Source organism: Melospiza georgiana, chromosome 2 (assembly GCF_028018845.1).
Source record: "Melospiza georgiana isolate bMelGeo1 chromosome 2, bMelGeo1.pri, whole genome shotgun sequence".
In the NCBI taxonomy this organism is placed as follows: Eukaryota; Metazoa; Chordata; class Aves; order Passeriformes; family Passerellidae; genus Melospiza; species Melospiza georgiana.
The window spans coordinates 55,999,909-56,071,997 of NC_080431.1; positions in this window are offsets into that span (position 1 = coordinate 55,999,909).

Genomic DNA, 72,089 nt, shown 5'->3' on the forward strand with positions numbered 1-72,089 from the left:
GGGGTAGTCTTGCTGCAAAGAGCAAAGTCTTCCTCACAGCCCTGCTCTCTGCAGAGGGGTTGGTATGGGAGCTGTCACTGGAGGTCATCTTTCCTAAGGGAAGGTCTCCATCAGGCAGACCTGAAGCCTTTGCATTGCTGAAGCCATCCTAGTGCTCTGAGGACATGCAAATAAAGAAACTGAGTGCTATTATTCAATCTACAATGCCTTTTCTCCACTCAACCGTATCTCTGTATTAGTCCTGTTGTGACTGGCTCAAATTTAGCCTTTCTGGGAAACTGTTGGAGGATTTCCTATCCACATCTTATTCTTGGTGAGTACATGCTGTTCAAAAGCTTGGAGGAATTGGCTCTCCTTCAGCAATGTTGTCCTGCCTGTCAGGGGGATGGTTGGAGACAACATTTTGGTGCACATTCAGCACTGTTATTGGCTGTGGCAGCACCCACAGGTGTTGGCCAGGACTTGCAAAGGTAATATGTAAGTGCACAGAAAACTGAGCAGGCTCCTGTTGCTCCAGGGCGAAGGCACAGGATTTAGCATGGTCCGGTGACTGTCCTTACAGCTGAGCTATGGGCATTTCCCCTGGTCATGGGTTTGGCTGGCTCTCACAAGTGGGGTCCCCACAAATTCCAGAGTGTGACTCACCGGACAGCAGAGACTGCTCTGCATGAAGCCTTTGGGGAAGGGTGTTTAGCTTGATAAAAGCAAAATCTTCTCTGTCATTTGCTTTTAGAGCTGCAGATAAATCCTGGGCCCTTTTCTTTACTAATAGAATCCAAAACCTTCAGGATAGTTTCAAAGCTGCATTTAGACAACTGTGATCACTGTTGGGTCCCTGCTCCTGTGTAAGAGCTATAACCAGCTCAAATCTTTTGATGAAACCAGTCTTGTAGGAAATGTATTTTTCTTTTCCTTTTCCCGAGTAAAAAGTACCTGTCATGTTTCAGATGAAAATAACTCTCTGAAGTTCAAAGTCCCTTTTTCCTCACTCTTTTTCCCTTTCTTCCTGCAATGGCAGATGGCAACAGGATGAGGGGAGGTGTAACCATGAAGGCTTTTCAGGTTTTGCTTCTTGGCCAAAGCAGTGTGACCAACAGAGCAGTCCTCTTAACATTTTTGACTAGTTCTCCAAGTAGTGACTACTGCAGGACTATGCTGCAGACTTGCAGTCACCTTGAGGAAGGTCAGGCACAGAAGGATAATGTTGGTAGGCAAGGGACTGCTTGTCCCTGTTCTCTCCTCACGTGAGCTATGGCAGGGTGGTGCACAGGATCAGGCTAAGCTGTCCTGATTGCTGATCAGCCAACGGTCAAATGCCAAAAACATGAATTTCCACAGGCTTATGGACTTTCTACAGCAAAGATGAACTTCAGAAGTATTTTTAGTCTTGAAAAAAGCAGTTGGATGGAACATAAAATGTTTTTATGTGTCTGTTTACACATGCAAATGTTGTTTTCTTCATCAGAGGAGTTTTTTAGCAGGCTTCTTAAGTCATCTTAATGAACTACAATGGAAAAATAATAATCTTCAGCTTGGAATCTGGTGGCATCTACACTGAAAAATGGCGCCAGATAATACCTGTTGACCACATTTGAAGAACCTGAACATGGTTCTAGTTAATTTCAAGTATGCTGAAAATAAGCCAAGGGTTTAATTTTCAAGTTGCATTATCACGTTCATGTCACTCTCCAAAGTATCGCTAAATTGTTCCTTTATTTTTTCTTTTGCCAAAGAGGTAGGAGAGTGTTTTGCTGTCTGGAAAAATGCCTGCCTAGAAGTAGAGGTCCAGATCTTTAACATGGGTAAATTGGCAAAACCCCACTGATTGTAATGGAGCAATGCCGATTTTTGTCAGTTCAGTATCTGGCCCATCAGATTTTCAACTGTTATCACCACAGGCAGAATTCAAATTGACACGGCGTGGGCTAACATGATTGAGTGCAGAACAGGCTTCCTGGTTTCCTAAATTATTTTAATAACAGAAAGAATGTAGATGGAATGCCAGGCTAAGATCTCTACCTGGATAAGGGCCCAGATTTTATTCAATTTTTTTTTTCAAATAAGCCTGTTCCAAAGTCATTACTTTTCCATTATAGAGTTTGTCATGACATGGTCCTCAGGAACAAAACTCTCAGATTCCCTTCAGAGCACAGCTTTAGATAGGAAGTATTGTCTTGAATGGGTCCTGTAGGATAAGAGGTTTATGGAAAAGGAGAAGCAACCTAAGTCTCTCCAGAACCTGTAGTAGATCAGCTTCTAAATCCATCGCTGACACATATCTGCTCCAGGTACTGCATTTCCAGTGGCTCTGGTGTGTCACTTCTTTTGTGAACCACCCAAAGCCACTTGGCATCCTGGAGTCCACCAGCTCCCAGGGATCAGTGGTCTCGGGATCCAACCCATCTGTGGGGGCACATTTCAAGATGTTGGTTGTGCAGCCGCGGCTGCCCGATGGTGCCTGGGGAGTCAGGAGCACTCACTCTGCCCTGGGAGCCCTGACGCCCCCTGAGGTGGATAGCACAAGGAAAGGTGTGTGTCCTGATGGTGTTGTCCTGGTGGGACAGATGGAGGGAGCATTATCCACTCTGAGCTTCAGGCAGAGGTGCCATGGCAAAGGAACCATGAGCCAAGGCCCTGTACGAACAGCGTGGGCTCCAAACAGCGTGGGCTGAAATGTCTGTAGGAATGGTGGTAATCTACACGTAAATAAATTTGCTCATCGAAGGAGCCAAATTAAAAACAAAAACATAACAATTTGATTTTTCCCCCTAGGGAAAGGAGTTGTGTTTTTCCTCACTTGAAAGGATACTGACATTTTACTTTCATCTGCACTTGTGTCTGAACAAAGGTAGCTGATTACTCGATATCTCAACTCTAATTTGGGGTATTTTTTTTTTATTCCTCTTAGGGATTCAGAGGGTGGTAAAAAGTCTCTTTCATTAATTAGTATGTCTCCTTCTTCTTTTGACCACGAATGCAAGGGTATCCTTTTCTGTGAATGTAACTTTCTCACTGGGCTCTTGTACTTTAATTTCCTAGATGTGAAAAAAGGAATAGAAGATGAATTAGGTATTGAAACAAGAGGATATGAACATGACTCTCTTCTCCTATAGAACTTATTCTTTCAAAGAGAAAAAAAATTTATATCTCAGCAAAACAGAATAAACTACTTTATAATTCAATTTTAATGAATAAAATGTTTTTATCATTCAAAAACTTTTTTTGGGAGTACAAATTTAGTTGAAAGGCAATTCAAAATCTTGGTGCTCTTACTGTTCCCAGGTATTTTCTGTTCTCCCACATACTGTCCCAGCAATCTGGCTTTACTTCTCAAGTTATTAATCTAGGGTTTGTGGTTTTGGCGGATAACTATTTTATTATGCCTAACACAGCAGTGCCTTGATGTTTAATATCTTGCTGATACACAAATATTAATTTACAAAGGCAATGTTTGGTATCTAGATGAAGGGGTCTTGGGTGAGATGAGCTTGTCTACCCCTGCTTTCAAATACACAAAGATTAGTGTGAAAAAAAAGAGAAAACTCTCTTCTTGATGAAGGAGGGAACCCATACATTGCTAACATTAAATTTCTTGGATAGTTGGGGTTTTTTTCTCCTTAAAGGTTTATTTGTATTCTATTATGCCTGATGACACAGGAGGTTTTGTCTCATCCAAGTTTTGTCCATGTATTTGTTTCCTGCCTCCTGCTCAATGATGGCTGAGCTGTTCCGAGGTTAAATTGATGAGTGCTAAAATCCTACTGGTGCTATGGGAGTAGGACACACAGGTCCCTTGGCACTGCTGACCTGTCACCTGCTCCTTCACTGGCCTCCTACACTACCAGGCAGGTATAGTCACCTTGGCCAAAGGGCTGGTGTTTGCACTGCTAAAGGATCATGTTATTTCGCAGCAATTTTTCACTTCCCTCAGCCATGATGAGTGCTTTCTGGTGATGGTAGCATTGCCTGTTGTGGCAGAGATGATCTTTGTGGAGGAGTCAGGCCATTCTCAGGGATACCCCAAAGAACATGGAACTCAGCCCAGAATGACTACAAACCTGCTTTTCAGCATGTACAGATGATAAGTTTTCGCCCTCCCATCCTCTGAGATCAACAGAGGTTTACGATTTTTTCTTCCCAAGGGTTGGGCTTGGATCTGACCACTGTTCATCAATTCTTCAATTTTCTCCTTTGGAAGGTGCTCACATAGGGTGTGAAGACCTGAGCAGATGATGGGGAAAGGCACAATCACCACTTTCCTCAGCTGCACATCCCTTGAGGTTCCTGTGAGTGCTGGAAGCCTGGAGCAGGAGCTGTGCTCCTCATCCCAAGTCCAGCGTTTGCCCCACTCATCCAAGGGTTTCTTGTGACATCCTCCCTAGTAGCCAGAGCAGGGAGTGTTCACTGAGCTATGCTGCTCAGTAAACACACATTTCATGGAAAAAAACTGGGAGACTTTTGTTGGAAATTTTTCATGAATTATTTTTATTTAGGAAAACATGATATCATTCTGATGGCAAGAAAACAAATTGACAGGCCAGCTTTCTGTAACTCCTAAAATATCACCTCTTATTTTTCATCTAGTAATATGAAAGAAGAAAGTGAATAAATGGAATAGCCAAGACCAAACCCTATGTCTGCTTCTTAGCTTTTGTTTCTTTTTCTGCCTTTGGCCAGTGCTTCTAAAACAAGAAAGATGAAGAGAGTGTGCAAAGGATCATGTTTTCCCCTTGCAGTGTGAAAACTCAGAAACCAAAACAGAGTAGCTAGGGTTTTTTCTGATTTTAAAAATTACATTTTCTGGGGGGAAAATGTCTTTTAAACCAACCCTCTGTTTTTCAGTGAAGACATGCAAACCAGTTTGGCTCACCACATTTCATGGCTCAGCCTTCTCCGACCACAAATTATAGACGTCATAACAAATGTCAAAAATACAGCAGAACATAATAAATTATATATGCAGAGACACAAGTGCAGTCAGTCATATATACACAGGCATCCATGTGTGTATATATAGTCACCTGTGTGCGTATGAATGTGTCTGTAAAAATATATCTCTGCATGTGCACAGCTATGTGTGTCTGTGCACAGATGTAAAGTAGATGTGTCCCTGCTTGCAAGCCAAGGAAGTCACGGAGAGGTTCTGCTTCAGGAAGGTCTCCTTCATCTGTTGGGGAGATACATTTCCACGAAATGTTTACCTGTGGCTGTTTCTGTTTTTACTGGCCCTGTAAAGATGTTTTGACCAGAATAAAATCTACCCAGCAGCACCGTGAACCTGCGTTTCCACCACTGTTTGGCATATTTGTTACCTGTGTGAAGAAATCTTGAAAGCTTCGCCTGTTTCATAAGAGTGTGGCAATACAGCCTAGGAATCACTCTTGGGTTGTGATACAAAAACTCAGTCCTTAAAAGTGACCCTTTCAGATAAGAGAGGAAACCTTCACACCTGCCAGTGCATTTCATCAGGCCATGAGGAGACCAGTCAAAGGAGGGGGGATATGTAAGCAGCAAGTTCCTCCCATTGAGAAATGCCACAAAAGCTGGAGTAATGTTTTGTGCAATGCTGTACAGCAGCCAAGTAGAGACAGTAAAGAGGAACTCTTTATTTAGTGGGAAAATAAATTCAAGTGAGCTGAATTGTCTAGTTGAATTTATGTTTTGGATGGTTTTAGCAGTTAACCAGTGCCCTTGTCTTGAAAACAAGCCTAACTTAGTCTTGCATACAAGGTGGTCTCTCACACTCCCCCCAATACCAGAGCAGCAGTTCAGCACTAATTCAGGCAGCTTTCTCACTTGGCTCTAGGCAGAGGGAGGGCTCAGGTGCTGGCCCCTGTTCTCCTCACCAGCTCCTCTCTATGTTGCACATATCTCAGCTCCTCACCTCCCAGATGTGCTCTGGCTGCTGTCACATACTGCTAAAAGCTCTGCATTTCATGAAAAGTCTCCATGGGTTTTGTTGCAGGCAGGTAACTCCTTGTCAAATGGACAGGGGGGTTTCTTCAGCCTGCAGCCCCCATGCATGAGATGTGTCCTGAAGAACAAGTTTCCCTGCCCCTCTGCCTACAGCTGTGCTGACTGCAAATGCCACATCCTCCTCATCATCCTCATTTTCCTAATTCCTCCATGGGACAGCCAAGCAAAATGCGATGTGGAAATCTTTGGCTGAACACTGAGTGACCCTGTGTGTCCTCCCAGCACGACTCTGGACTCATGGGTCTCTTGGCAGGGCTCTTTCTCTCTGGTAGTGATGTGTTTACACTGCCCCCGTTCCAGTGCAAATTCAAAGGCAGTTAGTTCTGGGATGTCTGCTTTGCTTTGCACCATCTTCAATCCCACCCTGCTTCTTTGCAGCCACTGTTTAGACTCAGGCTAATTGTGATCCCAAACACACTGCTCTTAAAACAGCAGCTGCATCTCCTTTTATCGCTGCAGGGATGTCTCACTCCTAAGGTAATGCCTTTCTATTTGGGTTTCAAAGAGGCAACTCAAGGATCAAGAGAAGACTCTACGAGGCACTGGCAAAGTCTGCCCTCAAATAGTATGATTTCAGTCTTCCCTACTACTCCCAGTTTTGAAGCAGTTCCTTTGGTTTTCAGTTTGGGGCTGGGATAGCTGACCTCCTTTCCACACCGCCACCCCTCTGACTAACACAAGCTCTGCAGACAGATTGGGAATGCTGGTCTGTCTCCATGTCTGGATCCTCTCTTAGCAGCCAGCAAAAGGGGAGATGGACTTTGCAGTGTGATCTGAATGTGCCTGGCCTCCAATGGCTCAAAAGGAAGTGCAGGGATGAATGATCGATCCACTAATATCTTCAATTCCAGAGGCCACAAGTCCCTTTCCAGGTACATCTGTTTTGATAAGGGATGGACTAGATGACCTTTAAGGATCCCTTCCAATGCAAACTGTTCTATGATTCTATGAATGTACCCCTAGAATGAATGGCCTTCATGCACAGACTGGCTTGCCACGCTGTTAAGGTGTGGAAAGGTCCTGTGTCAAAAAAGGCTCTCTTGATAAATTGTATTTCTGCATGATATTTATTTTGTATTTTATTGTGCAACCATCCCATGTCAGATATTGTCAGAGAACTTGGAATTCCCACACTAAGAGGTGTGCAAGCCCAGTACTTTTTATCCCTGTTAAGTATCAAAGAGGAATGTGGAATTCTATCTGTTTTTAAGACACTCGTTGAAGCCTATTTTTGTTGCTGCTAAAAATATGTCTTTATTTTGTGGTAGGAAAGAACTTCTTCTGGCTGAGCAGCTGCTGCAAGTGATCCATAAATGTGCTCTCAGCCTCAGGTACCGAGCAGTGTCCCATGGCCCCTGGTGTGACCATGCAGAAAGCAGTGAAACAGCTGTTGGCAAGCCTGACATGCAGTTATGACATTTTTCCTTCCAGACAGTTGTTTTAGCTACTGAAAAGGAGTTCCTGTTTCCAGGCAAATGCTACAGCCACCAGTCTACCCTGCCATGTGTAAGATAGGTGCAAACCTACTGGAATAAATCTGAATGGCCTAGGAGCAGAAAGGCAGGTTAATCCCAGACTCAGGACTGAGACAGCTGTGTGGGTCAAGAAAACAAGAGTTCATAGCTTCAAGAAAAAAATGAAAATAATATTCATCCTCATCTGACATGCAAAGTAAGCCTACCTTAGAAATACAGGTCAGCTGAGCTTTCAGGAGGGCCTCTGTAAGGATCTTCATGATGTGGCTGAGGAGGGCTTTCCTCAACAAGAGAGCACATGGGGCAGCTGTGCGCTGCACCAGACCGGGCTCTCTGGAGAATGGGGAATCTGACTATTTCCACCCTTCTGACCTATTCTTTCTAGCAGGTGTCTACCCTGGCTTCTGTCTACCCCCACAATTCACAGAGCGGGTGCACCTGCAGGCACCTGTGGCAGCTTTGGAGGGACTCCCACAAGGATTTGCAGTTTTCCTTGTTTCCCAGCTATGCTTCAGGATTACCCAGAAATTCAGCCCGGTCAGGTAATGTATGGGTCCCATGAGAACACTTTCTATTCCCTGCTCTTAATAAATCAGAAATTTAGAGTGTAATCAGATACCAGCAAAGAGGCAATGCTAGTATTTACCCAAAATAATGCATGACACAGTCATCTTCTTAAGTCACTAGGAAGAATTTTCCTTTGATCTAAAGGTGCTTTATTGATATTACAGGCTGGTAGAACATTAGTTTTATTAGTGGAATAATCAGGCTGTAGAGTCTTACAAAAGCAGAAAAAATACTTAGAGCCCTGTTCACTGAGGGCCAGCTTGGAATGTGATGTAAGTGCTGGGTCACACTTGGAAATCACTCAGTTTATCACACATGCTGGATGTGCCAAATTTGTAAACTCAGTTGGAATGGGTGGTGCTTTTAGTTAACTTAATGCTACACTTCTCTCCAAAACAAAAAGGAGAGAACAAAAAGGTAGTTTTACTCAATTGAAAGCTCCTAAATACCATAGGCTAAGTAAAGATACCTTTGTACATATTCCTTTGTTGAAAAACCTCTAAGCAGCTCCCAGCTCCATTTAAACTGCTTTTATAGGTTAGGTGGGAAACACTGCTTGTGGTGCTGAAAATTAGATTTTAAAATTTCTCATTAGGTCTGTAACACTTGTGTTTTTAGAGATTTAAAACAGTTTGTTATTTCCAGTTTTGCATTCTGAAGGGGATGAGCCTGCATGGGAATGTCATTTGTGTCATTATGTGACTGGACCATGAACTTTACAACACATAATTTGCTCCACATTTCAGTGACAGCTCTGATGCAATAGAAAAGTCAGAGGGCAATACACACATTGTATGCAAACAGGAAAATTACTTCTCCTGGGATCTGTTAATAAATGGTAAATGGCTTTGCTACAGCCTGTGTTTGGTGATAACAGGGTGCTGTAACAAGAACTGTACTCAGAAAAAGGTTCTTGGTTGAAGTAAGTCTTTGTGAGTAGGGACAGACTGAAGGGTCTACCTGCATCTACCTGTTCAAAGATAGGAAAAATGGGAAATACAGAGCATGAATAAGCAGTCTATGATATCTAAGATTAAGGAGTGGTGTGACAAGCCTGGTGTAGAACAAAAGCTACTTAGGTTTATACCTGTTTATAAATTAAGTTACTTACAGGCTACAACTAGAGGGAAAAGTAAACCAAATCCTGGCTTGAGAACATCTCAGTGCTTCAGTGTGAGGGATTCTTATCTTTGGATGTTGGTCCAAACATCCAAAGATAAGATTGTGACTGTTTACACAGTTCCCTTTGCCTCTGGATCATGCTATTTAGTGACCTCTGAGGGGGCACACAGTCCCTGTGAGGGTTCTCCTGCATCCCTGAATAAAAGAGGGCAGGGAGTAAACCAAGGACCAGGCCTGGCCACCCACACTGCAGAGAACAATCTGGGAACGACTCTCCCTAGCACTGCTCCCAGCCAGAGCCACAAGTGAACCAGTGTTGGGTAAGGTCCCCCCCATTTCCCATACTATCCACCCCAGCCAACACCATCCCTTCAGCACCTGCAGCACCTTCCTCACCTCTGCAACACCCTCCATCCACCAGGTCTGTGCTATAGAAGCACCACTCTGCTGGCATTCAGGACAACGCTTGTGTTATCCAGAACCTATAGTTTTATCTTAGGGCCAGTGGGGTACCAGATGAAGCCCAGGAGAAGCTCATGGCCAAGCACTCCCTGGGGTGGTGACAGGCAGGCTGTTTAGGGGGCAGGGGCTGCTAGCAGCCTCTGCATGAGCCAGACTGTGCCCCTTGGCCTGGCAGGAGGCAGAGGTGTCCCTCATGAATTTATTGGTACAAGCACAACTCTCTGTTTGGTCGTAGCTTTTGTCTGTCATTCTTGTGTCTCATTTGAGCTCTCTGGCATGGCTTCTCTCCTACAAGATGGAGATGATATCTGTCATCTGCTGCATAGGCAAGGGCAAACCTGGTTCCATGCATCAGAGAGTTGAATGAGAAAGGAAAGGATTAAAGTTGCTCAAGCGAAGATAAATCTGGCATTTTTGAATTTTACAAGTGAAACATTGTTCTTGTGGTATAAGCATTGTTGTCATAAATGCTTTCCCAGGCAAGTGCTGAGTATGAGACTGGGTCATACACTGCTTGACCAGGCAATGCTCTGTCTTGGATGAGCAAGTGCTGATGCTTGAGTCATTCTGAAACAGACAAAGGAAGCAAGACAGAAATCATGAGGGAGGATGCAAATAAGGGGTATGGGTCACTGCTGGGTTCCCACAGACTCTGTGCTCTTGGGCAGGTGGCTTTGGATACCCTTTTCTAGAACTGTACCTTTCCTGCCTGCTGCAGCTTACCTGGGGTTTTGGGGCCCAAATTACACTGAAGTGCTCTCTCTTTTCCACGGAAACCATAGTGTGGGAGGGCAGAAGAGACTTGCTGCACACATCACTCTTGCCCCAATAGTTCTAGGATGTAGCTGGGGTATATGTTTGCCTCTGGAGAGACTGTGGGAAGACATATTTGGTGTGATAGGGGGAAGCAGGAAAAATAAACAACTTGTTTTTACTGAGCCTCTAGCTGTGGTACAGCGAAACTCAACCTTCCTTAGACAAGTTTAGTATCAGTGATGGTCACTAACTTGGGAAAATTTGCTTTAGTATAAAAACAACTCTAATCACTGTGTCTCAGATTCCAGCAATTGAAAAAGCTCTAAAATATCACAAAATCATAGGTTAGTTTGGGTTGGAGGGGACCCCTAAAGATAATTCAGTCCAACCTTCCCTGCAATGTGCAAGAACATCTTCAGTTACATCAGATACCTCAGAACCCCATCTATCCTGACCTTGAATGTTTTCAGGGATGACATATTCACAGTCTCTCTGGGAAACATGTTCCAGTGTTCCTCATAATTAAAAATAATTATTTATATCTAGTCTGAATCTACCCTCTTTTATTTTAAAACCATTGCCCATTATTCCACAGCAACATGTCCTGATAAAAACTTTGTCCCCATCTTTTTTATAAACTCCCATTAAGTACTGAAAAGATGTCCAATGCTTCCATCTTTTCACCTGACAGACATCAAATTATTCTGTTCCCTGCTCTTCAGCTGCTCCACCATGGCATGTAGGTAAATAAAGCCTATTCCAGTGCTTCACCACCCACACAGTAAAGAATTTCTTTGTAATATCTCACCTAAGTCTACTCTCTATCTGTCTAAAACCATTCCCCCTTGTCCTGCCACTATAAAAGTTGTAAGAAGTCTCTCTCCATCTTTCTTGTAAGGTCCCTTCAGGGAGGCCACAATTAGGTCACTCCAAAGCCTTCTCTTCTCCAGGCTAAAGAATCTTGATTCTCTTACCCTTTCCTCATAGGAGAGGTGTTCCAGCACTCTAATAGTCTCCATGATCCTTCTATGGACTCACTCCAACAGGTCCATGTCATGCCTGTGTTGGAGGCCCCAGAGTTGGATGCAGCACTGCAGGTGGGGTCTCACCAGAGCATAGCAGAGCAGAGCAGAGCAGAGGGGCAGAATGCCCTCCCTCCCTTGCTGGCCCCACAGCTTTGGGTGCAGCCCAGGACACGTTTGGTTACTTTGGCTGTGGGTGCACAAGGCTGGATCATGTCCAGCCTCTCACCCACCAGCACCCCAAGTTCTTCTCAGCAGGGCTGCTCTTGATCTGCTCATCCCCCAGCTTGTGTTGGTACCAGGGGGCGCAGCACTTTGCCCTTGCTCTTGTTAAACCACATGATATTCTTTCCTATGGGCTCGCTTCTCCAGGTCAAGAAGAGAAATTCCTCCTGGTTTCTAGACTACTGTTAACTTTATGCAGGCCTCTTCAAAGGGAGGAGGACTAAGTCAGTCACTCCAGATTTTTTGCTAATCTTGCCTGTACTCTCTTTCCCCATGATCCTTTCAGATATTCAACATAACCCACTGCAATGAGGGTGGATCTGTCTTGCACCTCTTTTTATGCCCTCTCCCCTGTCTCCATTTCATCCCTGTGATTCCTCTTCAGGCCTCCGTTGTCCCACATGTCCAGGGTGTGGAACAAGAGAGGTGCAAAGGTGGTCTGAAAGGTCTTGGCTGCTGGGAGAGATAAACCCAGACTGGGCGCGATTTAGAAAATACCATGGAAGAAAAGACAGGGACTGGGCTGAAAACCACACCTACAACCAAGGGGCTTTTCCAGTGAAGAAGAGGAAGAGTTGGTCCCTTTTTGGGTGAGGTCTGCGTGGTTTTCACTTCTTCTTTTTCTAATTTTTCAATTCATAGTATCTATCTGGATTGAGATGCAGTCCTGGCATTCAGATCCCAGTTCCATTTCTGTGTGCTGCCTCAGATTCACCACTTCCTGTGTAGATGCTCCTTTTCTGTCAAGAAAAGACTGTTGCCAGTGGGATTTCGGGTTGGCCTTAGTGGTCAAGGAAACCAGTGCTCTCCCTGGTTTTGTTCAGATTTTGTTCTTTGGTACTTCAGAGATGATTGTGGAATATGACTCAGACAGCAGGGTCAGTATCCTCTTGTTTAAGGGTTTTAGGGAGTGAAGAGGTGGCAGATTTAGAGAAGGAACCAATAACATTTTTTATCTACACTACACTTTTTCTACTTTCTCCCCCTTTCTTATTTTTCAGTGATTTTCAACATTTTGCTTTATCCCTGGCTTTGTCTGCTCATGCATTTACCCTAAAGCCAAGCAGCCACTTACCAACAGACACGTGTGACATCTCTGTGTCCTTTATCACCCAGTGCCAAGCAGGCAGAAATGCAAATCCGCTTGCTGTGAGAGGGGCCTCTCCTCACCTGGATGATCACAAGGGCAAGGAGGCATTCTCAGCCAGTACACATTGCTTCTCAGGAGGACTGGGGAACATGTGGTGTTACCTTGTACCTGGTGCATCGTGACAGCTGAGCCATCACGCCTTGTGTTCCCAAGTTGCCTTGTCAGCCTGTGGAAATGTGCTGTCTTCAAGAGGATTTAGGATAGCAGTGGTTACTTCCAGGTTCTGGCTATTGCCTCAGATCCTTGATGTGTTTGGAAGCAATAAATTGAGTGGGTATTTCTGCTGTCTGCTGGATGGCAATCAACTGATGCTGCACTTTGATCATGTTGGATGTGATTATGTCCACTTGACTTTGAAAGTATTTACAGACACAGGTTTCATCTCTGCCTGATGTGGCATTAGCATTTCCAAACTGTCTGATTTTGAGATGGGAAATCTACATGTGTCCTTTAAGTACGAAAGAGTCTAGGCTTGACTCTCCGTCCTACCATGGAGATAGTCCAGCAGCAGAAAAATTTGTGGAGTAAAGTGTAGGGTAGGAGGGAGGATGAGGGCAGCAAGCCCCTAGTGACTCACAAGGAGGAAATTGAGCCTATGTACAAAGCACACAGTGCACACCTGTGCTGTGCCCTTGTAACTGGCTCCTGCCCTATGTACCTCAGCCTGAAGTTCATGTGTTTGCAGCACAGCCTCTCCTTCATGCTAAGGCAGCTCTTGAATCATCACCTGCCATTTAAGGTCAATTGAAAGAGTCCATGCAGGGATATGTTTTAAGGAGACTTTGGTACCTGTGTGCAGGTGAGGATGAGTAGCTTGGCTGCCAGTCTTTACCAGCCACCTTCTGCTACTTAGTCCTGTTGCATGATCTGAAGCATAGAAAATGCATCCACTGTGCTGCATGGGGTACATGGAACAGGTAACTCAGACACTATGAAATTTGGGAGGTCTCAAGGGTCTTTAGGTAGCCTCCACTTTTTTCCCCACTCAGGTATTTTGCTCCGCTTGGTTGCTCCTCCAGCACCCATGCTTGGAAAAGAATGGGTTTAATTCAACCAAAATGTCTTTTTAGACACTCTTTTCAGAGGAACCTTTGGGTGCAGTTAATGAGTTAATGAGGAGAGAGATATTAATATGGTAAGGTTTTACTTTTCAGAAAAACACAGTTGAATTCTAAAAAAAGAGAAGAAAATACAGGCCAAATATCAAAGGGAGAAAAAAATCCTGTCCACGAAACTTATCTGATCTTCCAAGGGAAATGGTGGAAACCTTATCACATAGGACAGTAAAATAGGCAACACAGAACACTAGAAAAAATGTTGTGAAATTCCCTTCAGTGGCAAGTAGGTGGACTGTTATTACTTTATGTATCTTTTACATTTATCAATCCTTCTCAGAGCTATCCCCTGCATCCTAAAGAAATATCCTTTGGCTGCTTTGTCTCACAAGTAATTAAGTAGAAATGAGTATATCACTAAGTACATTTCAATATGTGTCCTCAGCTGGCTGGAACTCAACCCGGGGATTCAGGATCTGCTTGTAATTAACATTCCATAGTAAGACTCCACACCCTCTTTTTGTCTCTTCCTAATTATGTGTTGGAAATACACATTTCTCCTACCATTAGCGATTTCAGCAGAAAAGTTTTAGCTGGGCTTTAAATTGCCCTCTACCTCGATTTAAATATTCCCTGTTATTTTAGGTTTGTAGACATTACACAAATAAACCTTTTCTCAAGGCGTCACAGGGAAACAAGCCACTGACTCAAAAAAAAAAAAAAAAAAAGAGCCAACCCTAAACCCAACTGCTGAGCTGCCTTCTGGGTTGACAATATCACGGATTTAGGCTGTGATCTGCTGGCCCTTGAGGGTTTCAATACAGGTAATTAAAGGTGTCACTCCTAATTAGCATGAAAGCCTGTGGATGTGAAGAGTAATTGTGAATCGGGCTGCTCAGAGATCTTTCTGTGAAACTGTCTTTCCTGCCAGTTGATTAAAGCAACATTTTCATGTCAATATATCTGCTGGGGGTGCTTTTCATCACGAAGGTTTGACTGCATTAGAAAATGGAAGAACAAAATGCTTCAGCTGAGGATGAATGGGGGCTTTAACTTGGGTCTGTCAGCAAGGACTGAAAGGCTGCATCTCCAGGTGTCTGAAAGTTGTGCCCATTGTGAACTTGTCTTTAACAGTTCACCAGTGATCACACTGCTTGCCTGCTCTGTCTTTTCTTCAGCTTGTCCAAAGGCTCATGCTCCCTGAGCCTGCTGTGGCCAAGGTGAGCACAGCTCTCACATCTGTCTAGGGACAGACAGCAACAGCATCCAGACTGAACTTAGAGAGAAGCAAGAATATGCTTTTCAGGGAGATGCATCAATCCCTGTGAGGGTCCTAAGAGAGTGCCCAGGGATATGTGAAAGGAAGCTGAAGTGTCAGTCTCCCCTCTGGTAGGTAGGAAATAGATGAGGTCCCCTGGCTGAAGCCCCCTGGCTCTGGTCCCACTGGAGCTCCTCCAGCTGGGCACTGCTACCATGCAGCTTGCAGAGCTGTGCTGGGATAATGTGTGTCTGAGGGCAACCAAAACAGTTTGTTCCCAGACTCCACAGAGTTTTTAGTGCCCTTGACTGTAATGGTAATTAAAAACAAACAAATCTGGATGAGTTCTGGGGGGCTGCCAGATCCCACAGAGATACCTCAGCTTTCCTTTATGTTTTATATGGTAATGGCAGGCCTGGTGGTGAACTCTGTGCTGCTACTAGTAAATGGTGACATATGAGATGTTGCTCTGGAGACAGTGGGTGAAAATGTGACTCTGCTGGAAGCTGGTGGCAAAACTCCTGTTGACTTCAGCAGAGCCAGAGCATTTTGTGCAGTTATTTTCCATGCATAATTCACACGGGGTAGGGGATGGGGGAGGAATGACTGACATCTACCCTCCCAATACTTCTCTTTTTCTCTAATGATTAATAAGTTAACAGTAAAAAAAAGACTTTTTTCTGGAATGGTTCATATTTGGGAAATCCAATTCTGACCTACTAAGCCGGCTCTGACTGTTTTAGCCTTGAGGCAAATTTGCAAACTGGCCTAGGGAAGCTGGTACTTGTTATTGTTGCTTCAAAGACTGTCTATGTGGGAGAGGGAATGAGATGTGTTGGGATGAAAATACCCTAGCTGTAAAAAGCAGTAATAATTACTGTCTACATGTGGGCAAGTCAAAAGGGGTTATTACCAAAAGAAATTTAAACTCCTGTTTGCAGAGAAAACTGCCTGAAATCCAACATTATTCATCTCTCCTGTGTGGATTGTTTTTAAACAGTTTTCTTCAAACACCACTTTTGTAAGGCAGAGTTTAAATGGATCAAGACAACGTTAAGAGGCTTGGCATCAGGTAAGTGATGGTGTAATGGGAATTACAAAAGAGAGGTGTGCTCCCAGGAGCCCTGGGGTCTGGGGGGCCAGCAGAGCTGCTCCCACGAGAGTGCACAGCACACACCCTCCAGTCAGGCTGTGTGCTACTCATCTGGTCTTGCTCTGGCTGCTTGAGAGCATCAGTGTGCTCACAGAGCAGCTGCTCTTTTTTATAGAGCATTTTGCTGTGCTGTCCTGAAACAATTAATGGATTCATAGGTTTGAAAAGCATTATCAAATCATCTAGTGTGATTTTATATAGATACTCTGCACTTCCATGTATCTCCACCTGCATTCCAGTAACTTGTGGTACACTAGTTCATACTTTCCCAAAATGCATCTGACCTTCTTCTGAGAATATTGCTGTTCAGTACATTACATAATTTCATGTTAATTATTTTCACTCAGCCTATTCTCATTTACTTTAATGAAAATCCTCTTCAGACTTGTTCATGAAAATGGGAGGAGAATCAGTCCGCCCTGATGTCTGTGAGGATAACTTCTAATGGAGAGCAGTTGGCTTGCTGCTCTCTGGTCTTCTGCTTTCATGGGCTTTCACAGAACAGCATGAGAGCTCTATAATTTTTGTGGGGCTTGAGCTGCTCTGCTTTTTCATAAATTAACCAGTTCAATCCCAATCATGAAGATTGTCCTGTGTTGTTGAAAATACTCAATGAAAAAGTTTAGAGTATGAAGAGAAGTGCTTCTCCATCTCCTATAATTAAGAAGAGAGTTTCCTAACCTACAGTTGGATGTGTGAGAAAATTCCTGTGCCTGAAAAATACTGGCTAATGATGCCACATGTCATTCCTTCAGCCTCCAGTTTTGTGTTAGAAGTTCAAAGAGGTAATGTGTGTGTAATACCACTGCCTCATTATAGCTTCTACTGACAGAACACCATGCCACAATTCTATCAGCTCCAAGATTAAGATATTTAATAGCCTCATTTGTGTTGTCTTACAGCAAGATTCAATCAGTTTTTCATTGCATACATTGCTGGCTATCATTTGATTGGGCAATGCCTAAATGTACATTCAGTTTGGAAAAGCTGTTGCACAATGCCATATTCCCTGTTGCTTCATGGAAACTTGGACTTCCTCTTAGCTTCACTTTCTGTGAGTTATACGCTGCTGGGGAACTGTCTTTGAATCAGAAACCACTCATGATGAGAGCATCTGTTTTATTTGTGGTTTTGGGTTTTTTCTCTATTCCAGGTCCATAAACTCAATCCAGTGACACATGGTTTTCATTTATATGGTTATCAAAGCCTATTTCTTCATTCACAAGGCAGAAGCAAGAACATTTTCCTTCCTTAAGGTCCTTGTGTGTAAGTCTGGCAAATAGCTGCCTTTTATTTTACTGTTATGCATTCTTTTTTCTTACCATCTGCTAAAAAGGTTTAGCTTATATAACAACTGTTTTCACAAATTTATCACCAGAAATTAAAAATCACCTATAGACAGAGATTTTCTTGCAGTCTCTATTTGACACCCACTTGTATATGAAGTGCCTTCAGTACATGTAACCTTGGCAGCTCGTGGATCCAAAAATATCCAGCTGCTTTACCGATCTAATGAGAGCTGTATTTGTAGACATGAAGAAATACTGCCCATGAATTCTGCTAAATTTTCACAGATTCTGCTGATTCACACTGGAATGACCAAAGAGGTTTCACAGAGTGCCTTTCTTGTGCTTTCCATCCAGCTCCGCGGGATGGATAGGTAGTGCTCCTGCTCTTCTATTCCCACTGCCTTCTCTGCTGCTGTCCATAAAGAGAAATAGCAGTTCTTGGGTTCAATTTATCATATCCTCACTCAGATGACCAAAGACATCCAGATGACTTGCTTGCTAAAAAATTATCTATTTCCCTACCAGTGATTATAAAGGGATGTTAGGTCACTGCCTCATATTTAGGTGTCTTTGGGGGTGACATGTTAAGCAGAGGAGACAAATCTTACCCAAGCTTCCCAGCTGAGTGGACTACAAGTGCCTGTTTATTCTTTATACTACTGCTAGCAAACTCCTGGGTGTCCCTTGTTCTGTGGGAGCCTCTGGGGTTCACAGTCTGGCTCATAGGAATTGATGAAGACCAAGGGTGGAACCTTGAGGCCAGGAGCATGGAAAGAAGGTAATTTCAAGTTGGTGACTGAGGCAGTCTACACTGTGCTGACTCCAAACGACCCGATGGAGACTTTGATGAAAGCAAACTAGACAGCCGTCCTCCTGAGCTTCTCCTGACCAGGCTCTCATACAGAATCAATTAGGTTGGAAAAGACCTCTGAGAGCATCGAGTCCAAGCTTTGACTGAACACCACCACGTCAACAAGACCATGGCACTAAGTGCCATGTTCAGTCTTTCCTTAAAAACCTTCAGGGACAGTGACTCCACCACATTCCTGGGCAGTTCATTCCAATAACTAATCTTTCTGTGAAGAAATTCTTCCTAATATCCAACCTAAACCTCTGCTGGTGCAGTTTAAGACTCTGTCCTTTGTCTTTTCACTGGTTTTGAGGGAGAAGAGACTGAATCCCACCTGGCAACATCTTCCTTTCTGGTAGTTGTAAAGAGCAACAAGGCCTCTCCTGAATGTCCTCCAGGCTAAACATTTCCAGGTCCCTCAGACATTCCTCGTAGGAACTGTGCTCCAGACCCTTCCCCAGCTCCACTGCCTTTCTCTGAACACACTCCATCCCGTCAATGTCCTTCTTGCAGTGAGGGGCACATGACTGAACACAGGATTCAAAGTGGGCCCTCACCAGTGGGGAGCACAGGAGGACAATCCCTGCCCTGCTCCTGCTGGCCACACTATTGCTGACACAGGCCGGGATTCATTGGCCTTCTTGGCCACCTGGGCACACTCTGGCTCAAGTTCAGCTGCTGTTGACCAGCACCCCCAGGTCCTTTTCCATCAAGCAGCTCTCCAGCCACTCTGCCCAGCCTGTAGCAGTGTGTGGGTTTGGTGTGGCCAAAGTGTAGGATCCAGCGCTTGATCTTGTTGCATCTCACGCTGTTGGTCTCGGCCCATTGATCCAGCCTGCCCAGATCCCTCTGCAGAGCCTTCTCGCCCTCCAGCAGACTGACACTCTGACCCAACTTGGTGTAGTCTGAAAATTTGCTTTCTGGTGTGTTTAGTCTCAAGGTGCCTCTATTTTGCAGTGGGCCCTGCTCTGAATAGCACTGGACTTCCTCCTCCAGGGACCAGATGTCCAGTTGTGGCAGTCCAGTTGATCTGTAAAATAATGCAGCCACTGGTTTAGCTCTGGATGTAAGTCCTAGGTAGCAGTTCTCTCATATAGTCTTGACCTTCTGAGGCTTTCTTTCCTCTCATGAGTGCCACAGTATGTGTGAACACGGTGAACTGGATTTTCTCTTGTCTCAGTATCATTGTCATAGGTCTGTTCCTTTAGCAATCTCACTGTACCCAGCAAAGACTTTCCTCTGGTTGTCACCTGCAGTGTCTCTTGTCTGAGTAAGTGATCCCTTACAATACTGGAAAATTGCCAGTAGGTCCTCAGGGGAATTGATGTTTGTGTCATCATCTGAGGATTGCTTAAGTGGCCCAGATATGGGTCACTTTGAAATCAGCAGGGCCTTTGAATCAACAAGCATTCACTGTCTCCAGTGTTTGCCCTATGCCATGAACTGAGAAGCAGTTGTTTGTTTGTCCTGCTTTCTTCCCCAGCTTGCATTTGTGCCCTAACTGTGCAGTTGTCATGTGCTTGCACTGCACCTGAATGAATTTCTTCACTGTCACAACCTGGCAGCTTTCCTGGGTACTGGTGGCTGGGCTACCATGAGTGGCTGACAGGTTGGAGGGTACCTCCTGCTGTAGACAGGAGGCAATTCTGTGAGTAAGGCAGAAGTAAAATATGCCTTGGTATCCACCCCTGTGGTGTCAATATGTTCTTCAAATACAGAGAAATCTACTGGGAAGGGGTGATATATATACAAGATCCTGTCTTGGGCAATGGGTGTTGTTCGATCAGATGGTCTTTCTCTACCTCCTAATGCTCTCTGCAGTTCAGTAGCAGGCTAATGACTATACTATATGTGATCTGGTCTTATTGGTGGTCACTAATTGCTAAAAATAGAGCAGAGATGGAAAAAACAGCCATTACTTTAATATTCAGTACTCCTAACTTGAAACCTTTGTCTGATGAAAACAAAAGCATATGCTGCATCTCTTGCTCTGCATGTTCTGCAAAGTCAGGGTATCCCTGGCATAGATTGCTGAAGGCCAGGTTGTTTTAGTTAAAAATAAACCCAGAGCAACTGTGGCAGACTTGTAAATTAATGTGGTGCATTCTCTGAGTACCAGCTCCCGTCAGGGTTACTCTGGAGATCTCTCAGTGTCGTCCATCATCACAGTCCTATCGCTCTAATGATGCATTTCATGTTAAAGTGGCTCCAGTTGCTGGGAAGAGATTCTGCATGTTCAAATTGTAAAAAGTATTACTGTTGTTAACTTCAGGTGTTCTCTCTCTTCTTACCTATGGTGTCGTGGAGAATAGACCAAAAGCTTCCACAGAGAAATCCTATTTCATCATTTTGGCTGCCTTCAAAACAAAATGTTTTCCTTCACTGCAGTCTTTAAAACTCAGTCAAGATCTTCTGATGATGTTTAACAATGAACTGTTTTATAAAGCTGACATTCCCATCCATATTAACCTTTATTAAAAGGCTTTTAGGCTGGCCTTAAATAATGCAATCTGCCCTTGAGACAGAGGTAACCCTGTGATTGCCTTGGCCAGCAGCACCATGGGAAAAGAGCTCTGACTCAGTCTCACTTCAGTGGCTGGTTCCCCTTCGGTCCAAGGGGAATTCCTATATTTGAGCTCTTTCCCAGACATAGGTTACTTCCCTCTTCACATGGGCTCAGCATTGCTCCCTTGCAGACTTTGCTGTGTTTCCCCCCTCTTCCCCTTCTCCTGGGCTCTGTGCTCCTCTTCCCTGGTGTATGAGGCTTTGTATCAGTGTATCAGTGTAAACTGTTACCACTCCTTTAGACAAAAACATCTCCTCTGTACATGCAGAAGCAGGAAGTCAGACGTCTAAATAGTCTTCCCACAAATTTCAAGAATTACTCACATTCATTGTCATCTTCTCTGAGCTGCACTGCCTGGGGCATCTGTGGGTTCTGACGAGAGCTGGGGTCACACCCATCCACTGGAGGAATAGCTGAAACCTGTTTAACCCAGGGCACACACCTGACACTTGTCATTTACACACCCAGATTTTGTCCCTGCCTCCCATGCCCCACGAGGTCCTGAGCATCCTCCCAGCCCACCTTTCACACCTATCTGCCACTTTGTGCGGTAAAGGGCCTGAGGGCAGGCTTAGAGGTGTTTAAAGGTATTGCCCTTGTGTTTTCTGCCTGCATGGTTGGTATTGGGTTGGCCACAGCTTGTTTGCCTTCATGGTTTAATTGTGTAGCATTCCTCTGTGTGCTGGGAAAAACCCAGCTCTGCTTCGCCAGAGAGGACACGAGGCCGTTGTCAAAATGGGCACGTGGGATGTGAGTCTGTGTTTGAGCCCTGCAGGCTGACGGCATGGGAATGCATGGATCCACTCATGCGGTAGACAGGCTTTGGCTCCCTACCTCCAATCATCCCTGAGTGGGGCTGGTCCTCAGAACAGGTTTGGATCAGGACCTTTGGGTTTTGTGGAACCACTCAACTGCATGGGCTTGACTGTAAAGATCTGCCTGCTCTGACCAGTTTGAATCTTGCCTGCCCTCTTACCTCTGAATTGGCCAGCAACATCAATCACCCTCTTTTGAATGCACTTGTGATGCTTCAGAAGAAATAACTGGTTGGATTATTGTAGATCTTCCTGCTGTCCTTGCTGGCTCCCTACTGGTTGGTATAGGCCCAGCCATGAGGAAATCCTTAGTGGATGTAGCCTGAGTTTCCACAGTGGTCTGTACCAGAGATCTTGATAACATGCAGCTGATCACGGTTCTTCAAACCAGAGGCACATTCCCCAGCATGGGAGGGTCATCCTTCAGAGAGAAGGTTAACTTCAGACCTGCTGTGCATATACGTAGCAGACGTGCTGAGTAGTGTGTGCTGCAGTTTGACAGCAAAGAATCATCAACTGAACATCACTGTGCCAGCTAAGTCATAGCACTAAGTGCCATGTCCAGGCATTTCTTGAACACTTCCAGGGATGGCGACTCCACACTTCCTTGGACACTTGTTCCAATCCTTGACCACTCATTCCATAGACAAATTCCTTCTGATGTTCAACCTGATCATCTTCTGGTGCAGCTTGAGTCCATTTCCTCTTGTCCTGCTGCCTGGGAGAAGAGGCTGACCCCCACCTTGCTATAACCTCCTTTCAGTCACTTGTAGTGAGAAATAGGTCTCCCCTGAATTTCCCTTCCTCCAGCCTAAACAACTCAGATTCTCTCAGCCACTCCCCACATGACTTACTGTCCAAGCAGTTTGTCTTTTACATCACAGAATTAAGGCCAGAAATTCCTCAGCTCTGTCCTCCAGGCTGCCTTCCTGGAGGATTCCTGTATTTCTGACTTCTGACAAACACAGTGATGGTGGGAGTGGATGGTGGCTCAAGCTGTCTCTGAACATCCTGCTGTCCCTCTGTTACCTTTTGCATGAGAAGCTGCTGTAACATACATTATTTGGAATGCAAGGCATCTTTTTGTTCCCCGTCCAGTGCAACGACCCTGCCCAAGGCCAGCACACAGGCACTGACCCGTGTTGTTAGAGTAATGTAAGTAATAATTATTTGAAGTTTATGAGCCCACGGGATGAAAACCACATGCAGTATTTGCTACAAAACTGTTATGATTTGAGAGATTTGGTTAAATACTGACTCAGTGGTTAGGATATGTAGGCTGGGATTATGGTGATAAACAGTTCAGCATTACATCAGTTAGTCAGAAGCAGCAATGTAAAAGGGCCCACACTATTTGTAATGCCTCCCTGATGTCATTTAATTGGAAGGACTTGGGCTGCCAGAATGCATGTTGAGATGGCCCATGCATAATCTCTGCTGGGTAGGGGGCAGATTTCTACTTTTATGCCATTGTTTTTGCCACAAGTAATGTTATAAGTGACTTCTTTATCCTTGTCTGTCAGTTATGTTTTGCATAATGAAGTATAATTATTAGGTATGTATATATCTGATTCTGGTGGGAATAAGTTGTATTTACCATATTTACTCTCTCCATGACTGACCTTTTCTGTGAAAGGCTTCAGAAAAAAGGTGTGCTTGCCTCTGTGCAGAATGGTTTGTTGTGCAGCCCAACACACTTCCAATTAGTCAATAGAGTGTAAAAATCTCCTGTTGATTTCAGATCTTAAAAGAGAAGAAAGATGAAGTTTGTACAACACACTGAGGCACATGGTGTGATTCTTGGGGTTGTCAGGGCCAGGAGTTTGACTCCTTTTGTGTCCCTTCCAACTCAAGACGTTCCATGCTTCTATGAAAGGAGATATGGTTCTGGCTTACAGGCTGCCCATCACCTCACTTCTTGATTCAGAAGAAGGACCTTTAGCTGCCACCCTACGAAGCAAAGCTAGTCTGCCAAAGACATTCTGATTGTTCATATGTCTGCTTTCCATTTCCAGCTATTAAACAACATGAAAAGACTACTGTCAACAGTGCAAATATTTCCCTTGTTTAGTGCTGCATGTTGTCCTGGGCTGTTGGCATCGCTGGGATGTCATCCCTTCAGAGGGGCTGTGGCTCCTGGAAGAAGCTAACATAGTGGAAGAGAATTCTCTGTGAGATGTATTTTTTAAAAGACATTCTTGCACCTGATGTCTGTGGAAGAAAGTGTAGCTATGAGGGCTATTTCTCACTAATGCATGGCTGCCAGAGTCTGTGGTCAGTGTGGGTCAGCAGAATTTGCCTCTCCATGAGATGAGTCTCTTGGCTATTAGGCCAGATCCACTTGGACTCAGAGGGTAAGTGGTACCACATGGCTTACATGTGGCTGTCTATATGGCTAAACTTCTTTGCTGTCAGAAGCTGGGTGGTCTCACCCATGTTCTCTATTAGCAAGGATGCTTAGTTTGTGCCTAAATTATGCCCAGGCACTGCCTGAGAAATCAAGCAAACTGTAGTAGTGAGGATGGAAGCCTTTAAACTCTTTTGATGATTTCGTGTTCATGTTTGAGCACTATGCCCTGTCCTGGATCAACTTCCCAACACAGGTGTAGCTTCTGAGACTCTGGATGGCCTCTTTCCTAATTTCAGATTGCAGAATATAGCAAGAAGCTTGAAGAAGAGGATGTTAGGTCTACTCCAAAAGCTAATCATATCTCATGTGACTGGGGCAAGTTTTGGTGGGATGCCCTTCTGGGAAGAAGGTGCTCTGTGATGCCTGACCTATTTTTGCCTCGTCACCAAGGGGTGAAGTCTTTTCTGTACCCCGTTAAAGATGAGAAGTCTGTGTGAAGGGGAGAGGGAATGACCACATGGCTAAGGCTTCTAGCTAACTCCTATGAACATACATATTTTTACAGACTTTGGTCACAGAATATCCCCACAGTGTCTTAAAACAGAGAGTTTGGAGCAAGACAGGAATTTCTAGAACTCCACTGCTTAGTGTTTGCCATTTTTTTCTGTACTAGACACCTCTGTTTCCCAGTGCTTTCTGAACATGGTAAATTACCCTCAGGTAGAAGTGAGAGCTGAACCTAGGAAAGATTGAGAAATTCAGATTGAGCAAGCAAACTCCCAGTCTTCTCACCCACTCAGTTCACACTGTCTTCGAGGTGTTCTTTCCCCCTTCACATATCCACTCTCACATGGCTTCTCTGTGTCCTTAAGGATGAGACCCCAGCTGACTTTTGCTCACTCCTAATTTAAACTGAGGTTCTGTGGTATGAAACTCCAAATTTGCTTAGCCATTGGAGGTGGAGATGCAGAACTTTCCCTCTATCTGATGGCCTGGTGGGCATAGATGTGTTCAGGAGAGCAGTGACAGTCTTGTGGCTACTGGGTGAAATCTTGACTGGTCTCAGTGCTTGCCCTGCATGACCTGGGAAGAAGTCTCCTTGCAGCCCCTGCACTGTGGTCATGGTTGCATCTGACCTTGTGGCTTTGCCAGTCCCTGAATGGTCCCAAGGACTGCTGGGCTGTGCCCTGGGGCTGACTGTGCTTGTGAAAGTCTTGAAGAGGCAGATCAATGCTCCTCCAGCCTGTTTCATTTTCCATAATGAAGATTGCTCTGTAGGAAGAGAAGCAAGCCTCTTGCCTATTCAGGAGTTTCACAAGCGTGGTGCACTCAGGTTTCTGGTGGTGGGAAAGCCCCAGAACGTGGGTTGGAGTGAAGGGACAGTGCAGGTGATTTTACAAAAGTCCTGTCCCTACCTCTTTGGGTAAGCCTGAGTTGCATGAAAATCTATTTTCACTTGAAGGCTTCAGTCTACAACATCTAGATATGTGATGGCTAAAAGGAGTGACTCAGGTCTCTCTAACCACTGCCCCACCTGGTATCTGAAAATGGTCTGAACCAAGAGGAGATCCTGGGTGCTGTTTCCTGAGAAACATGCCCAAAACAGGTGGGAAATGGGGATGGGTGCAGTCCCAGTGACAGTGGCAGTGCCATGCAGGCCCTTTACCTTCCTCCCCTCTGCCCACCCATGGCAGTGAATCTGCTTCTGACATGCAGCACACACTGACCACACGTGCCAGAGTAAGTCAACAGGGCAGCTGGGAAGGGGCAGGAGCTGGTGTTCAAATTAAAGATTTAATTTGAAGATTCTGCATTGCACTGGGCTATGTAACATTATGACACAGGATACACAATCCATTACCCATCCAGAGGAAACCAGTGTACACAGAGCCAGGCATGGAAGCTGTTCCAGCTGATGTCATCAAAATTGCCCATCCCTAGCACAGCCCACAGGGAGCTGGATTTGGGGGCAGAGGTATTCCCAGAGATTAGCATGGCAGATGGAAATAACTGAGACTGCTATAAATAAAGAGTGTATTTGATCTAAAGATGTCACTTTCCCTTACCTCTCTCTTTGAGCAGTCTGGGGAGAAGGATGACACTGAGCAGGAGCTGTGCAGAGATATAAGGTATGTGAAATTCCTGCCAAAGCTGCCTCTCACCCTTCATTGACTCCAGGGGAAACTTGTGGGGACTAGCCTTCCCAGGCTAATGTTAGCCTTTGTGATTGTTGCTCTGGGCTCCCTCCATATTCATTGAAGAGAGAAAACAACTCACCCATGAGCTGCTGTTGCATGACCTTTGGAGACTTCATGTCTTTAGGTTAGGTACAGAGGGGAATGCTCAGTGAAGGCAACTAAGCAGGATCCTATTAGATGGTGGTGTGGATCCTCCCTAAGACCTATTGTGGTGTCTTTGGATCTGTTTCATTCTGTTAATCACCCTCCAGATTAATTTAAGAGCTTTGCATCTCTTTGGACCTTCTGATAGTTTCAGGCCAGTAGAGCATGACAGATACCACCATGAAGAAGAGTGATTGTATAAAGCAGACTTTGCCTGGACATATTCTTGTCTTAGTTTTCAGTGCAGAAGCAAACTTTTGGATCAGATCTTCTGGAAGAAAAATCAGAGATGTTCAAGATTCTCTATTTGTCATCCTGACAAGCACAACTCATTTTTCTCATCAATCAGGTCAGTTTTCAGCCCCTGAGGGATGATTTTAGGCTATAAAGCGTGGAACAGATTGTGCTGGCTGTGTGTGTAGGGCAAACTTACTCTCACCCGAGGGAATAGTCTTGGAAGACCTCTGAAGGATTTCCAGGAGGAAATGAGACACTGTCTCTGTCTTGATTCAGCTCACATTCCGGGTCTGAAGGACATAGTACTTGGTGTTATATCTGTGTGCTTTTCCTCCAGGTTTGGGAGGCTGGTGTTCTTGCAGGCTTTGGGGACAGCAGTATTCCTGTATCCCAGTGATCAGCGGAGCCTGATGAAGGAGAGGCAAGATTTCACTGGATGATCCTTCATGCCTTATATGTACTAAGTCTGATTTCACTACATAGCCTGCCCCGTACGTCTTGTGTTTATTTTCTGGTAGGGCTCATTCCCAGCAGCCCACGTGCCTGCTCACAAACTGCTGCAGAAGGCAGCTCACAGACAACAGAGGAAATAGCTCTGTTGGCATGTCTTTCCTATCTCATTTCCACCCTCAGACTTTTCCCTAGTTTTACTCCCTGTGGTCTGGATTCCTTAAGAGTCTCCAGAAAACCTCACCCTTTGGTACCTCCCAAGACTTCTCACCCAGCAGTCCAAGGGTTAATATCCTTGGAGCATTGTGTTGGGAAGCAGCGCAAGTCTGTTCATGCAGTTGACAGTGCCCTTTTATTATTGCTTCTATCTCTCCTATCAGATGTCTCAGTCTTTACGGAGTTGTTATTAAGATAATTAGTTCATGTGGGTTATTTTATTATTGTAGTCTTATTTGGTTTGATTGCATGGTCAGCTGACGCATGTCATAAAAGTAACAAAAAGCATTAAAAAGTCGCACAGTTGGCAAAACTGAACTGTCAGTGTCGTGGAGTTCAGAGATTTGCAGACTCCATAGAGACATGGGTCCTTCTGTGAACCTTGGATTTCTCTTCCTGGCATTTATTAGCCAGGAAAATGATTGGCATTTCCTCTTCTGTGTTTTAATTTTCTCTGCTTGGGCTGTATTTTCTGATCTTTGCTTTAGCCTGCAGAGGAAGGCAGATTGGTCTTGTTTATCTTTGCCAGAGATTCCTTCGTTTTGGGAACCACATAGGAAATAACTTTGAATGAAGGCAGACAAGAGGCTTTAAAAAGCATCTATCAAGTAATCAAGTGGGTCCATGTGTCATATTTCCTGACCATCTATTGCCTTGGTATCTGCCATTGGCACATGTCTCAGTGCTGTCAGAGTAGTACAATCCTATTTTTATTTGCATCCAGTGTTCTCTATTCAAATATTTTATTCAACTCTGTCAATGCTAAATCCTAGCGATTTTCATCTTCTTAACCTTTTGAGTTTTCCTTGTGCACACTCCTGACACATATGCTTGTGAAAAATGTTTCTTTCTTCAGCCCTGGTCTCAGAAGCTTCTTTTCAGCCCATCCTAGTAAGATTGTTCTGAGACCTGTACAGTGTTGTCTTTGTTTGTGTTGATCTTCTCTAGGGTCAGGTTGAAGCTATGAGTGGAATATTCCCCAGGGTCCTAAATTCTGCCCAATTTGCAGCCATGTCGACCTGCAAATATTTCCTCCAGTTTGAGATTTTTGGCATCCCAAGTTTCCTGGATGTGCTTACATCATCCCTGTGCGGAGGAGGACTTGGCTGTATGGCTTAGAATGTGCTCTGTGTAATTGAACAAGTTCCCTCAAAAATACCCCAGCAATTTTACCAGTTCTTGTCTGGGGAATGAGGTATGTGATGTAGCCCTGTGGGCAGGAAAGGAAAAAGCCCTCCCAAGAGGCTGCTCCTGAGCTGACTTGATAACTTTGGGGTTTAAAATAGGGGGGAAAGAAAAATCTGAAGCGAGAAACAAGTCGTTAAAGCAAAGACATGCACAGACATATAATAAATGATACATCTAGATTTTTTAAACTGTGGCTAGAGGAAATCAATCCCTAATGCAGTAAACAAGCTCCAGTGGGTTACCAGCAGACAAGATCCAGGGTAACTCAGTTCCAAACATGGGCACCGCTGCAGTCAGAATTTGGCCTCGGGAATTTTGTATTGCAGTTGCTGCTCCAAAAGAGGGATTTTAGAAACAAGCCCTGCTGCATGCAAAGAATGCTTGAAAGTCCCTTCTCACACACTGCCTTTTCAAGGTGCACTGCTAAAGCTCAAAGCACTGAAGAGGAAGGCTCCTGACAGCTTTCCAAGGCTCTGAACTTTGGACATAATGTTTTTAGGTCATTGCTTACAAGCCGAGAGCACCAAGCAGGGCAGACAAAGGCGTATTAGCTGGACCTCTTCTCAGTCTCCTGGGAGGGACAATGGGTGCAGTTCACAGGCAGAGGCACACAGCTGCAGCTTGCTGGTTGGGAGGCTGCACACAGAGGAGAGATCAGAATTCAGAGCAATTAAGCACGTCGCCTGATTGTTACTGACAGATTAAAAAACCCCCTCTGCCAGCTTTACACATTTGAGGCCTCTTGTCTTTGTGAGTCAGGAGGCAGTTCCCATCGTGAGACACGCTCTGTAGTACAGGATGATTTTTGGCAAAGTCCGGGTGATTGTGAGCCAGGCGGGGCGGGGACAGCATTCCAGTTTTATAACACAATTCCATAATAGGAGACAGCATTCTTTTCATATTAATGTTCATACAATAGGAATTTTAAACTCCAGCTTTTGGGTTATATGGGGGGGAAAAGCCTATTTTAATTGCCACAAAAACTTTATTCTATAATTCAATGAACAGGGCTGCTGGTGGACCAACCACAGAGAGTGCAGTGGGTATTTTGAAGGATGCTTTCATTCCAAGGAACAGCAGACTGAAAATCTCTGATCCAGTTATGCACTAGCTGATGTCACCCTGACCTCCTCTTTGGATGAGTTACAGGCCTTCAGTTTACCTGCTCTGACCCCCGGGGAAATTCATGTCACCACTCTGCACACTCCTTGTGAGCACAGTGAAGTACCTGCTTCTCCAGAGTCATCAGACCAAAAGATGTGCAGGCATTTCCATGCCTTTTAGTAGCAAAGGTTTTGCAATGTGGGGCTGCTCCAGGACCACTCCTGCCATGCATTCTACCAGGAACATTTTCTGCCTTGCCTGTTCTGGTGGCACAGAGAGGAACCTGAGGCTTTCGAGATGTTACTGATCTCCTGACTTACATCTTGCAGTGTCTTGCTGGGTTTTAAACTTGGTAGAAGTTTTAAAGATAAATTTCTCGTACTGGGATTTTGACTGATCTTTGAATTTTGCACCAAAAAATAACCTTGTGGTTTCAAGAACCCTTGCTGCTCTTAGCTTAAGGCTGCAATTTGACCCCTCACTGTAGCTCTGACAAATACTTCACTGCTGGCATCGTTGTTAAAGGGTGGGGAGGATGAAGGGACTCTAGGCTTTTCTCCTTTGGAGTGTAGCAGTAAGAGAAAACACTTTAAGGACCCTAGAAACACCTTGTACCTCCCTGGGTCTCATGGTGAAAAGGCACACTTCATTAAAACCTAGTTTTGGCCCTCAAGCTGACAGCCCTTAAACTAGTGTTTGCCAGGATGCCTGGCTCTAAGCACTCCAGAGATATGAAGTGTGTTTCTCACTAGTGGCATTTATAACTCACATTTCACAGAGGGCTTTGCTGAGCCAGGCTTTCCAGAGCAGATACAGGGAGTGTCACTACTAGTCACTAGGAGTTCACGTTGTCCTAACCTAAGCTATAAAATTCAGCTTTAAGTGAGCAAAGACATGTGCTCTGAAAAGGGCAGAAGGCTCAGTACTATTTAGAGACAAATTGGAACACCCAAAAGAGCAGAAGAGGGCTTGGCCTACTGAGAGGTTGTTCTGTGCCTTGCCTGAACAGCCATGGGGCTGTGGGTATCAGTGAGGATTTACATGTATTGGGGATGAAAAGACCCTTGAAAGAATGGTGGAGTGGCCTTTGAAAACAGAAGAGGGAAAACCTCATTCAGCTCACACAGGATGATCTGGTGAATGCCAAAAGTGGTCTGGCATGTGTGTCCCCACACAATGCCCATCTGAAAAGGGATGTTCAGTAGTGACCATTTTATAATGCTGGTTTGATATTTGCATACTGCCAAATGATAGAGAAAACGGAAATTCTCGGGGTGCATGTGCATGCAGGAGAGTGCAGCAATAGGGCAGTTTTTGGTTTTGAGGCTTGGTGCTCTGGGTAGCTGCAGTTTTGAAGTGTGGTAATAGAGAGCCTGATCTGCATGCATGTATTGACTCAGCCTTAGTCAGCTCAGGAGAACTTCTTAAAGAAGAGCTTGGAGAGCAAGGGCTGTGGGAGAATACCTCTTCCTGACAGCTTGGCTGTGTTCTTCAGAGCAAGCCTGGCTGTGGTGGCACTGAGCCTACCCGAAGGCAGTGCATTCTGAGCTGAGGGTGGTAGCCCTGGCTCAGGGTGAGCTGGGGATGGCCAGCTGGGGAAAGGGGTGGATCAAGGCCTGACGTGAGTACAGCCCAATCTTTAACAAAGAGACTTCCTGCCTGAGTTGAAATGTCTCGGTGTATTTCCCTGCCTTCAAACATGAGCTGTGCGCACCTGACGTCACTTCCCCCGGCTGCCCAGCGGACAACAGGATGAACCTGCGCTGAGTCTGAAGCAGACATTCCACTCTGTCACTGGCTGTTGTGCTCTTCCATGGGGCAGGAGATTTTGCTACCATGGCTGTTTTTGAGGTTTATGCTGCACACACGCTTTTGCCCTCTGCTCCCCAGCAGTGTGAAAGGAAGCAGCGTAGGAACTTGTGCGATGTGCTTGCAGGCACACAGCAGCAATGTGACTCATCAATAGACCAGGCTTGGGGAGCTGGTGCCTGTTACAGCGTGAAGCCAGCCTGCTTCTTCACAGAGCTCCAAAAGGCAGCTGGCTATGTCAAAAGGGCAGAGAATAAAGAGTGTAGTGTAAAATGGAGACACAATTAGGCAAAGATAAAAAGAAAAAAAAAAACCCCAACCCTATAACATTTTTCATCTCTTTACTGAAAGTTCCCTCGGGTGGTGTTTGCTGAAACAAATAGTTCTGCAGCTTGCTGGTATAAAAATGGCACATAGATTTTGTAATAATGCTAGGTTATTTTTAAACGTCTCAATGAACAGTCATAAAACATCTACCTTGATATGGACCAAATTCATCATAGGATATGTCTTTATCACTTTGTAGCACTGAGGAAATAGCATTTAAGTGATATCTCTATGAACCTGTTCCCTTTAAACCTTCAAGTGTTTCAGCTTCATTTTATGTCTTGTATTAAACACTAGTCACTGAGGAGGGAGAGGCTAATTTATTGCCAGTCATTAATCACGAACCTTGATACGGTTTTGTATGTTTCAGAGCATTTTAAAAAGAATCTGGTTTAGCACTGTCTGCATTTTGGAACTGGGAAAATTTAGGCACTTATTTGTGCCTAAAGACCAGTAAAAGACCAGTAAATATTTGGTGCCTCCATTTGATTTCATAAAACCACAGAAAAGATGCAAAACTTTGCAATGACACCATTGCTTCTGCTTATCTAGCAGGTGATACTCCAGTAAGTGCCAGTAATTTGGTTATTTTGGGTGGTGCAGCTGTGCCTGTAGCTGTGGGTTGCTTTTATATCACTGGAAATCTGTACTGTTTCCACTCAACAGTGGAACTTGGAAGACATGGAGAAAAGTGTATGTCAAACATTTGAAAACAAACACTGTCCTCTATTTTGACATTGCTTTAAACATTAGTCTTATTCTGAAATGACCACAAGAGTCAGCAAGATGTAGATTTTGACATTTCTGATTTTGCTGTATTCAGAGGATTTTTGCAAATATGATTGCCTTATTTGATTTTTCTACATTTCTTTAAATTTCTACAAAGAAGGCAAATTCATGAAAGAGAGTGTCCTTATTTGGTTCCTAGGTTTTACCTGTGCTGCCCACGGTTGTGTTCACATGTCATGGGATGGCAAAGTCAAGTTGTAAACACAATTTATACTGTTGCCCAGGGTTATCACTACTTGGTTATCATTCAAGGTCATAATCTGCTTGTCATTTATCATGTAACAATACCAAGGAAATAGTCACTGTAAGCATAAATAAGAATAATATTAATACTAATAATTCACCACACTGACAAACCCGTTGCATATTTTGCCACGTTTCCAAGCCTTCATTAAAAAAAAAAAAAAACCAAAAAAAAAAAAAAACAACAAACCAAACCAAACAAATCTGTTTCTTTTCTCTTCAAAGGACAAATGTCAGGCTACTCTGTTTCTGGACATCCCAGACAGTTTGCAATACCAGTGCCTTAGTGTGGCTACTGGTCCTATGCCTTTGGTATTGACATTCAGTAGAGAAAACTCTTCAAAGTATCCAGAAATATTTTGTAGTAAACTGTGCTGTCTTGGCACTACAACAATAGGAAGAGTTAATCAGCTGCTAGGAGAAAATCTTACTTGAGTAGTTAGTTACCTGATATGACAAATGAAAAGGTTTGAAACAGATTAGTCAACCACTCATCATCTTGGTTTGTCCTTCTGACAATTTTCAAAGTGTTTCTTTGATTATCTAAAATTATATTTTGTCCATAAGCAATATTTGGTTGAGACTGGTAGTCTCAGGACTTTTCCCCTCCTTTTGTTCTTCAGAACACAGTTAATTTTCAGTCAGTGTCCACGATGGAGGACATATCCTCTGAATAAGCCTATTTATCTTTCATGTACTTCACAGCTTCTACTTCTTTTTTATGTTTCTTGAAGGGTACCTTTTTTTCAATATCTGTTTGTCACTGGAACTGGAGAAAATTTACATTGACAAGATCTCTAATATTCCACTGGTAAGCAACTTAAACCTCGATGCTTTCCCTAGGGTGAGTGAAATGGTGTGATTATACTGTATATTTGTGTACCCTTGTGATTACGCTCTTTTCATAGTCTGTTGTTCCCCCTAGTTCCCTTGACAAAAGTTAATGTTACCCACAAAGGAGCATGTCCCAGCCTATCTGCTTGTGGGGTGTGACAACGATATGCATCTGAATTATGAGTTCAGTGAAATGGGGCCCAAGGAGTCACTGTAACCCTTACACTCTTGGTATTTATCCCAGATTAATCTATGTCAGACCCATGTTGATTAGTTGCCTTCACAATGAAGAACAGGAGAAGACATTCCTGAACTTGTGAATTTTCTGAGTATATTCAGAATGGGCTGCAAAAAGAAATTAAGACCTCCTTTACAAGAATGAAGTCCTCAAAACATTTGAAAGGACAGGAGCAGTACATTTCCTTGGGCAGGTATTTTCCTTTAATTATCATGTAATTTGTTTAGACAATTTATTTAGGATGTGTTGGAAGGCAAGTTAGAAGTGAAATTATCTTCCTAGTTTAAAACCAACTTGTTTAACATTTATTCATGCAGGGCTGGGCCTCCAGATGGTATAAATTGGCATTTAATTTAGTGGATCTGTGCCAATTTCCAGCAGCTGAGAATCTTGTCCAGTAAGTCACTTTTGGTCCCATGACTTATGTTCAGTGCTAGAAAGATGGAAAGATTCAGCCCCCAGGGTGATGACCAAAACTTCTTAACTTTACCAAAATGAAACATTCTTTATCAGTGATAATCACAGAGCTGAGTGAGCACATGCACAGTCTACTCAGAACAGACAAAATGCCCTTTTTTCCCATCTGCCTTTCATTACTGGTGATGTTACAGCTAGAGGTGAGCTTCACCTTAGCCATAAAACATGATAAGTTTTATTATAATAACAGGGCCCTGCATGGTGAGCCTGGGAGTACAGGGGTTGTGAACTGTGCTCCCACAGGTACAGAAATTGGAAGTTACCAATGGAGTTATGCCATTTAGTCCATATGTGGATCTGGCCCATATGATATATTTGCTTTGAGAACTCATCCAACCATCATAGCAATTGCTACTTCATCATCTCATCTATTATTGTACATAACTTTAGACACTGGTTGTGTTGTAGAGATCTGTTATCAAGACAATGACATTCAGACCACAAATGTCAGACTCTGATAAAATTGGGATCCAGCACAACACTGGCACCTGAAACAAAACTCTGAGGGAGCAGAAGAGACAAAAGTCTCAATTGCTTTAGAATAATCAATAAAATAACACTTAGATTTTTGGAGTAATATGTTTCCTCACTAAAAATTGCTGTTGTTGAATGTGTTGTGGGTAACCCTGGGTGGCAGCTAAATATCCACCCCACTGCTCCCTCAGTCTCCCCAAGTGGGATAGGAGGAAGAAAATAGAAAGAGGAGGAGCAAGAAAAAACTCATGGTTCTAAATAAAGACACTGATTTGGGTATTGAAAAGCAAAGATAGCAAACATTCAAACATTTAAGGAAAGCATCTCCCCACTGCCTTTCCTATAATTTTGCTATTGATATTACCACAGATGACACTCAGTTCCTTTGACAGAGCAACAGGCAGCACAGGACATTAGGGTCAAGGGTAGTAGTAGTGCTTTCTTTCTGCCCCTCCTTGTTCCTTACTCTTTTCTTCTGTTCCTCCTTCCTTCTTACTCTTTTCCTGTGCTCTGGTGTGGGTCCTCCATAGGACTCATGAGCCTGCTCATGGAGTTCCTGCTGTGGCATGAGTCCTTCAGGAGCTGCAGTCCCTCTGGGTGACTGTTGTGGAGTCAGCTAGAGCTGGCTGGGACTGACACAGGGCAGCCCTTTACCTTCTCCCATAGAGGTGACCACTGCAGCACTGCCATTCCTCCTCACCCCTGCTACCAGAATCTTGCCAAAAACAACCCAATACATTCTATAAACTTCCTTCTTAGCTGAGCAGAGCACTTAAGACAGGTCATTGTGCGGTAGGAATAACACTACACACTTTATTTGTGCACTGCATTAAAGGTGTCCGGTAGGGTATCTTAAGAGACGGGATATGGGGCCATGTATCCATGGTCTGACTCTGTATGTTATGATAATTTACCTAATGTCATGTTGCCCTGCTTTGTTTCAGTCTTTCACTAAAGATTATGGGGATTCCAGAGGTTGTGTAGAACCAAGGAGAGGAACACAGAGCTGCCTTTGGAAGTGGAGAAGCGTGGTCCCCTCCTGGGACCATGGAGGTGGCAGTGTTCAAGCCAAACAGCTCCAGGGTAAGGCTATAGCAATACATAATTTTCATTTGTTAACTATAATGCTGGAATGAAAAAAAATCTTAAAACCTTTTTCTGTCTTCATCCCCATGACCAAAAATCACCACCATTTCAATAACATTAATCTGCTCGGTTATTAAGCTGTTGAATGAGTAGTTTTTATTTCTCTCAGCTTATTTTCTACTCCTCTTCTAGCTTTAATAGCTATCTGTTTAATATGAGACTTGTTCCATTTCATTGCCTTCCTCCTGTTTTTTTTTCTTGAGGTGGAACTAATGCAATGCAAATTGTGATGCCTGTCTCTGATTTTTCTATTAAGCAACTTAGGATTCTGTACAGCCTGTGTTGTTGACTGCAGAGCTAGAAATATATTTGAATTTATGATGAAATCCTGGAGTTTGCAGTATATCAAGTTTGGTGGATTTTTTAAATAAACAAGTAATATTATTCAATGATATTCAAGTCTTTGATGGAGGCCTTTTCTGCAAAGTATGTTATACACACATTTCAGTTCTTTCATTTCCACCTGATGCAATTCCATAGCTGCTGCCATACAAAATTTATGACATGGAGCTAAGCACAGTACAAGCTCAGCTGGGCACTGAAGCAGCAACAGTGCAATGTGAAAAAGTTCACAGACACTGTTGAGCTGCTGTCTGGGGTTGGTGAAACCAAAAGTAGGAAATGAGTTGTATCACATCAGAAGCACTGGGAAGGTAACTATTGGCACATACTGGTGCCCAGAGAGCTAGAGTTGCTTCAGCAATCAGAGCAATTTCCTCTTCAAGAAAAGAGGAAATAATTTTTGGATTAAGCTCTGCAACGTGTGTGTATGCTCTTCTGAGTACATAGTCTGGTGCTGGAGATGCTGCAAATTGCTGCTTTTGAAAACTATAAATGAGCTATGGTGTATGTCTCCACTAAGGCTTTGGATGTATTTTTTCCTCAGTTTTGCTTTTATTTCACTGTATAAAATTTAAAGGAATTTTCTAGCCTGTTTTGTTCAATGGCCTGATCAGTCATATCAAAGATATGACTCCTTTCACCTCTGTCCTAAAATTAGAGCTTCTTTGCCTTAGTATTTTGAAAGAGGGGATGCTCTGCAGTCTTAATTTTTTGATGGGTGAGGACTATATTCCTAAGTGACATTTTCAATGTACGCAAAGCCAGACTCTCTCCATTTTTAAATCAGTTATTCTTTCCCTGCAGCAAATGCAAGAATCTAAGATGTTTTCCCTTGAGGTTTCCTGCACTTTTTGCAGAAAGCAATACTGGCCCTAGTCCACTTTTGCTTTAATGCTGGGCCGAACTCTGCCCAATCTACAATAGTGGTGATCTTCCTGGTAGCAATAGAAGAGACTGATGTAGTTCTATAGTCACATCTGAGGGGTCTTCTCCTAAATGAAGCACCAGCTGACTTCTTTCAGTTTTGCAGTTTTAATCTTTTCTGCTGCTTAGCTCTTCTCAAAACTTGGCATTCCTATCCTTTCCCAGTAGTCTGTTGGCTGAAAACTTGCTTTGCTGATTGATAGTTTTTCTTTTGTTTTCCCTGTATACTTCTCCTTATATGTTGCAGAGGAATGGATTCACCAGTTAAGGTGTCTAAACCTCTCCTAAAAGCTGATTTCCTTCCTTGGAATAGGGGCATCATCACCTGCATTAAATCTTGACTCCTTTACTAGAATGTTCCCCTCATCCATACCTAGAGATGACTGTTGGAAAATGAGTAGAAGTCACCATTTAAGGAAAGGGAAACTCTAAGGAGGTTTGGAAATACAGAAGAAACAAATCGTGTAGAATACAGGAATTTTCAATGCAGCAAAAAGCCTTTTTCAGGTTACTATTTCCAGGAATTAAGTTTTTTGCTTTGCAGCAAGGCCTGTAGGAAATCCTAGACCATGAACATGGTGTTAGACCATGAACATACTTGGTAACTATGTCTGAAAGGAAACCCTCAGGGCAAATCTGACATGTGAATACCCTGTGACACTGAAGAGAACCTCAAATAACCCTCATGATTCAGGAAATATTAGAGGATACAGATATTGCATGAATGAATTTGTCTAGTGTATGGAATGAGGATGAGCCTGATTCTTGAATGGGACAATCCACTTCATCAGAAGAGAAATAATGATGAGAAAAACACTAAAGAAAATATATCTATTCTTGTGCTGAGTTCAGAAAAAAAGTATAATCAATATCTCTATATATCTTGATTTAAAAGATCTTACTCTTTATGTCAATGACATAGTAAGCTTCCAGGGAAAGTCAGGGAAGTTCTGTAAGAACTGAGATGGTCAAACTCATCATCTTCAAACAGTAACACAGTGTAATTCTTTTCTTAGAAGAACATGTGTAGAGGCTTTTGTTAGGGTAAATGAATGGGTACTTTGGGAAAGCTGAATTTGTTTCATCCTGGAGTTGTGTTAGAGATCATTGCATGCTTCCTTGTTGTGAGGATGAAAAGGCTGTGCAATACATGGAATTCAAAGCTGTGTGAACAGATAAAACACAAGAGGAAAAGTATCAGCAGACTATTTTCCTGTTTGCATTATGTATTTCTTCAATCTCATTTCAACACTTAAAAGATGATCCAGATGCAATCTTTGGCTGATAAATTTCATATACAGGCTGATGTAGAGAGGCTTTCTATTTTGAAGCAGTTTGTTTACTCTTTCTCCTAATGTCCCCCACTGGCTATTCTCAGAAGACGTTTGCCAAATTCAGTCCTTGTCTGGCCAAGTGCAGCTGTTCTGATACTGCATTCTCAACATTCCTTGAGGATGGATGTCTGCAGACTTGGTCTGTGTGAGGAGTTTTAATGTCTCTTAGCAGGAGCATTTTGAGCATCTGCAGAAAGTCAGCTCAGGCGTGAGCTGTGCTGCCCGTGGGTCCCAAATGGCAGGATTACATTTGCAAGTGGAGCTTGCAAGATGGGAATGTGGAAGCCCTTCTACAGAGTCCAAACTCAAGACTCAGAGAGCTTTTAAGGGACAATGGGAGGAAATACAAAGCACTCTAAGGAGAGCTGGAGAAATGCACCTGATGTTCTGCAAGCTGTATACAGTGCCTCATGACCCAGATCTTTTTTGGCTTCTGTTACAGGCCAACACTGAGTCCTCTCAGGACTTCTTTGTCCTGAAAGGACTTGTAACAAGAGTTTTAAACCAGTACCATGGCAATTGGTGTAGGAAGCTGCTTTTGTGACAAGTCTTGACTCATGCTGAAACCACTAGGAATACTTGAAGAATTAACAGGTTGCTAGCATGGGCAAAGATTTTGAAATCGGCATCTACTGCCCCCTAACTTTGCACTTGTCTGGGATCATTTTTATAAGTCATTGCTAGTTTTACCACTCATGAATACTGTGATTCCCCCCAAACTCATGCCATTTAATTGTTATGGCAACAATTTGTAATTCAGATATCACATATATGTGTGATATATGTGTATATATGATCAACCACAACATGTGGTTAATATAGCTGTTTAAAATAAATTACTGAGGCCTACTGAGCTACATGAAAACCCCAAAACTCTACCATTTTTGCTAGTTTCCCACATATTTAATTATTTTAGTACTTTTAAAATGGATTTCTGATCCATATTGATGGAAAAACATGTGAGCAAAGTAGGTCAAATCCTTGCTGAAATATTGTCAGGGCAAAACATGTAAGGAATTGAATTCTACTAAAATTCACAATGTGTTTTTAACCATATTTGATAGAGTGGGGATTTTTTTCCCAGCTGAACCACAGGGATGTCAGTGGTGCTGTATACCTGACATGGAAGTCAGGCACCAGATACCTCACAACACTGCTCTGGCTCTCCAGCACAAGCATCTCATTGATATTTCCCCTTACTTTGGAATAAAGATGGTTTTAGAAATCTGGCTGTGGTATGAAAATAATGCTATTTGATGCTTGATGTTGAAAGAACATAATCAAGCCTGCCAATTCACACTACAGTGAAAAAATAGAGATTATTTGAGGTTCAAAACAATGGAGATAAAACTATGGTTCCTATGTTGATGTTTCCATGACTTTTGACCTGAACAATGGGTGACACCCTGTAAGAAATGCCAGGACAATATTACAGTCCTAATTAAATGCTGATGTTTTACTTTGAGAGAATTTTTATGTTATTATTTAATTTTTAAAAATCCAGATAGAGGAAATTGCTCGAGGAAGGTCATGATTTTAGTAATGTAGGGTATATATATTTGTACCTTAGTATGACCAAGTGACCAACACAACAAAAAAATCATGTTATAGATACTCTGCTGACTGGAGATGCCATAATAGTATTGCAGTGCTGCTTCCTTGTCAAGTGTCTGAAGTGGAGGTGTGCTGCTCTACAGAGAGATCTCAAACCCAAGTCTTTAAAGCTTGAGAAACACTTGGTTTCCATTAAAACAATCCTTGGCTTGAGAGGGCATTAAGCCACCTGAGGATCTCCGAGAATTTACACTCAAGTGACCTATCCAAAGTCACAAAGGAAAGCAGAAGCAAAGCAAAGGCCTCTCACATCACTGTTTTGTGCTCTAAGTAGCACTCACCCTCTTGTTCAGTAACAAGGTCAGCTCCACTCAGGAGTTCAGTCCCAACATCACAAAGGACTTGACAAGTTAGCTGTTTGCTGGGAACAAACAACCCTAAAATTAAAGACCAGAAATAAGATAAAATGCAGAGCATAAGGGTAAATGTCAATTCATTTGTAAGGCCAGTAATCTTTGTGAAAAATCATGGGTCATTACAGTTTTCTCATCTGCTCTCTTTTGAACCTGTTAACTTCTAGTATCATCACACAGAAGAGAGAAGTAATCATTGCCCTTGCTATTCATTTTTATTTTTGCCTCTACCTTTCCTACCAAAAAAGAAAGAACTGAAGAAGTTATGTCTCATGTGTATGATTGGCCTGGTTTCAGATTGCAGATCCTCATTCTCACTCTGCCTTTCTCTGCTTACAAGTTCTCTGTCTGGTATTGTCTTCTCATAAATGTGCTTACACACCAACAAAATCACCTCTCAGTCTACATTTAGAGAAGCTAAACTAGTAGATCTTGCTAAGACTCTTACTGTAAGGCACTTTCTGCAGTCCTTGAATAATTTTTGTGGCTCCCCTATCAATGTCATCTACAAATTTTGCCAGAAGCAATTCTGTATTAGACCTTAGATTGTTAGAATTCTGCAGAACATTTTATCTGTCATCCACCTGTTCAGGAACATTTAGTCAATGACCAGCATCCATCTCTTTTCAAGATTGCTTCAGATTTTCCCTCCACTATTCCTTTGCTCATTTATCATCACTTTGTTCACATTACCATAGAATCATTCAGCTGGGAAGAGATCTCTGGAGATCATCTAATCTAACTCATATCCAAAACAAGGCCAGTTTTAAAATTAGAGCCAGCTATTGTGTGTTGTGCTAAGTCAAATGCATTATTATGGTCCACTCTATTTTACCTTCACCAACCAAACAATGCTTCAGTGAGGATAGGAACTCTCAAGTTCCTTCCATACCTATTTTTCTGTGTTTCTTATAACGTGAAAATTGTTTGACAAAACCTATTCTGCATCATCTAGTGGACTGACATTTATTGTATTTCCCATTAATTGAACCTCATAGAAAGAAGTAAACAGGAAACTATTTGGTGGGAAAATTTGCACTCATTTAGAAACAGAGGAGTTTTTGCTCAGAGTTTTGCATCATTCTTCTCTTGTTTCCCTCCTTTTCCATGATAATTGTGATTTTTCTATTAGTTTCTCAGCATTTCCTTCCCCTTGCAACTCTTAAACTTCTTACTGTTTGTATTTCATCAGCGCTCTCTTTGGAGATCTCAGGAGTGAGCTGACATAAATTGACTAACGTTCACAACACACAGTCTATGCTATGCATTAGCTCTAGAGCCATAGGTGTTTTAGCTATATCCATATAACATATACTGGCATATGCTGCACTTTCTGTTTTCAAGAAATTACATTTATTTTTGGGGGGAAACCAGTGCCGAATCATCTTCATGATCAGAGTCCAAGCAATGTCACAAAGTGAGACATGCTGATGAAAATGTTTGCTTCATACACCTGGGTGTATTAATTTTTGTGCTCCATAAACACTGTTTTCAGACCTCAGGCTTTTTCTGAATGTGTGTAAACTGAACTTTAGTTTAATAGATCAGGTGACTACTGCTATTGTGACCTACAGTGAGGGAGACTCCAAAAGGGTGGCAATGCATGGGAGCCCCGCAGAGCTACACTGAGCAAAAACTCAGCACATGGTTCTTCATCTATAAACAGCCTGTATGATCTGACTTAGAACAGCTACAGTGAGCAAAGTACCACAAAGTGGAAGGAAAGGCATCAGAGATGTAAGAAGGACCCACAATTTCACAGGGACTCTGCCTGAAGCCTTAGGTTTATGCCTGTGCTACCAGATTCCATGGGACTAGGCCCTATTCTCTGGCCAGACCAAATAGCACAGCATGGGTCACCTCTCCTCAACTCTCTTCATCTGGTAACAGGCTAGTCTTATCACTACTGCCTGGTGGGCACAGAAGCAGTTCCCTAGTCCTACATTTCTGTCTGACTAAAATATTAAGTAGCAAAAATGATGTGATCCCCCTTAGTGGCTAACAAGACAAGAGGTTACCCTGATCCTTATGGTCTTTGGCCTCTGCCTGTAGAGCTGGAAATGCCATCCTTTCTACTTCACAGATTTGGGATCCAGCTGAGGTGTGAACTTCTGCGACCATTTAGTTCTTCGGAAATCTTCACTCAGGAGGATGTCCTTCCTGTAAATGTATGAAGGACTATGAATATATTAAGTGGCTTAACTTACACAAGTACACATGGAACCTATGCATCCTATAAAAGGCTTATTTTGCCCTTTCTAGTTCTATTTCTAGTCTGCAATAAAGCAGATTGATTCCTTTTCACATTCCCTTTTCTAAAAGGCCACTTCCTTTTGCAATCCTCCCTATCTTCTTTCATTCCAGATGATCAGTGAGAAAAAACTCCAGATAATTGCCCAAATTTCAAGTTAGGCAATTTTAAATGTCATTCTATTCAATATTATTCTTAAATTACCTTAAGAGTATTCAGAGAAAAGGATGGAGGTAGATGAGTTTGGAGAAGAGAGGCCAAGAAGATGAAAAGCTGGAGCTGTTCTTTAATGACCATTGTAGTTCCAACTTTCTTTCCAATCATTATTGCAAATTTTAAGTGCTAGGTCTGATCTGTGCTATTCAGTTGATTCAAGGAACATAGAAAAGATTGTGTAGATTCTCATCAGCTGTTGGTTCTGACATTAAGCAACTTGTTTAATATCCCAAAACTTTCAAGCAGTGTTTGTAGAGATTAGTCAGATGACAGTTTATGTTTTTAAATTTGCAACAGGGTCTAAAATGTTCTTACAGTCTTTTGAATATCTGTGGTAAGGACAAAAGCTTGTCATCATGGTACACCAATGGAAGCAGCTGATAGATTCTGTGCCTGGTGATGATCAGAAAAAAAGCTGTAATTATACAGCTAAAGGGGAAAAATGCTTTTTTCTCAGAAGTGGTAGGCTTTCTCCTTGTGTTTGTTTTAGCAGAATTTCTATTAGCACAGCATAGTTCATTTGTTACCTCCAAAAGCAAGAGCAAGCAAGTTTAGACTTGCATTTCTTTCATTTTATATAGGCCAGAGGCATAGTATTACTGGAAGCTTTTTTAGTGCTAGCTGTGCCACAAGGATGTGAGGCATGAGAAAGGGTGTGTTTTGGAAGACTGTAGCTGAGCTGGGTAAGGGCCACTGGCCAGCTTCCTTTTCACACCAAAAGTGCAGCTGGCTTGTTGTACAGACCTAAGGCCAGCTACAGATTCAAGCTGCTAATAATATGTTACTTTTCTCCTTCAGGCCTCTTTACAGCTTTAATTAAATTGTACTCGCATTTGCAAAGTTTCACTTCCCGGCATGTGCAGTTTTGTCTGTTCAAATGCTTTTATGCCAATAGAAAAGTTACAGATCTGCCTTACTACACTTGTTGAGGCATGGGCCTAAAGCACATCTCAGGCAACTCTCTTGGAGTCAGCTCAACCACAAAAGTCTTCAGCCCAGAGATGGTTTGCCCAACAGAAGAATATGGGAAGGAAAAAAGAGTGGGGAAAGGAGACTAAGGTTTCAATGATTTCTCTTTCAGTCCAGGTTCACAAAAGAAAGGAATAACAGACCATAAGTGACAGGGTTAATGGACTATCTATCATTATACTGTTCAGTCTCTGTGCAATCACAGTCTACCCCCACAAGCTTCTAAAACCTTTGACCTCTGTCAAAATATCTTTATCTCTTACAGAAATGATGCTGAGTTTCCACTTACATGATCATTCAAACCTTGGTCACAAAGTGACCAAGTTGTTTACCTTTGGATGCACATGGAGCACAATTGGATTGCAATGAATTTCAGGAACTGGCAACCAGAGTGTATTTGAGGTGAGTGACCTAGAAACAGACTTGGTATCTCATTACTGTAAGCCATCCAGTATGATTTACTTAGTGGGACAATTTGTGGCTCATCTCGCTTTCAGAAACTGCCAAATTCTAATAGTTTTTGACACTGACCCGTGAAATGTTTAGCTAACACTTTAAATGAGGAAAATGACTAAACCAATGAGAAAGCTTTAATTATATGGGATTATTCTTAACATGTACTAAATTTTCCATAACCTCAGACTTTAGGACTCAGCATTTCTGATTTCAGTAGTTTGCAGTCAGATAATATGATGTCTGTGAGCAGAAGGGATAAATTTAGATCCGAAATGAATGACATACATTGTAATGAGGTGCAGGCAAGGTAAGGGATCATCAGCAATGAGTTGTTTAGATGGAGATGAACTGAAGTTTATCCAGGAAAGATGAGGCAAAACAGCGTGTTTGAGGATAGATATTCCCATCACTTTAGGGAAACCACAAACAGATAATGTAGAAAATGGCTGGTAAACCATTTTCAAGAGATCATTTTGTAAGTGGTAAAGACATGGCAGAGTAAACATGTGGAATTAAGGAATCTGGCAGCTCCATGTTAAAGGAAGACATGGCAAAGAAAGATATTTACTTTGCAGGTCTGTAAGAGTATTTTAATATAAGAACTATGCAAATGTGCTTCCAGATAGGATTAATTATTTAAGAATTTTGTTAGGTTATTATTCTGCTTCAGGCTCCTTTAAACCGCCCCCCCCCCAAAAAAAATTACTATTGACAACCAAATGGCTGGTGCTCCTAAGATACAGACAAGTCAGTTTTGATCATGAGATACCTGTTGTGTTCTTTAGTGCTGAAGAAAGGGAATGGAAAAGGTCCTAAATTTTACTAATTTTTTAAAATAGATCTCATATTTACATATTTTTTCTGCCTGTGTTTGGTATAATGATCAATTGTCTTAATACTCATAAATTTTGATTCTTTTAGGTTAGTGTTATGGGCATTATGCATGTATCATATTATGTGTCATGACTAATCTGGTCAAGAATCTACACTGTCCCCTACCAGATGAATTTTTAAATAGTATGGAGGCTATCATTATTAATAAATTTGAGACAAAAGGTCATGTCCAAAATGTCATTCTTCGGAGTAGTAATAATTTGAGAACTTCTGTAAAGACTGCTGTCTCAGTTGAGTAACAAAGCTGAAAACTGAGCAGCCAGCCTCCCCCTTCCTTCTGCGCTGGGTGGTGTCATTAGCTGACTTTCAGAACTGACACAGAAAGGGAAGAACCACCTCTCTACTATCAGGAGGTTTTCCCTGCGAGAGCTCATGCAGAAAGCACTCTGGGTGACTATTAGATGATTCACCGGTTATCGCTGTCTGAGTCACGCATCCCACTGAGTGGGCGAGGCTATGAACTTCTTTGTCTTCTGACAGGCTGGTTTGCCACAATGAAAATTTACTGTGTGGCACACTGAGCTGTCACAAATCCGTGTGAGGAAGGGATGTGGCAGAGGGTCTGAGGAACAAAGTTCATCGCGGATGTTCTTCTGGAGGTGAAATTGTGCTTTGTGGGAGCTGCCTGGCCATCTGCCTGCAAGGCTCTGTGTCTTTGGCACACTTGGCTGTGGTGGTGGCCGTGAGGAGCCTGGTACAGGTGTGACTCTGAGAACAACTGATGGAGAGCTTCTTACAGCTAAACACAACACAACCAAGTTTTATCCTCGAAAAAGGAAGTTGTTTATCCTGAAAATGGGGCGGGAATGGGAGGAGGGGTGTTTCGTGATAAAATGTGCGGGCCACAGGAGGACTTCTAGGACATGAAATTGAATATAAGGGACAACAGGTATTAGCCCAGTGGCAGAGACAGGGAAGTAGTTATTATCCAAACTAGCCTGCAATGCTCAGGTTCTTGACCTGTGCCATTAGACACGTGTGAGAGTGGAGGAAAAGCTTGTGGAGTCCAGGAATGGTGCAATGATTGGAGAGGTAGATTGGAGATTGGGGACATGTTAATACTATGTTAGAAATTCTGGAGGAACAGCAGCCTTTGCTGTGTATGCTGTTCTCCAGCTCACATTTGGGCTGATCCAAAGCTACCACTTGCCAATGGTCAAGAGCTCCTTTCAGGAGTAGGAAATGCACTTCTTATAGATGTGATGTCAGGAAGACCAACTCTGCTCCAGACATTAACTCCTGCAAATATGTGCTGGCACAGGAACCAGAGCTGGAAACCTATGCCTAACATCAATTTGCACTGTAGTCACTTACTAAAACTGGAGGAAAAAACCAAACTGCAGCATATATCATGAACAATGGGCCAACAGCATCCTTCACCTGCAGCAGCTCTCTGGGAGGGGAAGTGAGGTTTTCCGTGAAGATGCTTTAAATTTTTTTGGGGGGGTTTTGTTTCTGAGCATGAGTTTTTTGGGGAGCGTGGCTGGGGTGGGGTGATGGGGTGAGTATAGTGCTGTTTCTCAGTTTTGCTGAAATAAATATTTGTAATTTATATCAAACTTACCAGCCATATTTTGTGTCTCCACTGAAGTCTTCAGAGTCACAGTATCTAGCATCTTTTGGCTAAACTAAGTCTTCAGCCACTGAGGTTTCATCTTCTCCAAACTTGGAGAATGCAAGAAGATATGTAGGTTTGTTTGCATCTGTTTGTGACTATTTTGATGGTTTCTATGTGGTAACAATTTGAAATATTATTGCTCTTCTCCATATAATTTGCCTGTAATATAGCAGCTAAATATATCCTTTCTCAACAACATAATGGAAAGTTGCAACTACTGCAAAAGTTGTCAGTCCATGGAAGAATTCTGGGATGATTATCCTGCCTCACAGAGCATTGTACATGCAGCCTATGTTTTATTATTTTTATGAGAGGCCAGGTGCATAGGGAGAGGTAATGGCTTGTATTAAGTGATTGATGTGCTAGGGAAAATGACACATTTCCAGGCACGCACATCCTTAACTTTCAATGTGACTAATGAGCACTAGATACAATACCAAAAGAAATGAGTGACCAAACATAGAAGGTTGAAAGCAAGGAGTTTTAAGCTTGACTTTTTTTTGTCTTTATTTTAGAAATCTGCTGTAATTACCTGGTTGGGGTGATACTGCATGCACAGAGCCAAAAGTTGATTAATGTTAATTTCAGAGCAAACAGAGACAGGAAAGGCCAATGTGCTCCACAGCTAAAAATACACTTTCACCAAGAGACATGACATCTGTGGATTTACAACCCCAAAATTATTTGTGAATAATGATTAGCTGCCCTCATATAATTACCTTGTTTCAGCAGTGACTGGTTATCCTTAAAGGCACCAATTGCTGTTGACTTTCAGACCAAAGAAGCTAATCAAAAACCATCTATAAGTCCAGGTGAGTCTTCTTTCCTCTTAGGACATAGGACTAGAATTGTGCAATAAAGCAAGGGTATTTTCAAATAACCATCACAGAGATGCAAACACCTATTTTTGTCTCTCCCAAAATTAAGTTTTATTAGAGACATTTGGATTTTTCTTTTGACAAATTTTCTCCTCATTTATTTTATGCTTTGTCAATACTCATTGCTCTGAGGGGGATCATCTTATACACAGAATACCACTCTAGACATGAGACAGAGCTAAAAGCTGGGATGGACTGCTTCAGACATCTGGTCTGATCTCCATAATCTGGGGTTTGTGATTATGCTAATGTATTCTGTACCACCTTCAGATTTTGCTGTAGAATTGCAGCACATCCCTTAGTCTGGGCTTTTCACATGAGGGATAACCCACCATGTCCTTCATTTAGATTTTTCCAAACCATCCTATCTCCTCAAGGTGGTATGTATAATCAAATCAACTCCAGACTCCTTTTGGTTATATCAAATGCATGGGAGGGAAGTGTAGTCACTTGGGATGAGATGTATCTTCTGCTACCTAAACATGAGAAACATCTAGCCTAAGGTAGTTTTCTCCAGTCCTCCTGCAGTCAATGAAGAAGGTGACTCATTCAGTAGACTCATCCAACTTGTTTTAGATACCTCTCTTAGAGTGGGATGAGTCATTCTCTGGAGACACCTATCTGCCTCCATGGATTGCACTTCTATTTTGGACTAGGCACCTAGATCTTTGGTGGCTGAAATTAGATGAGATGACTCTCACCATCACTGTTATGCAGAATATTAGCTCCCTTCTCTAGTTTCACCATCTTTTTTTTTTTGAAATACATCTACCAAAACTGAGTAGAACTTGTAAATGTCTCACTAGCACTATAAAACCCTGTTAATACTGCTTCCTCACTTCTGCATCACTTCCCTTAGCTTATATACCCAAAGACAAAATTAGGTCCTTTAGGTACCACATTGTGTGAAAATCTCACATTCTGCTAAACTGGCCAAGATTGCTGGCTCCATGATTCAGTCACCAGTCTCAAAGAATGTTGATGTGTTATATATTCTCTGTTTATATTGAGGACTAAGCATGGAAAAATAAAAAAGCCTGCACTTTTGTAGGTGAGAGAGAAGCTGTATGACCTTTAAATAAAAAGAATATGATTTACCTTTACCTTCCATATAAAATACACCATGCATCTTTATCAATTTCTCTGTCTAATATAAACTCTGCCACAGGTTAGAATATGCTTTTGAAATACATCTGATGCAACAATTCCTAGTGCTCTTTGAATCAAGAAACATGTGAGGAAGAGAAGTTTTTTTGTTCCCACTTGCAGGTAGTAAATGATTGGCCTGGGGGCTTGAAACGGTCTCAGAATTAGAGCTCATCCACACTATTGTTTTTCAACATCTTATTCTTGCTGTTTGGAGAAATTTAAGATTTTTCTGTCTCAGTTGTAGTCAAGTGCAAAACAACACATAAAAGATGGCAGAGGTATGAATGGCCAAGTAGATTCAGCAGGAGCAAGAATCAAACATAGTAGAGAATACAAAGAAAGTAAGTAAAAAGTAGGTTTAACTAAGAAAATAATATAAGCACTCATTAAGCCTGTTAGAACTGAGCAAATTTAATATCTGACTTTTAATGTTCATCTGTCATTTGTGTAACTTGAAATAATTTCTCTTTCCTGGTTGGGTAAGATTTATAGCATGAGAATGAATATTGCATGGAAATTTCTCTAATGTGGAGACTAATTCCCTTGTTTACTGAAAATACTGATATTAAGCTAGTCCCAAAAAACTTACATAACACTGAAACCTGATTTCCGTTGTAATCTGAAAGCACACATAAAAATTCTCTGCTGTGAGTTTCTATATGAAATTGGTGAAGTTGCTGTTGTTTTCATTTTGAAGCCAATCTTGTCTAAACCTTAATCACTTAAAGACAAAGAACACTCATTATGGCCTGGTTTATTCGCAGAGAAATGGCTCCAGTTGTCAAGTCCTAATTACCAGTGTAATAGAAAATAAAGAAATCTGGGGCATTTTTTTGCAAGATTATGAGCTGGGCAGCTGGATTAAGGAAGATAGGGCTACTTGCCTTCAGAAAGTCAATATGTTATCCTGCTTTCTAACTCGTGTTCCTCTAAGGAAGGAATTTGCATGTTTGCAGCTGCTCTGCTCACCATCAGCCTTGCAGTCCTTCGGTGCACTCAGACATGAGCACAGTCTTTGGACACTCATGGTGTCAGGGATATTGATGGAGAAAGGAAACTGTGGAGCTGGAAATCAAATGACAAACTTCTGCCTATCAAAAATCTTCAGGGGAAGACCTTTGCCTAGGATTGAGGTCCTGCTATCTGACCCTTCTCAGCCATGAAATTAGCTTTAGCATGTGTACTTTTGCTTTTGATTTTTTTTAACTGCTCACCCCAGAAAGAACAGAGCCAGTATTTTAGATTGAGAACACTAGGCTCTTTCTTCCACATCTGTTTTTCCTGCTGTCAGATGTCAGCTCTTGCAGCTGAAGTCACCTGGTTAATCATTCCTGCCTGGCCAAAACTCTACCCGCTCTGCTCGACCTGTTGGGGTGCAGGGCATATAGCATAGAAATCAATTGATTGAAGCACCTGTGATGTATATCAGAGAAGTGATCATATCAAAAGCTGCTATTTCTAAAGGTATATTGCTGTTTGATTTTTCAATTAGTTGTTTCCCCTGGTTTAGCATTCTCAAGTGCAGTTCCCATATCCTGTGGTTTGGTTTTGTGCTGTTGGCTTTGGCTGATTTTTTATGGTACAGTCGCTTCATTTTTTTCCTGCAGCTGCTCCTTAAAGTCAAGCTCCAGGCAAGTGACTGAAATCCTCTCTGCAGCCTGTGTGCTAAAACCAAAGTGCAAACAGCACACGGGGTTTGTGTTGGCTGCAACTAGCTGTCAGTAAGTGTATGGGAGCTGGGCATCTGTGTGTCAGGCCCACACTGCACTCAGTGTGCAGAAATGAGCTGGCTAGTGATACCTCTTTTCCTTACCTTAGAATATCCTTCAGAGAAGGTAACACTGAAAGACAAAAAGTGCCTGAAGCAGTTTGCAGCACAGTGAGTCTGATTTTTTTGGCTTCAAACACAAAGGAAAAATCTGCATGAATTGCTCTCTGTGGAGGAGATGCTAACTCTGATGGCTGCTGCTCAGCACCCAGGCAAGGAGGATGCAGTCCATCAGCCTTCCATAGTGCTGCACTGGGCCTTTCCTCCTGCCCTGTGACCCCAGGGTCCCTGCACAGCTGGCTGGGGGACACTGATCTGCCATCCATGCTGTGGGGCAGGACCACCCACAGCAAGAGCCTGGGAAAGTAGCCAGGATAATTACTCTTGGCCTGTATAATAGCTCAGCATGTGGAGGGCCTTGCAACTCCCTTACAGCAAATGTCACATCCGACTGCCCAGAACTCTCCTGTGCCACACCAGCATCTTCTTTGCCTCACTCTTCTAGTCTGAGTTGGTAATTTTGTCTTTCTTCCTGCAGGTTCCGAAGAGAAACTGATTATTGTAGGACAAAATTTGCCTCCTGCTGATGAATGCCACATGTTTTGCACCCTATAAGTGCAAATTGTCCTCTACTGACTGTGAAGAAAACTGATTTTGTTTTAGATACCTACAGCTGGCCAGGTGAGTTCAACCTGCCTAGGTTACCAGGTATTTTCCTCTGAAAATGTTTCTGTGGTGGTTTTACTTCCTAAGCTATGCTTTGGGAGGTTGCTAGGACACTGAAATGAAAATTTGCAGTTCTTATGGCAAACTCTGCAAGTAAGACAAAGATGCCCCTTTATATGCAAAAGCTAAATACTTAGCTCAAATCTCCAGCTATGGTCTGATGGTGTTTTAAAAGTTCACTCTTATTTTCCAAGAACCTGATGCTGGCCTGTTACAATCAGCCCTGGTGACTCAGAGGAGGCACTTTAAAAGCACTTTCACACTTCTGGACCAGAGGTGCATTTCTGGGCTGTGAAAGGGGCCAAGGGCTACAACGCAGAAGCACTTGTAGGGCCTGGAAAACTGCACAGTGGAATTATGGAGATAAGAGGTGGTAGCCAACTGGCAATACAAACAGCTCTCTAACTCTGATCCTAACTAATGAGTAGACAAACCTATTAACTCCTGGATGAACAGGGTACCATGCTGGGAAATGCTGATAACTGGAGGGAGCTGAGGCTCACACCTCATTAGACAGTACAGATGTTGGTGATCTTGGGAGTGCCAGAGCTCAGGTCCTTCTCATTTGCTTCTGCAACACAGATGGGGTGTTATGCACATGGAAAGAATTTGGTGTGGATGGAGATTTGGGTTTTCTCCCTGTGTAGATGTTAGCAGAGATAGGACATGGAGCTGGATGCAATATGGCAGAGGAGTTCTGTTGCTAAAGAGGTCTAAAGACAAGAGGGCCAAGTAGAAAGTTTGTGGGTCACACAGAGAGAGGGAAAAAAGCAAGATTTTTTAGCATCATCTCATCACACATCTCTGATCACCTGTTTCTGGGAACTCAGGGGGGAAAAAAGAGGATAATTTTGTAAAAGCTGTAAAGAAAATAAAAAACTGTTTTAGGACAGATCATTGGATCTGTCAAGGAGAGAGTTAAAGATCTGGAAGCCTGTACAAGGGAGGAAGAAGAAAACGGATGTGTAACAAGGCACCTTTGGAATGGCATATCCAGACAATATTCTTATACCAGAGATAAGGCTAAAGGTTGAGATGAAGGAATTTTGTTTTATTGTGCTAAGTGGTCAACACATCAGAATAATTAAAGGCTGGAGAGAAGGAATATGAGAGGGGATGAGAGTGCAAGAGTTTTGGGGTGTCCAGCTAACTGCAATTGTTGACAATCATCTCCCAGAGAGGATGCAGTCTAGTTACTACTTGAACACAAGAATGGCACTGAGATTTTGGAGGCTGTGTGCACTGCAGATGTGACACATGGCAAGCTGCTATGGACACGAACAACAAACCCATCTGAAAGCATCTTGTAGCAGATTCCCTAATTTACAATACTCTTGAATAGATGTGACTGCAAGCTGCCTTTCTTTCAGTCTGTCAAGTCCACAACATGCACTTAAATGTCTGTGTATAATTACTCTTGGTTTTCTTGGGCTGAAGCCAGGCTAAATAGACTTGTTTCTGAGAAAAGTTGCTCACAGTCCTGCTCACAGGCTGCTTATGACTTGAGTGGTTTGGCACTATAGGAAACACGACTTCTCATGTGCTGCATCTGAAGCATTTGTGGAGTTTCTTGACTGAGTCTGAGAGGATTTTTATGTGAAGAGGGGCATCATCTGGGCATGCAGTGTGGGCATGTGTGCAAATGAGGGTTTCTGTGTTCACAGGCACGTGTACACAAGACTCCTTATGTAATTCTTCCCAGAACTGCGCTGCTCATCTGCCCTGCGCAGACATGGCTGCACAGAGGCCTTTTATTGTGCTCTATAAATACTCGCCCTTGTTGTCCTGTGCCCTTGTTGTCTTGTTGGTTCAGTTTCCAAGAACTGGATGGATAACAAACCGCCCATTCTCTCTTTATCTCTTTTTTCCCCTCTTCTTGGATCTCTTGAGGTCTTTTTCTTCTCTTCAGTTTTCCAAAGAATCTAAAGCATTTTTGTGGTTCTCTCTGTAATGATACCATGTCTAGAATGCCTGGCAAACCACAAGATAGAATATGCACACATAACTGGAGTATTTGCTATAACATCATGAAAAAATGTAGTGGCATTTAACTAAATTAAAGCCATTTTTCCCAAGAGGATGTCCTATGTCAACAACTCCTTCAGCTGAAATATCTACAATCTGGCCAAGCCAAGAGCCATCCCAATGCTACCTGCTATGTTGTAACATACCCACAATCATCATGTTTCTTGCTGCCTCCCCAACAATTTCATGACCTACCAGTTAACAGCTATTCAAAACTAAATGTATAAATAGCATCAGTTTAGGCTTATGATGTTTTTCCCCATACAATCAATATTGTTATCTGAGAACTACAGATCCTGTGCTTGAAAAACAGAATGACATTGGAAGTTTCCATTAAGTAATTGCTCTTCACCAGTTCTTTTTGTCACCTCTCCCTTGGTGAAAATACTCATCAACCACAGAGTCCATGAGCTTATATCCGTGGTGCTTGATCACGGTTCAGCCCTGCACCGAGCCCTGTTTGAGCACCTGCAGCACTGCCAGGCTCTGATGTCCAAATAACTTCTGGTTCTTTGGAACAAGAACAGTAAAGAATGGACAACCTGTGAGCTTGGTTCCAGAACACTGCAATGTGCTTGGACACTGCAAAGGTATGTAACCAAGTTCTCAGATCCCCAAAGCCTGGATGTGTTACTTCAGTTCTCCCTGGGGCTGCTATCTCACAAACCACCACAGAAAACATGTGTCTGATGAGTCAGAGGGATTTTCTTGCACAGAAGGAACTTGAATCCAGCTCTTTTGTGTCCCACGGTGGTGCCCTAGCAACAGCAGCTTACTTTCCCTTTCTCTTTTTGCTTAACAGGTTTTAACATGGTTCTGGTTGTCCAAAAAGCCAGTTGCATCTGTGCCTATGCAGTCCTTCCCCCTCACCAATTTGTCAGTGTTCTATCTTGTAACCAGCCCTGCCTCTATAGATGATCTTAGAATAAGGTATGACATACAAATCTCCCTTGTTAGAAGGGAGAAAGATGTGGAGAGAAAAAAAAAAAGACAAAAAAAAGAGAGAAAGCTATGATTATCTAAGTATCTCATTTTAGCTTTGATACGATAGTACATGCATGCAATCATCTAAATTACAATTTATTCATGCATTACAGTTGAATTATATTAATCAGGAGGCAGCATATTTTTAAGCACAGCCCTGTAATGCAGCTTCATAGATGTTTTTCCTTTGTGCTATTTAAGTGGTCTTGTGTAAGTCTTGCAGAGGAGTTCACTTTGCTCTTGTTGCAGTTCAGATAAGTTTAACAAAGAGAAAAATAACTCTCCTTTGTGTTTCAATGGATGAAAATGAACACCTCATTTCTGGGAAAGCTAAAAAAAATAGTCAAACTTTCAAGAATCAAAGGAAATGAATGGAAATGGTAGGAGGAATTTAATTTTAAGCTGTTGAAACTAGGACTCTTTAGGAAGTTGATAGAATTTTGTAGCCTCAGAAAGCCTATTTAAAACAAGTACAAAAGTGCTACCAGCCCCCTCAAAGTTTATTTCAGTATGAAAATCTTTCTAGTAAATAGAAATACCCAAGTACTGAAATTTAGGAAGATATATATAATTCTGTATAAATTTCAGATAACCTCTAAAATGGGATGTCCTCTGCCTGAACTTCTAAGACACTTGTAGGAGATCCCTGAAAGGTTTTATGGCCTGTTCTGGTCTGTGATTAGCTTATCTGTATGCTTGTTATCCATCCAGTAATGCATATTCAGTAAAATTTATGAGATACCCCTGCTGAGATAACAGAGAAAAGGTAACAATTGCTGGGAGGTTTCCAGGTAGTTACCAGTCACAAAGGGATGTGAAGAATATTGTCAGCTCCTGCAAGCATCTTCTGATGTGAATTCTGATGTTCCAAACTTAGGCTGACTCTCCTGGTAGAAAAGTCCTTGCCTTCTAAAAGAAATGCTCTAGCCAGATACTGGACAAGTTCTCCCATTTCTGGATAAGAGTCCTTGCCCAGGTATGCCCAGGACTTCTCCACAAGTCAGTGTCAACCTTCCTGTATTTTTTTAAGATACATTTGTATTATCACTTGAAGCAGTGTTGGCATTTGGAACTGAGAAGGTAAGAAAGGATGCTGAAAGGAAAACACACACTGAACAAAGATTTCCAGTGAAAATTACAAGCTTTACCATTAGAGGAACTAAAGACTTCTGCAAATTTTAATTTTTAATAGACATAATTTTACAGAATGGCAAGCATACTGTGGAACAATGAGAAGTTTTAAGGAAAAAAATTTAGTTACTGCCTGAATTGTGTATATAGCTTGCTGAACTGAAGCCATGGGTAGAGAAACAATGTACAATGCTTGGAAGTGACTTCTTATACAATTATAATGAAATAAAATAAATCAACCTCCTGAGAAAACAACGTTTGTCAATTTATTCACCCAAAGATTGGCCTGAAGCTGCAGGAAGTGTTTGGGCAGCAGCAAATTAGTAATAGCACAGAGTTGTTATTTGCACCATTAGAAGAAAGAGGGTCAAGGACTGATCCTGGCCCAAAGCTAAATTGTATGTGCTGGCCTACATCTGTATCAGCCAGGGCCAGCCTTCTCTGTGGCAGATGTGTCTTGGGGAGAACTAGCTGAAACTGCCCAAAGCAAAGCCAGGGAAAGCAGGCAGCTGAACAGCATGGCCAAACACTGACACTTTTAAAATATAGTATTACAGATACACCCAGAAAACAACTGACTTTTTTTTTTTTTTTAATATAGAGTTAGTGATGTATCCAGAGGTGGTATCACCATCAGCCGCAGGTGGATCACCTCAGACCTTAGAAGGAGTTGGAAATTTCAAAATGCATCTAGGAAATCAGTTTCCTTGCAATTTAGATTCAGACACTCAATCACTGAGGCATTAATGTACCACAAACATGGTAAAGAAGTGTCTCTGTAGCCCAGGCCACATTCCTCTCAACAGAACAGTCTATCTTTCATCTGGATGAAGTTCTTTATGGCATGTGAACTCTGACAGAGTTCTCCCTGTGTTTGCTCTTCCTTCGTGAATGGGGTATCCACAAGCTTTCAGAGAAGGCTGATGGAGCTGAACAACCACAGTCACTTGGTAGAGAGTGCTGGTTCCTTCTCTAAAAACCTGTGCCAAAGGACATCTTCATATGCCCATTCCTCCATTCAATGTGGAACAATGTGTTTAAAACATACAGTGTTACAATAGTTAATTAGAGTTTATGGCATTTTCATGAAAAGCAAGAAATTATGATAAATACATGAATAATGACCTGGGAATGGATCAACTGTTTTATCATAAATGAATGTCAATGAAGTGTAATTTTCTGCTTTAGGAGGATTCCTGCACCTGGTAATATCCTTAATAAACATTAATTAAAAGGTTAATCTGTTGTAGAAATTGCTTTTCTCTGAAGCCACCTGAAATCAATTTGAACCCAATTACAAGCAGTTATCTATTGTTTATGTGGTTAAAGATTAGAGAATACATTTCTGCTTGGCAGGAGCCATCAGAGTGGGTTTTGAATGTCATGATCAGAGGTGATTCTGAATATTTGAATGCACTTTAATGAGCATAGAAAAACCATTAGAAAATGTAATCAGTCATATTTGATGATGACTTGACCTTGGAACTTTGATAACAAGGGGTCTAATCATTTCTGTCTTAAGTACCAACAGGATTTGCTCTTGAAATCAATTGACCATTGCTTGCTTACTGAGAGGGTAATCTTCTTTGGCAAAAAAGTATAAATTGCAAAAATACAGCAACTTATATAAGTAGGTTCAGAAAAAACTATCTCTCAGAGACTTGTGAAATATGAGATGCAGCTGAAAAGTGATCAAAGATAATACTCTTCAAAGACATTTGGAGACAAGCATCACTTAGTAATTCAGAAAGTTCTGCTCTGCACATCTACTGAAGACTGAGCTGCAAACCATCCTGCAACAGCAAGGGTGTGTGTGTTGCCTTATTTTCATGGAAAGGTGTTTGAGGTTGATAAATGCATAATTTGCATCCATTTGCATCCCATGTTGATTGAAACTTGTTCTTCCTGCTGGACAGGAAGACCTGAACTTCCACACCTAACACATCTGGGTAAAGGAGCCAGCTGAAGAAATAAAGGACCAAGGTCTTACTGCCTTTTCCCACAAAGAATAGGAAGAAACTTGTGCCTCCCACTTTAAAGTTATGTCCATATTTCTCATCATAGGTTTTCACAGAATTACTTACCCTTTAGGGCCTTCACTGCCCTTTTCTGGACTTGTTCCAGCGCCTCAATATCCTTCCTGAATTGAGGGCCCCAGAACTGGGCACAGTATTCATGGTGTGGCCTTGCCAGTGCTGAGTACAGGGGAAAAATCACTTCCAGAACAAGTGGGTGATTGAGCTTGGCTGTAGTTTCACCCGGATGAGTAACCAGGCTGAAGCCAGTGTGTGCACACGTTTAAGCACAGAACTTATGCCGAGTGACTTTGGATGTTGAAGATTTGGGCATCTCTTCCATCATCAATGGAGGGAGGGAGTGGGAGGGAGAGGGAATAGAGAGAGAGAGAGAGAGAGAGAGAGAGAAAGTTGCAACTTGAGAAAACACTTCTGTTACCCAAAGATAGGCATTAAATAAAACTGGAAGCAATTTCCCTCTGGAAGGATTGAATTTTCTCTTCATTAGCAACTAAAACAATCTAGAGGAAAGAGTTTAGGATTTGGCTGACTATGGGTGAGATTTTTAGCACTTAGACTCATATACATAGCAAATTCCAGCCTTTCTGTATTCACTGAATTCTGTATTTAGGATGATGATTTTTGAGAAGCCAACAGAATTAATTTAGGCATATGAACTTGAGCAATAGATATCTCAGATATTTCCACCAGGTTGTCCTATCATAATGAAAGAGTCTCAAAACAAATGACTGCCCACTTGTTTGGAACAATGACATTTCTGTATGTCATCAGCAACAACATACTCAAGCACATGTATTAGAACTCTTGTAATGACCTGGAGCAGTTAGTGGTAAAATGCAGGCATGTCATGAGAGCTAAAACACACTTTCTTCACACTTGTGATATGGTGAACAGGAATGCAAAATTAAAATCTAATTTTAAAATCCCCTCATTCAGCCTTAAAAGCTCTTCCCCCAAGCCTCTGACCACATAGAAAGGCAATTTTCTCTGTAGGCATCATGATGTGTTTCTTGGCTATATTTTGTGTCATTTGATAACATTGGATATATCCAATTAGATTCTTAACCAGAGAAATTATGACTGGTAGTTTCAGAGTAAGTGAAAATTGGCAAAATCATAATCAGCTTTTTGAAGGTAAAATTTTCCATTCTGTGATCCAAAATGCTGCATTTCCATTAAATCAGGCTGCATAAAATTTCCAGCGTAGATAGAAGAAGGCTGGAATTAAATGAAATAATTATGAATGACCTGGGTTATTTTATTTATTTATATTTAACATGGGCATGTCCTTTGAAAGAAGCAGTCTGACAGACAACCTCAACGAGTACATCTCAGCAACAAAAATAAGTACAGACTGTACTATGTTCAAGCTGGGCAAGCACTAACAGCACCTGAGAGGACAGGAGGCGGGAAAAAAAATCTGAACATTCATTTCTCACAGTGAATTTCCAGTTCAAAGTGCCCGAGAGCTATGCAGCGATTTTGTGGAAAAGTATTGTAATTCAGTTGACACAACTCTCTGTAGGTGTAAAATGTTGGCTGTACAGTCCATTGACAGCTACAAAAAGAACTTATCCTCTGGCCCGTGCTTGTTCCTGGGAGCCACAGGGGTGGTATGTCCCTGGCTGTGGTCCAGCACAAGGGCTGGGGGGACTGGTTGCTCTGGCTGTTCAGGGTTTTGGTGAGAAAAGTGTCTTTTTTTGATTAAACTTCAGCAAATTATGTAAATAATGTAAATGAAATCTAGGGAGGAGTTACCTGCTTTCTTTGTCATTGTACCAACAGATCCATCCATCCATCAAGGTCCATCCCATTTTAGATCTTGGTGCTGTCATGTACAAATCCCAGTTTCAGTTTAAATTGGTATTATCTTGTGTATTGATACCTTGATATGATTGCCCAGCTACCCTCACACTGCACATTATAATGTAGGTTTTTTACTTGGTTTTACTACATCACTGGGCTGTTAAAGAGCAAGTTGACATTTCCCATGTCAAGTGTCTGTCTGCAATATTGCCACCCTGCTCCAATGACTTCTGAGAGTTTAAGAGAAGATTCTGTATCACATCTTGGTGAACTTTTTCTCTCTGAAGTTCTTGCATTCTCAAAAGACATGGGTAAAAGACTTGAAATTTGTCAGGAGGGGTCCTCTGAAGCAGAAATATACCTTTTGCTGTGCCCAGGATAATCTGCAGCAAGTTTGGCCAAATTGTAAACCTTTGAAAAATGATTTGTAGACTGCTGGCAGTAAAGGACTCTGACCACGTAGAGCATGTCTCCCTATGGAAGGAGGGATGGAACACACACTTCCCTGCAGTCATGGGCACAGGATGTACTAGGCTCATCATAGATCTCTCTGGGTGTTTCCTGCCTTCCTTCAGGGTGGCCATACTCCTCTCCATTTGCTGACTCTGAGGAACTGAGGGAGAGGTGTGTGTGGAGGGGAGGGCCAAAGGGAGCTGAGATGAACAAGGGAGAAAATCAGCACGTTGGCTGAAGGCTGAGAGAAATCACCAGGGAGAGAAGACAAACCTGAAACAGTGACAGGCTGAAGGTGATGGGGAAAGACAAAAAGAAACAAGCCTGAAGAGAGCCAGGCAGAAGACTGCTGCTTTGCAGTGGTGTTGGGAAGAGACCCCCAAACCCTTGGTGCCACCATTCTCCTGCAATCAGTGATGCTCTGCAGAACACACTGGACAGGCATTGCCTCTCCAGCAGCACGAGCTCTTGAAGGGCACAGTAACCCTCCATGGTGTCCTTCTGGCACTCAAGGCAGGCTCTGGATGGGAAAGCAAGAGGTCTCACTCACCCCAGCCAACATGGACAGAGGGTGCTCTAGGCTGCCATTTGCCTGTTCTGTCCACTTCTGCCCTTCTTGCCTGAGGAATTCTGACACACAAAATGGTCTGAAAGAGCATTTATTCAGGCCACAAAGTCAAGCATTTCAGTGGTAGAAAATGCTGCAAACACAGTTGCTGAGCAACTATAGGCCTGAACCTTAATTAGTGCACACACCTTAAGAGCCAACCATTAATTACACGATCACATGCCACTTTTCCCCCCACAAGTTACAAAAGATTAATTGGCTGAGCAGTCCTGAGCATGTTTTATACAGATTCCTTGGACCTCAGCCCAGCTGTTACCCAAGAGAGGTATGCACAGAGCACACGGCCATGTACTTGTTCTAGCAGACCAACCTGTGCAGAGTGCACAGGGAAGGGTTTATCCCACCACATACATTTCAGTGTCAGTCACAGAGTATCTGCTAAAATGCTGTGCTGTGTAAGAAGCTGTCTTTTTTTAAGTTTTCTGAGGGATCCATGAGGAGCCAACAAATCCATAAGCAGATTTGTTGTCACAACGAAGCCCTCTGAAAGCAGTGTTTGGTTCTCTTGCCAAAAGAAGACCCTGGAGCTTTGGCTGGGAGATAATTGGCTGACATTTCTCGCTGCTCCTCCTGCCATACGAGCAACAGGTAAGGGTTTGGTCAGAAGTGGGGCTGATCCTGTGGTATTTCACTAAATCTTCAACCAAGGGCTTGCCAGCAGCAGCTGGGTGACCTCGGTGTGACCTTAAGGGATGTCTGCAGAGCCAGGGGCGCTGTCACACCCATGGTTCAGTATGTACTGAAGCAGATCATCGTCACAGTACGCAGCACCCATCTAGGTCAATGTACGCAGTGCACTTAGAGGTGAATGAAAGACTGGAACTGGCAGATAAGAAGCTAAGATCTGATGTGCAGGGGTCCTTCCCCATGGATACTAATCTAACTTGGACTTGCTAATGTTTGCATAATTAACCACAGTGACTTAATCCAGGTTTTCCTGAACCTTCAGAACGTCTTTCCTGCTTTCCCTTTTGCTGTGTAAGAAACCCCAGTCTTACTTGCTCATGGGTGAGAAGGGCTTGTTAAAAGATAGCATGCCTGTGTGATTGCAAGCAGCATCACCAGATCCTGCTCACTCAATGGGGATATGTTCTGCAAAGATACCAAAGCATCAGCTCTCAGTTCATGGGTTTTCCATTAGTCGCGTGCCCAGGTGTCAGCCAGATTAAAATAAATAAACACATATACTCGCGCCTCTCCTACAATCTCAGCCAGGCCCTGAGATTCATATTTCGACCCATCCTCACATTGCTCTTGCTCCTATTTCATGGGAGGTAAACCTTACTCTGCCCTTTCTCCCAGGAGCTGCTTCACCAATGTGTTCTGCTTCCTACAGCTGCTTCACCAATGTGTTCTGCTTCCTACAGCTGCTGCCTCATCCCTTACAAATCATGTTACTGACGCTTATCTTGGCCACAGGCTGCATCCCTTTTCCTTCCCCCTTTTTAGCCTCACATCCAAAAGCAGGAGAAGGAGGATGGCCAGTGCTGCTCTCCATTCCAGGTCTTAACCTGACCTCCCATGTTCCTTGGCTCTTTCCTTAATCTACTCCTGAGGTAAATGGTGTACAAGAGATAAGGGTCTTCTTCCCTTTTGTTGAGGAAGGAAGAAAAATATTTTCAACAGCTCAGGCTGGGGATGTCTTCTCTTTGGCTCTCTTGGGAGGTTCTTCAGTGATTGACTGGTTTCATGCAAACTTGGCAGTGGGACAGCCACAAAGACAATTATCTTCCCTCATAAGTCAGCCCTCCCCAGTCCCCCATAGTTGGGGAGAACAGTGACCACACTTTAAATACCTGAAAGATTTTTACACCCATTTGCTCCTTACAGCTGATTTCTTTACCATTGAATGGAATAACAACCAGTGTGCTGCCGAAACAAGGAAAAGGAAAAAGACTCTATGGAAGAAGGCAGAATTTTGTATATGCACGTGAAGGAAACAGAAAAGCTTCATATAAAATAATTTTAAGCCCTTCTGAGATATAAACCTCCAGGCACTGCATTCTTCATTTTTTACCTGGTGGTATTTATGGATGGAAAGAACCTGCACCTTTATTATCAGTGATGAGACAGATCATCACAGGTTTTTAAAATAAATCTCTCCCTCTCTCTGTCACATTCTTCTGAAATGGTGCATATCCTTGAAGCACTTGTTTCTCTGAGAACATGAGGTACCGCCAGAAAACTACTCAGATCATTTATTACTCCTGAATATTTAGAAATCGTTAACCTTTACACTCTCCACCCAAGGAAACACTGGGAGAGGCTGTAGCATTTTTTTAACTCTTTCTCTTCTGCTCCTCCCTTTAACTTCTCATTCTGTGGCATATCTGCTTATGACCAGTCAGCTTTATATATGTTTTGTTATCTGGGTGATTCAGCAGAGATATAAGGATATGGAAGACACAGTTTTGCTTAGAGGCAGAGAGAGAACAGATTTGAAGGCTGTTTCCACTCTTTACAGCATTCATATATTCAGATGTTACCAGAAATGGTGAATAGGTTCAGTTAAAATGCACAACAGATGGGATCTTTGCCCTAGAGTCTTTTAGGGTCAAAAGCCAAACCTATTACCCATTCTGCTATTTTGTGTGCAATTAGAAATGGAAACAATAAAACAAATCAAGAGGCTCTTTCCCTCTATTTCTTATAGACAAGACCCATAGGCAGATTTTAAGCCTGAAAAACCCCATATACAGTCAAACTTTCCCACTGGCTGATAAGCAGTGGAAGACAAAAGCAGACTAGGTGAATAGCTCCTTATTTCCTGGGCTGAAGTCTGAAGATCATTTCCAGATGTGCCCAGTTCCCAGCGCCACACAGCTGGGTCCCGCTTGCCTCATGCCCAGTGTGAAGCGGCACTTCGGCCAGCTCAGGATCCGGGCTGCAGCCTGCAGAGACCAGCAGTAGAGGCTGACATTTGCTCTTTTGCCCTGCCTCCAGGGCACACCAAGGACCACACCAAAAGCAAGACCCCTCCTCTCTTTCAACACCTGCATGAGTTATTATGAGGAGAAAAATGGTGCATTCTTAAGATTAACATGGTTTTGAAAGGCCATTGTTATTAGGAATATTGTTGGTAAAATATCTTTATTTTTCCAAATATTTTCAGGGTGTGAAATCAAATGATAGATAAGTGGGGCCAGGTGAAATCCTTGGGATACTGGTTGATATTGTGCAAAACTTTTTGTGAATTAAGCCTGAAATCTAGCAAAGAGTTTCAGCCAAAGACAAAGAGGGTAATTCTGAGAAATTGCAGTCAATGCAGTGTGATGATTTCAAAGGGAAACAGCTCAACTTTTCAGTTTGAAACATTTGTCTTTGTTTTGAGGTTTTCCTGCCTGCAATAAATAAAAAGGGGTGAAAAGTTTAAACACAAAAATGAAGTGTTTTGTTTCAGGTCGAACCAAACACTTTGCTTGATCCAAACTGCAATTTTTGGGTTTTATTGTTTTACCAAGAAAATACAGTTTAATTTCCTGTCAACCCAAAACATTTTTTGTAATTGTAGCCTTTCTGTGCTGAATTCAAAAGTCAGTTATTCCTACTGCTCTTTAGGAAAAAAAAATATTGAGAATTAATTTTTTCTGGGAAATGAGGTGACGCCGCACAGAACAGTACATGTGGGGGGGGGGAAGGTGATGAGGGAGCAGAGCTGGCGATGAAAACTAGCAATTGATGAAGGTCCAACTAGAGCTGTAAGGAAGGAATTATTGCTGACCAGGTCTTGGAGCCACCCTGAATAGTTATTGTTTTACAGCAGGACAGCAGCTATGGGGCTGGGCTCCTTTGGCACAGCCCAGCTGTTGGCCAGCTGAGCACTGCTGATCTTGCACTGTGCCCTGTATGCAGGAAGCTGCTGCTGCTGCTTGTGGCCCCATGTCTCTGACCCATTTGCAAGTCCCCCGAAGAGGAAGTGCCACAATCTCTCCCTGAAAGTGGTAAATTGAGTAAAGGTATTGGTGGCACCAACTGGATCCTCTGGAGAGCTGGGCACAAATGCCATTAAGTAAAACCGTGGCTGTGAGACTGCATTGCAGCTCAAATGTGTCTCAGAGATTGCTTTCAGCTGATGAAGTATTTGGGATTATGCATTACCCTGTAGGGCACAGAGAATGCCATAGTCCTGGAGTGAATTCAGCCAGCGGCGTTGTAATTACACTAATTACACTCTAGCCCTCAGCCAGGGAAACGAGTTGCTGCTACGCTTGCTTGCATTATGCGGCACTGTAATCTGTGTCATGGTATTTCCGTGCGTGCGTAACCCATGCCTTCCTCTTGCTATACTTCGTCATGGTGGTCCAAAGGTAGGAATATTAGTAGCTCCATACACTCCTTCTCATTTATTTTACTCCCGTTAAACTGTCAGATGGACCTGGGAAGTAAGGGACAATTTCTGGAGCCTTTCCTTTGAGTGTGTGTGTCTGTGTCTTTTGCACAAGAGCCTATCTATCAGAGGAGCTGGGGCCACCATTCTCCATGGTCACTGTCCTCACTGTATTAACCAAGAGGAACCTTTCCCCCAGCTGAGCCCAGGGCTTAGCTTGTCTCAACTGGAAACCAGACTGGCTATCTCACAAATTACTGTGTTAAAGAAATCCTTACAAAGCGAGGTGTTGGTAAACAAGAGCTTGCTGCTCTTATGATTCACTGCCTTCTTACGCACCTTAAGAGCAGATTTCTCCACCCTCTCATGGCTGTGGGGAACCGCAGACACAGTGGCACCAGTGCCCTCCTGTAAGCGTCCCCCCAAAGCGTGAGAGGCTGCAGACAGCATTTTGTACGGCAGCAGAGGTCAGGGGAAAAACACAACGTGTGACAGTTCGTCAAGGCAGGAAAGGAATCCTCAGAAAGGCCTGAGCAGGGTCCAGATCACGTGCGGTACTGTCCTGTGAGAGCCTTGCAGAAGTGGCCACGGCTGTGGTGGAGGCGAGGGAAGGCAGCCAAGCGCCGCCGGGCAGGCGGGCAGGCTGGGCTACGGGACAGCACTCGCTGTGCGCTCCCTCGGGGAACTCCAGCCAGCCTCTCACGCTCCAAGTGCTCCAGCTTTCCTCTCCAGCAAAGGAGAAGATCCAGTGCTCTTTCCTTCACCGTGGGTGTCACAAAGCTTCAATCCATAGAGGTCCTGCTGTAAAACCCTTTACCACACAAATGGACTCAGAGTGATGTGCAATTGGCTCTTACAAGCTCAGTGGGCTCATTTTGGAGAGGGAAGGCCCGTGGATATGTGCTCTGTCCAGCTTCACATGGCATCTCCATGCTAAAGTCAGCTGCACATGATGCTTGCTGGTTCTTGAAAGTGGTATAGTCACATCAGTGTGGCACTGAGCCTAGCTAATTAGCCCTTCTTGGCAGGTCTAATTAGGCTGGGCAGGGAGCCATGCTGATGGAGTTGTACTTTCGTGGGTTCCAGCTCTTGCTCACTCCTAGTCAGTGCGTGTATCTCTGCACCATGGTGCAGATGTCCCACAAAGTCTTCCCATGAGCCCAGGACCCTGGCAGCAAAATCTGTGGAGAGGCCAGCTGAGGACTGAAGAGAATAGCTGGATCTGGTGGGTTGGAAAGCTGCTTCTTGTTTCTAAGAAAAATTTTTGGAAGAAAAAAGAAAAGAAAAAACCGATACAGATTTTTTCACTGCTTTTTTTGACTTGCTGCAATGTTTTTTGAAACTACCCCACACCCTGGGGTCCCAGATGAGGTCAGACACTTATGCTCAGCTGAAACCCTTTGTGAGTTGGAGGCAGTGTCTCTGAGGTCAGGGTCTCTAGGGGACTGGCAATCCTAATAATAAAGGGAGTCTGTGCATTCCCTTCACATCCCTTGCTCGAGGCTTTGTCCATTTTTTTCACTGAGGGTTAGATGGGTCCCAGTTTGTAAACAGCTGAGGATCAGTCTTGATTTGGCTGTGACCACTGCCGTGGCACAGAGCCGAGGCAGTGTCTGCTTGGGGTCAGTCTAACCTGAGGAGGACAAAACGCAAGGATGAGAAATGAAAGCTGGGTTCCCCCAGCTGTGACAAGACCCAACATGGGAGAGGCCAGAGGAAAACTTAGCAGAATCGGTTGACAGGGAAATGAAGAGGTGGAGATGAAGATGGGGTGAAGACGGGGTTGGCAGTGGAGGCAGGGATCCAGATGGCCACCCTGCTAGATCAACATTGCAAACATGAGAATTGAAAGGAGAAACTGTCACAAAAGTAAACAGCATAAGAGAGAGGGCCGTAATGTAATGCTTGGACTGGCCGTTGTCCAGGTGTCCACCCTCTTAACACACAACACGTTGTGGTCAGACACAGAAGCAGGTCCTGAGCATCTGCACCCAAAGCACCTAATGAGTGTTTGCAGGACGAGCTGAGAGGGAGGCTATGGCTCTGCAGGGCAGAGGGGTGGGAAGGAGGCTTTCGAGCACGTGGCAGGCTGCCTGGCCGACACAGCATGCAGCAGGGAGGAAAGGCATGAAACAAAAGCCTTCCTGCAGGAGCAGAGAGAAAAGACCCACTGCTGACAGAAATGAAACAACACAGCCTGCTGCGCCGGCCAGCGCTGCTGGGACAGGCTGGGCCAATAGTTGTAAAAACAGTTTTGAAGTAGGAAATGTAACATGACTACAAATTGCCTCTCTTCCCCGCTCCGAGGCTCCCACCACGTGTAACAGGACACGGAGCAGCACGGCAGGGAGCTGGCAGAGAGAGGTGCAGGCAGGCCCTGCCTGCACTGGCATGGGGCACCCACTGGGCATCTTGGCACCCCGCGCCTCCATCTCTTCCCAAAACATGTAACTGCTCCAAATAGAAATATTCCCAAAACCAGCATTGCCCCCTCCCTAGCAGTGGGGAAGCTGGTTTTGTTTGGAGACTATCCGCCAAAACCAACAATAATACAGTACTGTCAATTCCCACGGGGGCCCACTCACAATGGGAAAACTGGACAGATACTTTACAACTGATGTATCTGTTATGGAGACAGGACACAGGCATTTTTACCAACAGGTCATCTAAGCCCCAAAGCAGAGTCAAAACACATGGTGAAAAATACATTTTCCTCCTGTTTCCATGCTGGCTGTGACACAGCGTTTGGCTGGGCAGCATGATGGTGGAGGACTGCAAGTTCTGTAGTTGTAGCTCTGGATGTTGCCTAATCTTTGTCTTCTGTTTCAGTGGATCTTTTTACCAAAATATTTGCTGTGAATGGAAGCAAAGGAAAAAATAAAAGTTGACTGGAAAGGGTTTCTCCTGCACTGTTTACAAATTATGCACTTTCTTCAGAGACACAGAAGTTAGAGATGGAAAAGCCATAATAAGTCGTAGAGGCTGAACTTTTCCGAGGCTTTTAAATCACTTATCATGCTGACAAATGACCTCTAGGGAAACTCTGTGTGGCAATTCCAGATATTGCAGCCCACCAAAGTCTTTTCCACGCCATCTCCACAGCAGCTAGAATTAAGAAATCAGGCAATAAACTGTGACTAAAGCAAAGTCAGTCTCCTGCTGACTGCTCTGGGAAGGAGCAAGTGCTGAGAGAAGGAAGCATAGGAGAAATGGGGGTAATTTAGGTTTTTTTCTGCATCTGTCAAAGCTTTTTGAGACTTTAATGTCCATGTAAAAAGTGACCTGTAGTGTGATGAAGGGTTATCAAAGTTTTGATTCTAGGGTGAAAACACTCAAGGTCAGGTCTGCAAGGAAATTCATGCATGCATAAGCAGGTAGGAATTGAGGAAGACTTGTAAAAATGCTAATCAGTCTGGACACTCAACTCTAATTAAAATGCAGAGGAGGCAGACACGGGAAAGCAAAAGCAATGTAGCTTGTATTTTCTACAGTAGAACAAATTTGAAGATATTTAGCAGCTTCTTCTAATTTTCTCCTTCCCCCTCAATTTATCTTTCTCCTTCTTCATTCCCTCCTTCCCAGGATTTCCTCTCCTTCAAGGACCATGTCTATTTTTTTTCACAGCACTTTGTTTCAAGATGGAAGTTCACTGCTAAATAGAACAAAGACGCTGTTGACTGAATCTCACCTCATATTTCTCACATCACCATCATGGAAAGAAAAGTGGTGCTGCACAGCTGATGAGATTGAGCAGTATTTATTAATTCTTTGAGCTGTTTAGGTACTATCTCAGACCACAAAGAGACAGTCAGCCCTGTAAGGGTCCTGGAAAAAACTGTCCTGGTTGGAATCTTTCAGCTGAAGTGTGAATTAGTCAGCTGACATGGGATGTTTCACCTGGCCTTGGGAACTGGTGACATGCTGAGTCTAGGCTGGATGTTCTGTTTCAGTGGAGTTACCTATCTTGACAGGTAACTCCATAGGACTCAATACATTGTACTGTGTATTTTATACTTCCTTGACAACTTGAACTTTCTTCTTCAGAGAAAGCATCCCTTTCAACTCAGTCCCTTTTTAATAATCCCTAGAGACTGTGGCATCCTTTTTTCTCATCTTGCCCTTGGTGTAGAGGGCAAAACACTTGCCCAGCAGTGTTGCCACTGAATGCCAAAAATTATTTCCTTCTGCCTCTGCTTCGTCTGCACTACCAGTTGCTTCAGCAGTGTAAGAGGTGAGAAACCACTGCCCTCACTGTATCCCAAACTGCTTTTGTGCCATCAGCTTTTTTGCATGAAACCCTACACAAGGGCCCTGGAGGAAAATATTTCTTCTGATTTTGTTCTGGTTTAGCAGGTCAGAAAAATTAATGCAGTGGGACAGAGAGTACGAAGGAAGAGTGAGAGAGAAAGGGCAAGTGGGTGCAGATTATTTCATTATGAACTTTCCATGAAATAGCAAGACACATAGACAATAGGAGAGCTGGGGACAGGAGGATGTTAATTTATGGCAGAATGTTGTTATTGCAGCCCTTCTTCAACCAGTCATGTTACAGGAAGATAAATAAAGCCCAAGCCAAATCTTCCCCTGGGCTAAGCCAGCTAGCTTGGAGATTTATGTGCAACTTATATCCAGCCTGATAATTCCACTGCGTGCCTGACCGAAGGTCTCCCCTTGCAGGGTAGGATGTTGCTAAAGGCACCAGTACTCGGAACTGGAGCACAGCAGGACGCTGCCTGATGAGCTCCTCAGTAAATTTCAGTGGCCAAGAGCAACTTGTTGATCTCTGTGAGTCGTTGCTTGCGGTGCTGGATACGGGGCTATCTCACAGTACAGCAAACATGAGGCTTTTTTTGTCAGTGACCAGAAAAGCCAGGCTGTGTTTGTTCGGCTAGAAAGTGCTTACACTAGCTTATTTTTTTCCCTTGAAACTAAACTCTCCTAATTCTGTATGGGAGGGCTTTTTTTCCAGGCTTTTTAAAGTAATATCAGTATTATGGCTAATGAGGCAGTGGAAAGCAAGCTGGTCCATTCGCTGTAGCTAATGACTCCATTCCCATGAGCCTAATCAAAGATTTGTACATTTAATTGCTGTCAAGTCAGCTCCAGCCACCTGCCATTTCTGCCACACCTGAGCTCCCTTCTTTGTGGCCTGCAATTCTAAATGAATCCATCTCTTTTGCTAAGGGAAGGAAAACAGAGCTGCCAAGCAACCCTGAAATGGTGCTTTAGCCTTAGAGCAAAGATCAAACAGTCTGCTTTGCCACTGAGAAATATATGTGTTAACTGACTGTGGCACAGATTTTCCAAAAATTTATTAGTCTTATATTGGAGATCAGGGATGTGAGAAATACATCCTTGTCCTGGACTTGAGACAGATCTCCATCAGAGGCAACAGTGATTTTTGTTGGCTCACCACTGAACAAAGTTGAACTACATTTATTTTTGGTTTTCTCCAAAAAATGGAAAAATATCACTGAAGCCATTATTCCATTTCTGCAGTGGACTGATGCAGTATTTTGACCAACCTTTGTCTTCAACATCACGATTCCTAAACATCCTGCCTTCTCCATAGGGAATTGATGCAGGAAATGTTTTGGGGCCGTGTTCCCATGAATGTAAGAGATAACTCCTGTTCATTGTTCCAGGGGAAAAAAATAAAAGGGAAAAAATCCATTTGCTGTTAACATATTGTGAAAAGAAAATGTAAACCCAGTGTTGGGCTTTAATGATCTGCTCTTTTTTTAGCTCCATTTCCTAGTGAAATGAGAATTATGGGATCATGCGGTGTGATCATTCTGTCAGATCATCCCTCACTAATTGTTTTTCTGGTCTTGGCCAGGTTGAACCCTAGATAAAAAAGGAAAACAAATGTAATAGAGCAACATTACTGTTTCAAGAAGGTAAGTACACAGGTGGAGGTGTAGAAGTCCACAAATACCTCCTATGAATGGCTCAAGTAGAGGAGGTGTGGCAAATGAATTCATATGCTGTCAGCAAAAGAAGAAAGACAATACAGGTGCTCCAGCCACAGAAATAACTTTAGTTGGAGATTACCATAAACCACAATACATACACAGATCTGTGGAACGTGAGGCATCACTGATATCCATTCTTAGAGTGCTACTTCATTTCTCTTCTCAACACATCACAAAAAGCAAAGACACTTTTAAGATATATAAAATGAGATTTTTGCAAGTGGCTTTGATCCAAAGGCAAGGTGACACTCCCCCCCACCCCCATCTAACAATGTAGAAAGGCTTTGTTTTGGATTTTAATACTATTTACTCCAATGTTAGGAGATCTTCCTCTGCTAGAGGACTTTAATTGGCCATGAAGTCCTGTGAGGTTTTGCATTCTAAGTTGATAGATGCATAGATTAATTTACTAGAAAACTCAAAGAATAAGTTAAAGGGTCTGAAAACAATTAAAGGGTCTGCAGCTATTTGTACCAGAGAGCTTTAAGCTAAAATCTGATGCTCATTTTCTCACAGGGCTAACCATTTTTGTACTCTACTGCAATATAAACCTAAAGATAACTTAACTTTTTAACCATTTCTGGATAATGTGTTTAAAGCTTCTGATCAGAAGTTCCTACAAGGTCTTCAGGAAAATATCCCAATGGGAAGGCACCTCTTTCCTTTCCTCTGAGCTGCCAGATAACAGAGTCACATGCACACTGAGGGGAAACAGATGTAAGTTCGACAGGGATGCTGCCATGCTAAATTCTGCAATGCCTGATACCTTGGTTAGCCTGTGAGTCACCCCATAAAGATAAAATCCTGGGTTTCTGTGCCTTCCTGTATTACTGAAACTGACCAGGAAAGGAAGAGGACAGCTACTCTTTCCATCAATTGCTGAAGCATCCTACTAGACATAGGAGAGCTGTGTTGTGCAAGTGCAACTCTGCACACTACCCAAAAATGTTTCAAAAGATGTCTTATTTTGTAAGGAGAATAATAAACCTAGGGCTGGGGATTATTGCACTTCACCTCAGTCATCCATTCCTTTACACACAGCATACTTAAAGCAGTCCTGAATACATGAAATCTTGATGGTTTAAGCCTTTCTTTGTAAAGGAGGAACTGAGGGTTCAATTTACTTTTGCTTGCCTACATTCAGGGTGAGATTTCTACCTAGTTAATTAAAGCATATAAGAAAAGGATGAGGTAAGAGGTGCATTCCCTTCAGTGTCATTCTGAGAAGCTGCCACTGAATCCTGCGTGGGTTCTAGCTTGGTCAGTC